Source organism: Liolophura sinensis, chromosome 3 (assembly GCF_032854445.1).
Source record: "Liolophura sinensis isolate JHLJ2023 chromosome 3, CUHK_Ljap_v2, whole genome shotgun sequence".
NCBI lineage: Eukaryota > Metazoa > Mollusca > Polyplacophora > Chitonida > Chitonidae > Liolophura > Liolophura sinensis.
In genome coordinates this window covers 5195207-5267295 of record NC_088297.1, presented here as the reverse complement: position 1 = coordinate 5267295, position 72089 = coordinate 5195207, and the positions used below count along the sequence as shown (strand labels likewise).

The 72089-nt window shown below is 40.5% G+C and overlaps 2 protein-coding genes across 2 annotated transcripts; both read left to right on the top strand.

Moving 5' to 3' along the window:
• The first annotated feature begins 23849 nt into the window (after positions 1 to 23849).
• Positions 23850 to 67738, top strand: LOC135464013 (trafficking protein particle complex subunit 9-like). The gene is made up of 23 exons (XM_064741488.1): positions 23850 to 24959; positions 25509 to 25654; positions 25877 to 26008; positions 27838 to 27950; positions 29979 to 30047; positions 44121 to 44192; positions 45251 to 45449; positions 47534 to 47627; positions 48015 to 48191; positions 49833 to 50002; positions 50948 to 51033; positions 52734 to 52860; positions 53432 to 53642; positions 54274 to 54359; positions 54880 to 55017; positions 55540 to 55634; positions 56536 to 56678; positions 57684 to 57794; positions 59356 to 59533; positions 62494 to 62587; positions 63350 to 63448; positions 65282 to 65409; positions 65956 to 67738. Exons 1-23 carry the CDS (start codon positions 23950 to 23952, stop codon positions 66292 to 66294), a joined length of 4017 nt encoding a protein of 1338 aa, XP_064597558.1. The 5' UTR covers positions 23850 to 23949; the 3' UTR covers positions 66295 to 67738.
• Positions 41149 to 43478, top strand: LOC135463908 (uncharacterized). The gene has a single exon (XM_064741372.1). It carries the CDS (start codon positions 41149 to 41151, stop codon positions 43036 to 43038), a length of 1890 nt encoding a protein of 629 aa, XP_064597442.1. The 3' UTR covers positions 43039 to 43478.
• Positions 67739 to 72089: the final 4351 nt, after the last annotated feature.

Sequence of the window (72089 nt, the reverse complement as noted above, 5' to 3'; positions counted from 1 at the left end):
GTTGGCATCTACGATGATGTAATTACCAAACCTGGGTCGGGTCATACCAAAGATTTGGTAGGGCACTGTACTTGAAAATGGTACTTATTGCCGCCTCGCTTGACGCTCGGATTAGAACAAGGAAGCACGACTGGTTAGCGCGATGTCTGAATAATGTGAGTGGATGGGGTGTCATGGCTGGTGTCTTCGGCATGATACTTCAGCGGCGGCAGCACTGTGGCAGCATGAGCTTGCCCTGTTACAAAAGGACACAGCATACGTACACAGTTCTAATGACATCCCGTCATCATATGACAGGAAAATTGTTATGTACGACGTCAGAACTCAAGCAGTATACATACGATGGTGTGATTTAGTGGAAATCTGGTCGTTCACCAAGTGCTTTAAACGGTGATATTGGAAGAGACCGTGTGGTGGGTATTGGGTAAGGTGCGGATATTGGTAATACATGTAGTAGCCTGATTGGTCGACCGACCTTTGTCGCAAAACTGTTAGTTGCTCTAAAATCACTTAAGCGAAATAATGAATTATGTTGAATAACCGTAACAAATGAACATGGTGCCTGTTCGAAAATTACTGCAAGCAGAAGTTCTCGTTGGAAAATTATTTGTTATTTGCTATTCTTTATTGCCGTCAAGTATAAGGTTACTAGAGACATTGCAGTTCAACCAGCCAACAGGTGGCCTCAGACCCCCATTAATTTTCCATAAGCGACAATGCTAACGTTTAGCGCTGTAGCTCAGTCCCAAACATTCTGTGGCCAGTAAGCTTTGGTGCATACCTGGCCCAGCCTGTGAGAAAGAAGCCATTATAAGCTTGACATAGGTTTACGGTCAAAATCTGGACCTTTCTATGCCGGCAGCTGGGAGGGGTGACAAGCAACGTCAAGGAGACTTCACTCGCAGTCACATTACCACCTGTCTCTGTGTCCTCACGCCCAGAATTTCAAACTTTCACCATTAAAACTCATACCTGCCCAAAGCTTAGACAATTTCCAGCATTTTCATATCAAGCATGCACCTGTACACCAAAATCGGCAGGCTGGCAGCAAAAAAAGACTTTACACCCTAAAATACACAGAATTACACTCGTCCCGAAAAACGGAAGTTGTAATGGGGGTCTGTGTCCAGGTACTTTTGCCGGAAGTTCTAATTCAAAACATGGCGAACGTTGGTTCGACTTCTTTCATTCAAAATTCATACTGATAAGGGATGGTTTACCAATGCTGGCGTAGCCACATCTACACACTGGAGGACGTAGAGAAAACATACCAAATATAAGGACGGGTTTGGGGTGGGGTTTTTTTTTGGTGAAATTGTGCAGGTGGAGGCAGGTCACATCGAGGCTGGTGGAGGCAGGTCACATCGAGGCTGGTGAAGGCAGGTCACATCAAAGCTGGTGGAGGCAGGTGACATCGAGGCTGGCGCTTGATACGTAGTCCCTCCTAGCTGTGGGCTAATACAGCTCTTACCGGTTCAGATACGGCTATACGTTAGGCGGTTTGGTATCTGCCGAGATGCGGTGGTTTATTCTTAGCACTGTCTTCATGGCATGGCTGTAATATTGGCGAAGTGGCGTTATTCAATTTATTTGACTGGTGTGTTAGGTTGTATTCAATAATCTTTCACTTGCGAGGGCGGCCAGCATTATGATGAGAGGAAACCGGACAGAGCCTTTCGGAAACCTACGACCATCTGCAGGTTGCTGGCTGAACTTACCACTTTCTTTTGGAAAGTAAGTCAGCATGAGCTGGACTTGAACTCACGATGACTGCATTGGTGAGAGATTTCTAGATCATGTTTCTGCGGCAGCGCGGGGTTAGCCCTTGGCCACAGAGGCCCTTCATTCATTCTAAGCTCTGTTTGGTCCGACCTATAGCATGACAGCCATCATATACTGGATGAAGTCGTGAGTAGGCGTAAAATACCATTAAAATAAATAGGGAGTAAGTACCGATGGCGCGATGTTTTACGTGTGTAATGCTGCACAAGCGAATAGTTTTCACAGAAAAGATCAGGACACGTTCAAATCTAAATAAATACATATTCATGTGCGTTAAGTAACATATATGTAGACATAAAATTTTAAATTTATTGTTAAAATTAATAAGTAAAATTTCATAAAATTTTTAAGCAATTTCAATTTATAATACGATTTATTCTACAGTTATTTTACTCCACTGTGTTGACGAACGATGTTTTCCAGGAATTGTTTTTTTTTAAGTCGTGATAAAGGTCCATTTAACAAGTTACACGTTAATAGTCTTAAAAAGTAAGTAATGAATTATGAATTGAATTTGTAAAACTTATAAATTTTTTTTCAAATTTAAAATTCACCAGACAGTCGATGTACTGAAACGAAATTGAATGTGAACGCCCAAAAAAATAATTGTTAGTGATGTAAGCGGCACCGGAGGCCCTGGAGGTCGCGGATGATGATATCAACTTCCGGCCTGTTCGTGGGTGTTGGCTTCACGCATTTTCTCGCCACGTCTTCTATCTCCACGAGATTACCACCGTTCTGAGCAATACTGGTCAGCACACGGCCCAGACTGAAGATATCGGAGGCAGGACTGGTTCTGTTTTTGAACCATAGTTCTGGAGCCAGTTGCCCTCTCTTGACAGATCGAAGATCCTTTTCCGTGAATAGATAGCCGGTTAAGTATGTAGCTCTTCCAAAGTCGATGTACTTGACGGGATACCCGTGCATCGTCCAATCCACAAGGATGTTCTCCGGTTTGATGTCGTTATGCAGAATGCCTCTGTGGAAGAACTCTCTCAGGCCCTGGGCCAGCTGATTGGCTATGCTCAACCACGTTTCCTTTGACTGGCCGAACACTTGGGAGGCAGACAGAAGATCCTCTAGGGTGGTTCCCTGGCCGAAGCACTCCTGTACCAGGGACATGTCGGGCAGGAGGTAGCCATAGAGACGAGGGACAAACCCCGTGTCTGCTAGAACCATCGTGATGCTCGCCTCTCTCAGGATGTCGCTTGGGGTGCTCTCCGATCTGTTGAATATCTTGACGGCGACTAAGCGGGTCTCTTGCTGTACGGAGAGATCCGCCAGGTAGACAGTGCTGAAAGCCCCTTGTCCCAGTTCCACCAACTCGTTGTCGTTCTCATCCCACTTGGGGTTGACTGCGCTCACGTCCACAATGGGGACCATCACATGATAAGAAACTACGATATTCCCTTCCCACCAGGCCCTAGCCGTCCCTCTCTTCGGAGAAATGGGAGTCATGGCTTTGAGATTTACCGTTGGACCTCTGCACCGTGGGCTCAAACCAACGTCTTTTGCAGACGTCTCTGGAGAAAAGATGGAACAATCGACTGATTCTACTGCAGTGTTTGACGTTTTCCACGCGGGGCAGAGCGAGTTAGTCGTGGCGTCTGTCGGCTCAGGGCTCCTTGGCAAGCAATTGCGGCAATTCTTTGAGGATCCTGAAGGGCTGGAGTAGCAGCCTGTGCTTTCCCCAATGAGAGTGGTGGTATTCTTCTCCCCCACTGAGACACTGACTCTAGATTTCCTGCTGGGATCCCTGTTCCTTGTGACCTCTGAAGAAAAGCAGTTACTGTTGGTTGTCGAGACGGAGAGAGACACTATGCTCTCCTTCTTAGCTCGTGTTGACTGCGTCGTTCTCTGGCGCCTCTGCGGCCGGAGACCTCTCACATCCTTGCGATCTGCGCATTCGACCCCATTCTTTGGAGAACTACTGCTGGCGAGGTCCAGTGCATTTTCTCCATTGACATGTTGTTCTTCGTGGGACCGGGTTTTCTGTTGTGGGAGCCTTGTGAGAGGGACTGGGATGCGCGAGGGTGCTCTGTGAGGCCCGTCGCCGTGCTCTTTAGGTTTTCTCGCGACTCTGCCCGCCTTTGGGGTTACCCTCCACATCGGACGGGCTCTGGTCGCGGCCTCCTTCAGTTCCCCATACCATCTTTTCATAAACTCGTCCCAGTCGGCGGCCCTCAGTCCTAACATGGCGTCGAAAGCTTCCAGTGGTAGCTGCTTCAGTCTCTCCCAAATCTTTGGAGCTACGGAGGAAATTTTCTCCAAAGTCCTCACGTCAAGAGACTTGATTTTGGTGGCCAGCTCTTGCGACATTTTGTGGATCATCAAAATCTCGTCATCCGCCAAAGTTTTGTCGTCCAAGGCTTCATCTGGAAATAGTAAAGGAACAGATTTGTAAACAACACGTCTCTTTCTTGAAGGCAACTCATCACGGACTGAAATGCTGTTTTGGTCTTTTAAGGATATTACGAGACAAAGAGTTGAATTTAAACAACCGATGTTAGGGGAAAGTTGATTGGACGGAATCAAATATTGGTTTTGCTGGTATTCCGCTCAGAATCTCATGGTAATCAAATCTTTTGCTGTGATATACAACAGATCAAGCTCATCCTCGAGTCTCCCATTGAAATGAATGGTATTAACTTTCCAGTTTAATGGTCTATGCTTTGAAACAGACATTCGTATGCCAGCCGTCAACCATTGAGGATGTCCCAGGTCAAAATCACAAGGCTAATTCCCAAAACGACAAATAACCCACCAAAGAACTAAGAAAGCATATGAAGTACGAAAATGGGACGGAATCATGCAAAGAGAAGCAGTCAACAGTTTAGTTTTCAATGACGTTGGAAAGACGCAAGGTATGTTCTAGGCGACTGAGTGAAATCAGTATTCAAATCGTGTACCATGCTAGAATATCAGTTGTCGATAACAAAATATGTATCTCAGTTGTGCTTTGACTACAACTTTTCATATATCCAACGTGGCGGTTTAATTCAACATGATGACCTAGCTAAGCTCTTACTATGTAATGTATGGTTGTCTGGTCGGGGAACCTTCCAGATGCAGTAACTTTGCGATCGCCTGAGGTACAAGAAGCGGCCAGTCTTTGGTCCAACTCTCTCGTAGATGTTGATCGGGCTGCCCCCTTCTGTGTGACACATAAGCTGGTCAAGGAGCCTGAACTTTTCCTCCCTGAGCTCTCCATTGTGTAACCAGGACGGAGGGATGTTGATGAAGCGCTGTGATAGAGACGTGAGATTTGGTCATAGATCTACTCAATCGTTTTATTTTATTCATTTATTTGATTGCTGTTTTACGTCGTACTCAAGAATATTTCACTTATACAGCCAGCATTATGGTGAGAGGAAACCCACAACCATCCGCAGGTTGATGACAGACCTTCCCATGTACGGCCGGAGAGGATGCCAGCATGAGCTTGAACTTGAACTCACAGCGAGAGGCTCCTGAGTCATTGCGCAGGTCATTGCGCAGGTCATTGCGCAATGCTGGCGTGCTAATCAACTGAGCCACGAAGGACCCTGAATTATTTCAATGTACACATAAGACTTAGATTTGGTGTCAAGGCTATAAAAGAGCTCGCATGTGGCAGACTGGATCGTGAAAGCAGAAACTCAGTACATAAAGACTTAAATATTTACCTTAACATGGCAGTAGACAAAAACACGTGAAGGTCAGGAATCATGTTGTTGTGCTCTACGTGTGCAAAACCTGACCAAATTTTTTATAAGATACCACCCATAATGTTTAGCTTAAAGAAGTAAATTTAAATATCAATCAAATACCATTAAAAAGAGTATTTATTTACTAGCAGGTGCATGGCATAAAAATTCTAACATGTACCTCTCGTTGATAAATTATAAATAAAGTCAACGCCAAAATCCGCTGTGGGCGACTCCGTTTTGCCTAAGAACTAGTCCTGAATTCGTCTGTGTTAGGAGGAGAATTGCCATCGGAAACTGCCGAAGTTTGACGATTCTCAATGGCTTAGAGACAACACCTCCTGCATAAACTACAGGGTGTTAAAGATGGAGGACGATATGGACTCAGCGATTTATGCCACCTTTGCTGTTTTCAGGCTTTACGTGCATGGCAAGAGAAAATCGCAAAATTATGTAACAGATATAAAAAAATGTGCTCTTTTCAGCCTATAGTGTTATGTTTTTAAGTTTTCTTCTCCTTTAATGTTCTTTTCATTGTCAACGATCTTTTGACTGTTAATGGCGTCCGTTTTCAATGGGAGTTGTGAGGACGAGCTGCACAGGTGGTCCAAATGACAGTAGAACACATTGTTTTTTTCTGTGACGTTGCAATATGCGTGTACGTCATATATGTTTTATGAGCGCATGTGCACCGATAATTATGACGTAATAAAGGAAAGAACAAATGAGTTCACAACTTTGGACCCCCTTGATACAGGCGGGACGGAGTAGTACGAGTTCCCCATTGGCGTCATCGCTGACACTCGGGGTATGACTGAGCTAATATGTAGTTCAAAGTAAACTAGGCCAGTGTTCGATCAAACAGCCGATTGTATAACTAATATGGTAATTTATGTTAACGACTTATGCTTATTTTCTTTTTGGAATAGTCATTTTAACTTAACCTACGGTCGTTGTAATGAATATCATGTGTATATAGGAATATGTACTCATATTGCAAGAAGTCCCTTTACCAGAAGTGATAATGCATTGTAATACATTGTGATAAATGCATCTGATAAATTGCAATTAACATCTCCGCCTTATTTTTTTTTTTTACCTAATTCCACTTAAGCCGTGGAACCAGGGAAGGGGGAGTCGTGGTAGTGACGGTGTATAATTTGCCACTATTTTAGCACCTACATGCACAGTCGGCATAAAATGCTGACTGAGGCAAACTGACAAGGGGCCGTATTTTACCGGTTACATGAGACGCTTTGCCACAGCACCTTCGTCGCCGTTATTGTTTTACTCTCTGTGCCTTTCATATTGTATTCTTCGGTCTGGTGACAACCGGACATCGATTGGGTGTGCATGTAAATCGCCATTGTTCTCTCATCGCTGTGACAATAAATATAGCGATAGATACACACTTCCATTTGCGAAGACCTTATGTTGTTCAGGCTGGCCTAATAGAAGGAGGTGAATTATAATTAGTGCAATAAAATGGTGTTGTTCAGGCTAGCTACATGGAAGTCAGTGCAAGCGACGGAGGTAGCCTTATATTGTTTAGTCTGACCTGATGGAAAGAGGCGAATTAGCACAGTAGCCTGATGTTGTTCAGTTTGGCCTGATGGATGGAGGTAAATTAGTACAAAAACCTCTTTTGTTGTTCAGGCTGGCCTAATGGAAGGAGGCAAACTAGAACAGTAACCTTATATTGTTCAGTTTGGCATGATGGAAGGAGGTAAGTTTGTACAAAAACCTCTTTTGTTGTTCAGGCTGGCCTAATGGAAGGAGGCAAACTAGTACAGTAGGCCCTAACCTTATATTGTTCAGTATGGCCTGATGGAAGGAGGTAAATTTGTACAAAAACCTCTTTTGTTGTTCAGGCTGGCCTGATGGAAGGAGGCGAATTAGTACAGTAACCTTATATTGTTCAGTTTGGCATAATGGAAGAAGGCGAATTTGTACAAAAACCTCTTTTGTTGTTCAGGCTGGCCTAATGGAAGGAGGCGAATTAGTACAGTAACTTATGTTGATCAGTTTGGCCTGATGGAAGAAGGCGAATTTGTACAAAAACCTCTTTTGTTGTTCAGGCTGGCCTGATGGAAGGAGGCGAATTAGTACAGTAACTTATGTTGATCAGTTTGGCCTAATGGAAGGAGGCGAATTTGTACAAAAATCTCTTTTGTTGTTCAGGCTGGCCTGATGGAAGGAGGCGAATTAGTACAGTAACCTTATATTGTTCAGTTTGGCCTGATGGAAGGAGGTAAATTTGTACAAAGACCTCTTTTGTTGTTCAGGCTGGCCTAATGGAAGGAGGCGAATTAGTACAGTAACCTTATATTGTTCAGTTTGGCCTGATGGAAGGAGGCGAATTAGTACAATAACTATTTGTTTTTCAGGCTGGCCTGATGGAAGGAGGCGAAATAGTACAGTAACCTTATATTGTTCAGTTTGGCCTGATGGAAAGAGGTAAGTTTGTACAAAAACCTCTTTTGTTGTTCAGGCTGGCCTAATGGAAGGAGGCAAACTAGTACAGTAACCTTATATTGTTCATTTTGGCCTGATGGAAGGAGGTAAATTTGTTCAAAAACTTCTTTTGCTGTTCAGGCTGGCCTGATGGAAGGAGGCGAATTAGTACAGTAACTTATATTGTTCAGTTTGGCATGATGGAAGGAGGTAAATTTGTACAAAACCTCTTTTGTTGTTCAGGCTGGCCTGATGGAAGGAGGCGAATTAGTACAGTAACTTATATTGTTCAGTTTGGCCTGATGGAAGAAGGCGAATTTGTACAAAAATCTCTTTTGTTGTTCAGGCTGGCCTGATGGAAGGAGGCGAATTAGTACAGTAACTTATATTGTTCAGTTTGGCATGATGGAAGGAGGCGAATTTGTACAAAAATCTCTTTTGTTGTTCAGGCTGGCCTAATGGAAGGAGGCAAACTAGTACAGTAACCTTATATTGTTCAGTTTGGCATGATGGGAGGAGGTAAATTTGTTCAAAAACCTCTTTTGCTGTTCAGGCTGGCCTGATGGAAGGAGGCGAATTAGTACAGTAACTTATATTGTTCAGTTTGGCATGATGGAAGGAGGCGAATTTGTACAAAACCTCTTTTGTTGTTCAGGCTGGCCTGATGGAAGGAGGCGAATTAGTACAGTAACTTATATTGTTCAGTTTGACCTGATGGAAGAAGGCGAATTTGTACAAAAATCTCTTTTGTTGTTCAGGCTGGCCTGATGGAAGGAGGCGAATTAGTACAGTAACTTATATTGTTCAGTTTGGCATGATGGAAGGAGGCGAATTTGTACAAAAATCTCTTTTGTTGTTCAGGCTGGCCTGATGGAAGGAGGCGAATTAGTACAGTAACTTATATTGTTCAGTTTGGCATGATGGAAGGAGGCGAATTTGTACAAAAATCTCTTTTGTTGTTCAGGCTGGCCTGATGGAAGGAGGCGAATTAGTACAGTAACTTATATTGTTCAGTTTGGCCTGATGGAAGGAGATGAATTTGCACAAAAACCTCTTTTGTTGTTCAGGCTGGCCTAATGGAAGGAGGCGAACTAGTACGGTAACTTATATTGTTCAGTTTGGCCTGATGGAAAGAGGTGAATTAGTACCATAACCTGATGTTGTTCAGTCTGGCCTGATAGGCAGGGTTATATTTAGGTTTCATGCTAATCATGCCGGCTTATTGGAAAAAGACACAATTTTACTCACTATTGAACTTTCACTGTCGTTAAGTGTCAGTCTTCTCTGCTTAAGTCTCTTGAGTACATCTCTCTTCCACTCCATCGGTAAGACAGTCTCTTCCCCCGGGTTGGGGGATGGATGGGTACGATGGCAAGTCATTCTACTCTTCCTTCATCCAGATTCGTCCTCAATACCGTGTGACGTGACAGTGGTTACAAGAGCGTCATGGAAACCGTCTTTCACGGAGTTTACCGATAATGACGTAACAAAGTCCGCCGAAGCAGGGTTTCCCGATAATGACGCCACTGTCCGCCGCAGCAGGGCACTATGACGTTGGTAATGCTAAAAGCATTTTAAGACGTTATAGAGAGGTGGTGGAGTAGTACAGAAAGTACTTTCACAAAACTTCGTTAATCAGTTCTTCGTAACGTTTCTCGTAATTGACGTCACCTTATAGCGATATAACCCAGGCAACGTCTTTTACAAAAACAAATATCGAGAAATATGTCTTACGAATTTTTCCGAAAGTGGCCCTAGGCTATTCAGGGACTTCCTTCAGAAGATTTGTCTTCAGAATATCAAAAATACCCTGTTTTGTGGTATTTAGGGTGAATAATAGATCGTTTGTGGCTGGTTATATTATTCAGACACACACTTTGGTAATTAACCCGGAAAATACTTCAAATATCGATAACAGTACTATCACAATTTCTCAAAAAGGTCATTGTATGGCTCCACTCCAGCAGATGTTGTGACGTCAACGTCGGGAATCTCCGTGGAAGAGCGTTGTCAAAGAGTTCCAAGAAACTTTGTTGCGTCACATCGTACAGTGTAATGTCACGCCATGTAGGACGATAAGAACAGATAGTAGAATGACTCGCTGTTGTGCCCATCCTGACCCCAGCCCGGTTCTAAGGATCAAAGTTCACTGAGGAGTAAATTTTTGCCGTCTGCCATCAGGCTTGCCTGAAAATCATAAACTTGCTTTTTTTTGAAGTTTTGTCTTGTCATCGCTGCAAGAGATGAATGGTGTTTTGCACGAACACCCACATCGTCGGGTTGTCATTGATATGCGTCAGGCATTGTACTTAAACACATTTGTTAGGAGAAAGGGTAAACATTCGTCTTTTTAAAAAAGAATACTGAAGGCCACGTTTGCAAAAGTTACCAGGATTCTGCTGGTGGACAAAACATCCCTGAGATCTGGTCCCTAGTGTTATTTTTTTTTATGTTATATTTTTTAATGTTATTATGTGTTAAATGTGATAACTACACAGGATTTTGAGTAATTCTAGACCAGTGACTTCTGATAAATTACAGTCAACATCACTGCATTTTACTGACCTAATTATGCTTAGGCAATGGTGCTAGGGGGCATGTGATTTGCTACTATTTTCACAAGAGACTGTATTTCACCAGTTACGTGTGACCTTTGCCAACTATCACACTGTCGTCGCTGCTCTGGTTTTACTCTCTATGTTGTACGTCTACCACACTGTCGTCGCTGCTCTGGTTTTACTCTCTATGCTGTACGCCTGTCACACTGTCGTCGCTACTCTGGTTTTACTCTCTTTGCTGTACGTCTATCACACTGTCGTCGCTGCTCCGGTTTTACTTTCTACGCTGTACGTCTATCACACTGTCGTCACTGCTCTGGTTTTACTCTCTTTGCTGTACGTCTATCACACTGTCGTCGCTGCCCCGGTTTTACTCTCTACGCTGTACGTCTATCACACTGTCGTCGCTGCTCCGGTTTTACTCTCTACGCTGTACGTCTATCACACTGTCGTCACTGCTCTGGTTTTGCTCTACATGCTATGTGTCTTAATTATATATCATATGATTTTTTTTGGTATCCTCAGTCTTAAATGTAATGGTTGATTTATTTATTTAATTGGCGTTTAACGCCGTGCACCTGAGACCCCAAGAACTAACCTCATATCACTGCGGTCAGGTGTTTGGACGTTGCTAGGAAACCGGATTAATTCACCGCCCTTACCCTGATACCTATCAAACATCCTAACTTAAGGCCACTGTCGATCAGGCGATGCCTGGATTTGTCACCCGCACAGTTTTCTAAAGCAGGCAATTTGTGATGTACGACTTTTCTTGAGTGAAATTTGTTTGAAGATATTGTCCAACGTAAATAAAGACGTACAACATAGAGAGTAAGACCAGAGCAGCGACGACAGTGAGATAGCTGGCAAATGGTCACATGCAATCAGCGTAAATACGGCCTCTTGTCAACTTACCTCAGTCAGAGTTTTATTCTAACTGTTCATGTAAATGCATATACAGCAGCAATTTATACGTTTATACCTATGTCTTAAGCACCATGTCTTAAGCAGAATTAGGTAAAAAGAATGCACTGGTTAGACGTCACTGGTCTAGGAATACTGAAAAATACTGTGTTGTCATTACAATGAACAACCAATCAGAATTTCTCTCCTGCACATGGTTCACATCGCCATCCTTCAGTTTTGTTCACTTTGATAGGCAATTTAGTACGAGCAAATCCCACGTCTCTACTTCACTGCTACTTGCCCGCGTTTTGTACATCAGGAGAACACAACATTACTGCATCTGGAAGATGAGCGGGCCTTTTTCTCTGAGATTCTTAACTAAATACAATTTGTTTTTTTTTTATTTATCATTGTTCTGATGTGATATTTCTGCCTTAAGTGATTATCAAGTTGGCTTATGCCCTCAAGTATGATGACTAATGGTAATTATTTGCATAAAACTTACAATTCAAATTCAGAGCCAAGCAGATCACAGACATATTCGATTTCGTCTTGGAGCATTCCTAATACGAGATAACGGAATGAAATATATTTAGCGTCGGGAAACCTGTCCGACCCCCATGTTTTAATGATGCGCAATAAATGTGTCGATAGTCAAAGCACGAAATTCAAATCAGATTTCTCGATCCTCTACCCTCTGTGTGTTGGGTTTATATTTGACCAGTATGGATTTCCGTGCCTTGAATATTATCTTCCCATCATTGAAATTTGTCGGTTGTCTTCAACATGCTTCGGCGTTGTTTATTGTGTAATAAAACAACTATTTTGGCTCTCCCTGGACGACCGATGTACAGTGTCGCCAAGGTACGACTGACTGTTTGTTTGATTGGTTGTTGTTGTGCTCACGGACTTTTCACTGAATACTTCATCGCCGCCATTTTATTTATTAATTTTTGGGGGAGGCCGAGGGGGTGGAGGTTTGGGGGGGGGGGGGGGGGAATTGGAAAGGCTGGAGTTTGCGGTGTAAACAGACCTTTAACGAGTTACTGGCGAATTCTCTCTATCTAAAACATGTAGTGTATACTGATGGAAGGCAAAGTGGCCCATGCGGGACTTCCTACAAGATTACTTGACAAAGCACCCTCGATCGCTAACAGAGGTCGTTAGCGTTACTCCTTCTGTATCTTGCCACTTTTGCTAACATTAATTTACCGATCACTTGTCTCGCCATCTTATGGGTACATTTAGGTTACAGCTTTCCTTAATAAATTGGATATTCTAAATGTTATATACATGTATAAAATTGCTCTTTCTTTCGCCATACATTCTCTAAACCTTGTCCTATTTCGGTCTCCTTCTGCACTCTTATTTATCCTGTACTATCATTTGTATTTTGCATAATCTCTTTTTTTTGTTTTCGTCTTAATTTATATCATCTTATTTACACACTGTATTTAGATTGTTAAATTATATTCATTCAGGGATATGCTCTTGTATGTTGCTTGAAATTGTTCTCAATTATATTGTACAGATAACAATAAGATAAGTTTAATTCAATTTAAGCAATGCAGCATAAGTGGACTTGAACTCACATCCACCGTATTTGTAAGAATCTATATGAAACTGACATTCGTATACCACCCGTCAATCACGAGGGTCGTTCCAGGTCAATAATCGCAAGACCAATTCCAAAATCTTTATACAACTTACATTACATGCATTTATGAATCCCTTACATTTCAGATAGCTTTGATATAACTTACAATTAAAGATGAATAATTACATTTAATGTAATTACATTAAATGAAGTTATGAATACGCTACATTTAATGTGGCTTAATACAGCTTACAGTACATGACGGTATGAATCCGTTAAATTTAATTTATTTATTTATTTTATTGACGTTTTACGCCGTACTCATACGACCAGTATCATGGTGGAAACCGTTACATTTAATATTTATATATATAAGCTTTGGGTTTAACGTCGTAGTTAACAATCTTTCAGTCAAATGACGACGAGGAGTCATTAGGTATATGTACATACTAGCATACGGTGTCTTCTTGTGGCAGGGCGAGTCCATGTCGCCAAAGTGCTGCACTGAAGTATCATGCCGAAGACACCAGACATGACACCCCAACCCAGTCACATTGTACTGACACCGGACCAGCCAATTCTGTTCCGTTGCCGTAGCCTCTCAGTGCTGAGCGCCAAGCGAGTCAGCAACAAGTACCACTTTAAATCATTTGTTTTCTCTCGACCCGGGTGTTACATTTAATATAAATTTCTGCATCTTAAGTAACAGTAAATGACGTTATGAATCCGCTGTGTTTACTATACCTTAATTTATACTGTAAATCGCATACATCTGTATAACAGTATTTTAACCGTCTGTGCACGCACTGGAAAACTCAACGAGATATGCATTGTCATATGTCAGCTATGACATCATGTGAAGATACAACTCTATAATGTCGTTTCTCAGATGCACTGACACATCCAATGCCGACTAGCTATAGCGTAGAATCCGGTGTTGTGTAAAGTAACACTGAAGCGCCTATCTATACAGGTCGACAGTATCTGCTTAGCTAATACGGGGACAAGAAGAGCCCAGCTGGCCAATATGTACATGGTGAGCATATCACATGTATGTAGGCTATATTAAGATTTTGAAATGTTTCGTCAGAATTTTTCTCGTATATATATATCTAAACGTATTTACATTTGTTGAGGTAACAGGTGTCCTACCGTACGGCAATTAAGGGTATTTTATTTTTCAATATCGTTTGAAAAAGGCAGGATGGTCTTAAAGGCACATTTAGTATCCTGTATTAGTTAATGCTTTATAAAGATGCCGTATATTTGTATTTTCCCCCCTCTCCATTCAACCGGGGGCCGGAAACGTGGCTCATAGCTAAAGTAAGCGACCAGAAACTGTGGACACAGTATAGCCGGCTCAATCCTGGATCCCCCTCAATTTTTAGATCCCCCGCTTATTCTTCGCGGGGCTTAATTGTGGACAATAATTAAGGAGTCTACATCATTCGTAGAGCCATTTTCACATCCTTACGCTCGTTGGAGAACACATATTGCGTGTAAATCTGTACATTACAGTGGGCAAGTAGGTTAGTGACTTGCCAAAGGTCGATGGTTTACACCGAGTAAGACGTTCAGTAAATTGTGACTAGTCCTGATTGTCTGATTGGTATTTAACAGCGTGCTCATGCTAGAATATGTCGATGATGCTTTCGACACTCGTCATTTTTGTGGTTTGAGGAAAACGAAGTAAACCCTCGACGTTCAAAACGTAAGAGAGGAACTTTTGATTTTGTGATTTTCAGATTATTACCCATTGAGAGATCTCAGTGTGTGTGCCAAATTTGTGAAATTTATTCATTTGTTTATCGGATTATTGTTTAACGCCATAATCAAGACCTTGACGTTTATACGCTGGCAGTCTGTGTTATGGGTGGAGCTTTGGCCAGTTAGTGGCAAACATTTCTATGTGTGACGTACATATTTCCATCCCATAATGGTAGAAGACAGCGTTGGACTGCGCTAACGACCACATGGTCGTCATCAAAAGCTTATCGTAACCAAAGACAGAGACCGCGATAAAGTCAGATTCCTTGTCCAGGTTCGGGTTTGACCCCGCAATTCGTGTAGCGGAATGAAGCCAGTGGTCTTCAGTGAACATTACCTACCAAACCACACATTTTACTCATTGGATCGATAATAAAATTATTACTGAATATATATGCCCTACAAATAATTGTATTCAGTCATAATTTTACTGTTAATCCAGTGACTGGTGACTGTACTATACATGCATACTCCGCATTCGCCGCTTTCTCCTTGCGCTTTACACCACTGCCACCACAAGCAAATTTTGTACAGAAATCTTGCACAACTCCAAAACCACTGGTGTTAGATAGATACTGAGCGTGTGTACACTGTCGTACTTGACGGCACCTTCCGTCCGTTATTTTGAAGTCACTACAGTGCAGTCCTACATCCTTATATTTACTTTTCTTGGAGTAGTGCCAGAGTTCTGACACCTCAGACACTCATCATGCCTGATACGTGGGGGTGATGATGCTCGAGAGCTAAATGCTTTGGGATGCCCTGAGATCGTTTTACCGGGTGTTTATTCTTCACATATTAGATTTATTTATTTATTTATTTGATTGGTGTTTTACGCCGTACTCAAGAATATTTCACTTATACGACGGCGACCAGCATTATGGTGGGTGGAAACCGGGCACAACCCGGCGGAAAGCCACGACCATCCCCAGGTTGCTGGTAGACCAGATTCATTGAACTTGTATGGGCTTGAGGGTATACAGTTCACTATACAGTATACAGTGTGTGCATGGTCCTTCATATTGTTGGTCACCAGTAAATTGTTTCTATTTTACTTTTGATTATTTAATTGATTTTTTTACTTTTTTTGCGGTTTTTTCCCCTTCTGGTTGAAAAGTGGTACGACCATGGCCGTGCCTGCTGAACTGCTTCCGACGCCACTGCTGTTAAGCAATAAAGGCGAGGCCGTCGATATTTTAGTGTGCATATTTTGTGAGGGTCAGTAATATCACACAAGGCACACGATAAGTGCCTGAGGTATGAAGTGGCAAAACTCTGGCACTACTCATAGAAAAGTAAAATATAAGTCTATATGATTGCACCATAGTGACATCAAGATAACGGAGCCACGGGTGCCGTCAAGAAGGATGTATTTAAAACGGCTTTGGCTTTTAAAACGGGCCAAGTTGAACATAACAAGCCGTTCTAGATGCACGGTATCTAAATAGTAGTATTAGCTATGATATTATACCTATGGAAAAGAAAAAAGAAAAACAGCACATAAATTTGTTTAGCTGTGTTAACTAAGTGGGAGTGGCGGGTGGGGGGGGGGGGCGTCTGGTCTGAGTCGCGTACACAGGCTGTGAATATCGTGTTACTCAGTCTGTTTAACTTATCGTACACAATCGGCTCATGTGGGCCTACATATATATACTGCAGTGGGAAGTGAAATGAATCCGCTCGTTGTCAGCAAACAGCAAAATTGGTGGGTTGTTTTCGGCATGCTCTCAGTTTCAACCAGGATTCAGTTTTACAAAAACTTCGTGATGCATGTAAGCCCTTATTTCGTCTTCGCGTATAACACAGCTAGCGACCATGTCGTTTCCGACGAAATAAATGACGAAAGTATAGATTTACCGCGGTTTTGTATAGGGTCCCACCCGTTTCCTCAGTGCAAATGCACAAATGAAATATTCTTGACACCACTCAGCTGAGTGCAGAAAAAAATGTACGCAACTCTATACATCCCCTAGTAACTCTATAAGTCAACCCTTTGTAGCCGTGTAACTTAATTAGAACAATGGTCTTTGAGGAGGGTTTTGGCAAAGAATTATCCAAACCATTATGGATAGATAATATAAAAGAGGCTGGATTTCACCAGTAACGTGTGACCATTTGCCAATCATGACACTATTGTTGTAGCTGTATACTGAAAACATTTAATAACTATCTTTCAATCGCCAGTGTATAAATTGAAAAAGTGTGCTTTAGCCTTTTTAGCATTTCGTCACGCTTAACTTTGTTGTTGGTTTGGTTGTGCTTTGAACTAAAACTTTCTTATTTCACAGGTGATTAAAGATCCGGGGGTTAAAGATAACCGAAAGTACCAAATGAGGCAAACATGGAAGGTGACCTTATCACTTCGGTCATTATAGTTTGGTGTTATATTACATCCTGTCATGCGCAGATTGAGCCGGAACCGGAAGTGACGTGTAGGCCTTGCACGTGCAAAGAGCAGACGATGATCTGCAGTCAGACTAAGTATCTCCCACCTCCACGAAGCTAACATAACAGACGTACAGATTTCAGAGACTGTCATAACTCTAACAGCTGAGGACGTTCTAGGAAATCTGACGAACATAACCATTAAGTCTCTTACAATAAAAAACGCTGTTTCAAACCTGAAGCAGTTCTCGGGGCAACCTTAGCGACTTGGAGACCCTCGTCATGGATCATATGGTAATGTCAGAAGAAACGGAAGCAGACCTTGGCGAGAGTTTGTATCATTCCTCACTCCAACGCTTAAGCGTCATCAGACCTTTAAATGCGATTGAGTTTGAGTTTTTTACTGGCCTTGTCTGATGAAGCCGACATTCCAGTACTTTTCGGTTGTGGACGTGGCATTGGACTATGTACGACTTCATGGTTTTCGTTAGTAATTCCAGGAAACGTATCCCTCTTGCGGTCTTCGTATTTTGAATTTGTCGCGCAACTATTTCAACATCTGGCCGTAATTCTACGCTAGACGGTTTCCCGATGTTGGAGGAACTCGATCTAGACCACAATCGGATCACCGACATCTCAGAATTTTCTTTCGCCAGCGAGAGCCTGCAGAAACTTAGGTTCAGTAACAACGGATATGATTTCTCTCAAACACAGGTGGAATTTTCAGCCATTCTCCGCAGTTAAGAGAACTGGACATATCCGGGAACAGTTAGTACGTCTGAAAAGTGGAATCTCTGTCAGCTCTGTTCTCTGCTAATCTTACTTTTCTAGAAAAGCTGAACATGAAAAATTCCGGAGTAATTCATCTGCCCAAAGGGATCTTTGCCAATCTTCCGAAGCTGAAAACTTTGGATCTGTCCGAAAACGAGATCGTTCAATGGACAGCGGATGTGTTTTCACGCTTGCCCAGTTTACAGATGTTAAACATTTCTTCAAACGCCATCAACGTAGTCAAAGAGACGTCACTTCCGGTAGCCGCCGTTTCCATGGATCTGTCCTCGAACCCTTTTCCTGCACGTGTGACCTTTTGTGGTTTCGGCGATCGATTCCAGGAATTCAACACAAAAACTGTTGCGTTTCCAGAAGGATATGTTTGCTCAAGCCCGGCATCGTACGCTGGTAAACTTGTCACAACCATGGCAGTGGACACTGGGGCGTGTCAGAATACGACTGACAGCTCCTATACTGTTACTATGGCGACCGCAATCGCCACAGCAATGATCCTTTTTGTCATCATAGTCGCCTTGGTTTACTTCTTTAGAAAACCTATCCTTCACAAAATTCGCACAAGTCGAGGTTTTATGCCATATTACAGAATGCATCCTTCCGAAACAGGCTAAATTATATATATGGGCGAGATTTGATGCAAATTGTTTAGGTTTTTGTATTGTTAAAAATGCCAGGTTTAGCGACTGGATTCCACGAAAAGAAAGCAATGGTTGGAACTATAGCTGCATAAAAACAACGATGTTAACACTAAGAAACATCACTAGCGAGATGAACGCTATCAAATTATGTGACTTGCAAAGTTGAGGGCGCATTCAGCTTGTCTCGTGAATGCTGCAGGTAAATTAAAGGGATCTATCCCAGTTACTCAAAACAGGAAACAGACAACTATCCCGCAGAACATTGGAAACTGAGGCAAATAAATTGATTGGTCAAAAATAGGACATCATATGCACGTGTGAGACATGACCGTCTTTCTTGTACACAGGGGGCTTGTTATTTCAAAAACTGATTGTGACTTTATGTACTAATCATTTGAAAACCATGTTCTTGACAAGCAACAAACATTATAGACCCTCTGTGTTCTTTTTAAATAAGAGACAAAATCACTGAGTTGTATTTAAAAAAATAACACTAATGTGTGTAAATATCGTTTTTTATTCGCCTTCAGATTCTATCATTTATACAATTGGGCAGTGCTAATTCTCTCATTTTTAAGATATGATATTTAGATCTTAAATTCCTGACATATATGTCACGTAATATAACATAAGTCGAGTCATATTTAAAAGGCTTCACCTCATTTAATCTTGACTGTGTTGTAACCTTCAAACAAGCAGAAGCACTCTTTCTTACTGTTTATAAATTTGATTGAACTGGAATTAAATGCATTTTAATTTAATAAGGTAGTTTTAATGATGATATTTATGTTTTGGGGCGTCGATAATGCCACAGAGACCGTGAATTACCGTGTACGTTTGGCTTATGACGTGCACCGTATAATTTGCTTAAAAACACATAACTCGTATATAAATGGTTCAGAGAGAAAGAAAAAAGCTGTGACGAACAAGAATACTGACCCATTCCATAAATCCCTCCTTCGAATGCCAATATTTGAATCTGGTCAAGAAAAAAAACGTAAAAGAAAGAGATATTTTACATGTAGTTTCTGGTGGTGTGTGTAACTGGGGGGTGGGGGGGGGGGAGTTCTTTCACATGAAGTCACAGGACAAACTGGGTTCTTCTCGAGTACATGAATTATCTTCAAAAGAACCACTTCAGTGTTAAAACCTGTGTGTTCAATCTCGACATTACCTGAAATTCTTTCATTCGTTTTTTAAGAAAATTACAGTGTAATTTCACCGCTATTGTACGTTTCGGAGGAAAATGCGGTAATAAACAGCGTTATGTCCATTCCGGTACTTGGTTGGGATCTCTCATGCTACGCTCATAGCAAGCTATGACAATGACTGTCAATTTCAAAATCTTACAGGCATGACCCGATCGGGGAAGGATCGCGCGTCACTTTGAGAGGTCGATCTTTCGGCCAACAAAGTGTGATCAAGAGACGGAAGCAGAAGCGTGTTTAAGAATATATGGTTGGTTGGTGCCTTTTTATGTTTCATGCCATAGTCAATAATATTTCACTTATACACAATAACGGCTAGTTTTATTGGAGGAGTAAAGCACTAAATCTTTAGCCAGTTAGTGAGTTAGTGAGGAACCTATCCACCTGTGATATACGCCTATATGTCATATGGGCGGGAGATAAGTGGTTTTCAACGAACTCCCTGCAAGAACACACGTGAGAATACTAACAAATATATACTGCCACCAAACCCTTGAGCACAATGAAGGCATGGCAATCTAAAAATTGCCTTTTCAGAGACTGGGTTTGAACCAACGTCTCACGTGACTTAGTGACTGAAAAGCAACCGCTTTAACCATTCGTCCACGATCAGTTCGCTTCAGGGACACATGAATCTATGCGTCGAAACACACATTCGTATACCAGCCGTCAACCAATAAGGACGTTCCAGGTCAATAATCATAAGGCCAGTTTCCAAACCGACGTATAACACAAACCACCAAAGAACTAAGAAAGTATATAAGTACAAAAATGGGACGGAATCATGTAAAGAGAATCAGTTAACGGTTTTCAGTAATGTGGGAAAGACGCAAGGTATGCTCTAGGCGACTGATTGAAAACAAATCGTGTACTATGTTAGATTATCAGTTGTCGATAACAAAATATGTATCTCAGTTGCGCTTTGATTGCAACAGTTCATCTATCCAAGGTAACGATTTAATTCAACACATGCATATCCGCCCATAGCCCTGGGTTAAGCGGAACTAGACAGAGATTCTGCATGCTCCGTCCATATTTACTTACAAGAGAATTATACTCATTGTAAAACTTGAAACTTGGAGTGAAGGGGATTGAGTGAGTGAGTGATTGAGGTTTAATGTCGTACTTAAGAATTTTTCAGTCGTATGACGACGGGGGTATCCTTAGAGTGCAATTAATGTGCCTCCTTGTTGCTGGACGGATTTCCACCGCTCTTTTATCTAGCTCTATCAGCTGTGCTATCGGGGCAGGTGAAGGGGTTTGTTGGAATAACCTTGACACACTATTTTTTACAGTAATAACTTTACGTTGGTTGAAATCGTCACACAACACGCAGGATCTAACAAATACTATGAGGCTATTCTTCAGTTCCACATACTAAAAATAAAATGCTTATAACATAAATACGATATGGTCATACACAGTTTTTCTTCCGTATCAGTCTTTGTGGTATTACTTGTCAAACGTTGACGAACGATAATATTCTTACTTGAAACACATACAGCCTACATGTACAAATATTCAAAAAAGTTCTCAAAAATAATCTGAAAGACATCTGGCTGAAAGACAGACAATGGCTGAAAGACATCTGGCTGAAATACAGACAATGGCTGAAAGGCATCTGGCTGAAATACAGACAATGTTTTGGCCATAGACCTTTTTCAGGTCAAGTAGTGATAAGTATTCTAGTAGTCACCTAAATTTATTTTATTTATTTGTTTGATTAGTGTTTTACGCCGTACTCAAGAATACGGCAGCCAGCATTATGGTGGGAGGAAACCTGGAATCACCTAGACTCTTTCCCGTAACATACATAAGTTAGCTATTGCTATAGCCTACATGTATTATGACAAGATATTGGGGGTGGGGGCGTTAGCCTGAATGGTCTAACTTAGTCTTTCGACGGCGCAAGAAAGCTATAGGTGTTGTTGCCTTTTGTATATTGATCTACCGTACTAGAAAGACTTCACGCCATTCTATAGTCTAGCACAGTAATACACCAGAGAAAGATAAGACAACACGTCTTCATCGTTGAAGGCCCCAAGCCGCACTGCTTTATTCAGAGAAGACCGCGTGGCATGTACATCAGTATGCAAAGTGATACGTCACTGATACGTCACAAGACGTGATATATTACATTGCCCAATGTTATATGCGCATACCTTTACTTAGTCTATTTTTTTTTTTTTTTGTCTTTTCATGGTCAAAAGTTTATGATGTTATCTGTTCGTATATACATACATAAGTGACATATAAGCAACTACGTGTATGTAGACATAACTCCCTTCGTGAAATTCTCCGTTAATTGTTTTGATTGTGTTCTAAAATCGTACCCAAGAATTCTTCATCTATATATAAAGCTAACGGTATCTTCCTGAAGATCATCCAAGTTTTCCTGCCAATAACTTTCAATGAACTTCATGTAAGATGACCGGATTACTGCAGGTACTTACTCAGATGGAGTACCATCTTCAAGGTTAGGGAAACTTTTATTCGATGCGTGGGTAAAAATACGTTGAAGTAATGAACCGTTGGACTAGACACCCATGACACCATAAAGGGGCATCGCTGGCTGGTTGAGATTGAGTTAAGGACTTGCACCCACGAGTGAGTGAGTGGGTAGGGCTTACTAGCATCCATGAGGTCGCGTGTTCTGTTCCAACATTGGCTACTTCGGCTGCAGTTTTAATTCCGGATAGGTTTATACCCGTTAAATATTCACTGTGCCGCATGGTGGTCACATTCGCCAAAGTGCTGTTCTCACCCCTTCTCCACAGCAAAAGGAAAAAGAAAAATTCCGCGATTCTAATTAATAAATAATAAAATTAATAAATGTACAGTTAGTTTATATTCATTCCATCAGCTAGCTAAAATTTATTAACTACAGTTACATCTATTTTGCACACTATTTTGCCATGTAGAGTCGCAACCCACACTCGCGTGGTTACATAAGTATGTCAGAAAAAAAAGTTAAGAATGTGTCTTTAATAACTTTGAAAGATTGTTCATGCCCCGTTTGGGGTCAGGGTGAAGAAGCAAGTTACTGAGAGTGATCTCCCCATGGATGGTACACTTCTTACAACTTCCACCAGAGGGCGCTCTCACCAATCCCCCTTCAATATGGCGTTATGCAGACGAAGTGGGCAGGTGATGGTCATCGCTTATTATGTTTGAGCACAACAGGTTGTCGATTGTTGCCTGTCTCTTTGTAAAAGCGGCAGACGATGATATTGGGAGCTTTTATTATTCCTTGGCTGATTAAGCTGTTGTCAGTCCGAAGCATTTGTCAAGAAACGGAGAGTTGTCATTCTGCCAAACCCACCACACAAGTTGACAGTGACAGAAAGCGAAATAATGTTGTATCAGTTAATTTTAAAATAGATCTCCGATATTTTGCGTAGTTTGTGACATGTTCATTGCCAGCTTCAGACTTACAGCCAACAATTTGTATTGTCTGTCTGGAATACGTCCTGACATCTATATTACGCTATTCATTTTCGCAAATTTGTTCCAATGTTCGATTGATTATGAAATCCATTTGCACCACCTCCTGTGGTTGACACCCTGTGTGAGTTTAGGGATGAAAAGGTTTCTGTTTGCACCCCGTTGGTAGATCTGAATTTACATGTTGGTTTGATGGACTCTAAGCTTAGAGGAACTTCCATAACTTGAAATGCCTCTTAATGCAGGCCAACATCACAATTATACACATCCCAAACGTTGAAGCATAAATTCACCATCATTATCATGGCGGACAAATGCAGGAAGATACATACTATGATATTTTTCTAAATCAAAATTCAAAGTGTCATGGAGTAAAGTCAAATGTACAGCCTTGGTTGTGTCTTTGTCTTTAGGTATTTTAAATGCACGTAACACAACGAAGTTGCTATGCATGCAGTACTCTGACATGAGGGATGCCACAATTTATGAATTGAAAGTTTTGAACTAATTAGCTCAAGAAGATCATGAAGATTGAATTTGTAGAGTGCATTCTATTAATAGAGTTACATGATTAGGTTGATGATTCGTATTAAATGTATTCATTTTGATTGTAGGTAACATAGTGTTTGAAGAAGAGAGGCAAAATGCATTCTGTTTTAACGCCCAAAGAAGGTGCAAGCTTACCCCTTGTGATTTCAAGTGAAGATTTCTAATTGTGTACGAGATATTGTCGGGATGAGTTTTGCGGACTATTCGCAGACGGCTGAGGACCACCAGAGCTTCCTTATCCTTGTTCGTCACACAGGTGAAAAGCTCAGTTCAAAGACTTTCAACAGAACCTGGGAGAGAATTAGGAAACTCAGGTGTGTCAAAGTTCCTGGGCATGACCGAAGAATTTATCTCCGTTTCAAGCGGGCTTACCCCATAGAAAATAATGAATGGGGAGACTTTCAGGCCCATCGTAAAGTCCTGGGGTTGTTATCTGTGGGCAGCTGTTTAGACGTCACTGAATTTCAGGAATTGTTCGAAAGGTACAAGAAGGTCAAGGAACAGTATTCTAGTACGATTTTCAACTCGCGGCTGATTGTGTTTGGTATGAACAGGGATGGCACGCCTTTGCAGGATGCTAGTTTAACAAATGGAGATGACGATGGAAGTGAGGTTTCTGAAAGTGACGACACTGATGGAAATGAGCCAACGGCTAAATTCACTATCGGAAGTATCACGCCGGATACCGAAGACGAAAGCAAAGTGCCCAAAGAGAACAAGCATGAGGCACCCAAAACTGCAACTAACAATGATTCTCGACGCGTTCCTTTAGCGAAAGCAGAGTCTTTTGACAGTCCAAGTTCACCTGAAAATCCAGAAGGTAGTTTTATCAATGGACAACATGGCACAAAGAGTATTACCGATGTGAAGGTGAAAATGGGCTCAAATCGAACAGTTGATACTGCTTCAAGCGGGGCTGGCGCAAGAAGTGACATGGCAAATGGGGGCGTGTCTAAATCGGGACGGCCTCATAGTAACAGTTTAACAAAAGACTCCAGAGGAGCAGAAGTTGTGTTTTACCCAAGTACAAAGCGGTGTGCAGATCTTGAGGAGAGATTACAGGAGTTTGCTGCTTCCCTGTTCTTTGTATTAGAAAGCAAACGATTGGATAGGTCATTCGAACGTTCGGACAAAATGCAGTTGCTGTGTACGCCATTCGAGAAGAAAGATTATGTTGGTGTTGACACAGACACAAGGTAGGGACATCATGTACATAACTCAAGTTTCTAATTTTTCATGCCAGTTTGATGTCTTAAATGCAGCAACTTTATTACATGTAGTTCATTTGAAAAATTGAAAAAAAAAAAAAAAGCAAAACAAAAATATAGCGTTAGAAATTTGAGATCCTGATTCACGTATAGAATTGATTGAACTCAAATGTATTGTAGGTATTAAACAGTATGAAGAAATTAATGGTATATGTAACTCTTGCTTGCGTGTGTATATGGTTTAGATTGCAAGAGTGTCAAATGAATGAATGAATTAACTGTGTATTTTCTTTTGAATTTTACAAGTATTCTTGACTGTGGGATCAAGAGGCGATCTTAGACTTAAGTCAAAGTTTCAGTCATTACACTTGGTATTTTCCTTTCCGTTATTTTCCGCTGAAATTTGTTTTACGAAAGCATACCCCCAGAACTTATGCTGTCAAGAAATATTTTGACACTGTTTCATGAGGAATAACAATTTTAAAGTGATTTGAAATTTTGACTTAATAAAGTCCAAGATAAATTTTATTAATACAGGTCATTCAAACGTCGTTGTCAAGGACGACTGAGGAAGCACTTAGCAGATCTCTCTCTACAGGCGGGGTTGCCAGGGGAGGCAATCCTGCATTACCAAACTGCCCTCGACATGCTTAAGTCAGTTAACGACTGGCTCTGGATTGGAGGTATGGATGGAGGCGTCATTTTTATTCTAGACATTTTTGTTATTTATGGATTTGATTGGTACATGGGAAAGCCTACCAGCAACCTGCAGTAGCCTTAATGCTGGCCTCTATCACATAACTTAGAGAGAAATATTCTGTGAAAAATATAACGTGTCTTTGTGAACGACTTCCGGATTGTTTCTTATGGTCAGTAAAACAAATAAATCCACAAATATATTTCAGGTTGTTATGAGGGCCTGTCCTCGGCATCTGTAATACTGGCATTCCCCCAGACGGACGTGTCTCCACTGAAGAGGAACTTTTCATTTTCTGTGAAGAGGGCCGTATCTTTGAATGATTCCAAAATGAAAGGAGGTGGGAAAACATAATTTATAGATTTTTTTATTTATAGATTATTTTAGTTATTTATTATTTTTATATTATTTGTATTTATGTAACAGTAAAATGCCAGGATTTGCATCACTGATAAAAGTGATATTTCACACAGTTTGATATCTTTTTTTTATTATCAAATTTTGATATTTTACACCCAGGCGCTTTGGCATCAAAAAATAAACATTTTTTGTTTGAGGATGTTCTAGTCTAATCAGGATTAGAACATCCTGAAACAAAAAATGTACAGTAAACTTGTACATTTCTATATCGAGCAACAGTGAGACAGGATGTCATATATGAGTTCACATCATGATTATACATGTCTGGCTTAGTTGGTTAACGCTCTAGCGCAGCGTAATGACCCAGGAGCCTCTCACCAATGCGGTCGCTGTGAGTTCAAGTCCAGCTCATACTGGCTTCCTCTCCGGCCGTACATGGGAGGGTCTGTCAGCATCCTGCAGATGGTTGTGGGTTTCCCCCGGGCTCTGCCCGGTTTCCTTCCACCATAATGCTGGCCGCCGCCATATAAGTGAAATATTCTTGAGTACGGGATAAAACACCAGTCAAATAAATAAATAAATATACATGTTGGTGTATTATACCAGCATGTGTCTATAGTTGAAAAAAACATTGCTTAACTTGTTCAGATACACAAGATCATGAAATGATCAAAATATAAAATAATGAATAGAATATCGCACAATGAATGTTGAATACCATAAATATTTTTCTTTGCATCTCATGGATTATCATTTCCATGTTTTGCTCGAAAATTGTTTATGGTATTCAACCTTCACTGCCCATCTTCATTATAGTTTGGTTATGTGTTATAACAACCACCAGGATCTTAAGCAAGGGTTGAATTAGACAAAAAAAAAAAAGAAAAAACATTTAAACTGTTATTTGTTCACTGGGTAAAAGGTGAGTACATTTGCACCCATGGTTTATTAATTTTGAACTTTGGCAGTATTTTGATACAACACACAGCTGGGTACCAGAGTGGCAAGTGAATTAATCAAATTAGACGACATTGTCTGTAGCGGTGGGTCTGTATAAGTCCGGATCTTTCAGAGTTTATACGAGAAGAGGCAGGGAGTTAGTAAATTGATCTTCCCCTGGAGGTTTTTTTTCATTTTGTTTGTGCGATGGCTTTCTTTGGATCTTATGCCTTGGTTTTCTACACTGGCTATAAACCTCACAACAGTCAGATCAAATATTTTGGAGTTTGACATCAAACACGTTTGATGTAAATAAGTGAATGTGAGTTCGAGTTTGAACACCATGTTCGTTTTAGGGGCCTGAAGTTTGGCCTTAGATCTGAAATGTTCTTGTCGAATCAGTTCGCCTTTTCAAGGATTTAGGAGTTTATAATTCCATTATGCATCCTAATTCCTTTTTGCCATTAATTAATTAATTAAACAACAGCATGCCTAACTAATTAATTCATTAATGTTCATCAATTGTTTTCAATAAAATCTTCACAAACTCAGCTGTTTTTGTAACTGTCACCACTGGGCCTTGTGGTTGGCATGCTTGTGCAGAACAAATGGCTTTGGAACCTCTCATCAATGAGGTGGATGTGAGTTCAAGTCCACCTCATGCTGGTTTCCTTACTGATCGTACAAAAGAAGGTCTACCAACAACGTGCGGTTGGTTGTGGGTTTCCCCTGCAGATTTCCTCTCACCATATTAATGCAGGCTGTCGTCATGTGAGTCAGATATTCTTGAATACGGTGTGAAACACGAATTAGATAAAAAACTAACTTCCACCACTGACCCTGCATGGTTTTTTGCTTTTTATAACACAGGTGGTAACAACAGCATGCCTAACGGAATGGACCTTACACGAGAACCCAAGAGTGGCATCAACCCTGATGACATCATAGATAAGTACCGAGAAGCACTTGTCAATTACAGCAAGGTAAGTGTGGACTTGGGGTCAAAGGTTAGGTTTGTAGGGGTGAGGTTGGAAGGGGGACAAAAGGATCAGCAGGACGGGATAGGGATAGCAATACTCTCTCCACGACAAACCATTCAAATCTGTTGACCCAAAGCTCTGTTGACAGACACTTGGTTTTCTGATATGAGGTAAAAGTGAGGTAATCCATGTCAGCCAATGTACAAGAAAATTACCTTTGCAAATGAGGAAAAACTTTCATTGGTCAAAGTGGAGGTGTGTCTTCATTAATATTCATGTAACTCTCACAATGGCAGGGTGTCGACTGCTGAGTCTGGAGACTTGGATCAAAGCCCCGTCGGGTCATACCAAAGACTGTAAGAGTGGCGCTTATTGCTGCATCGCTTTGCGTTTAGCACCGAGAGGTTAGAGCAAGGAAATAGGACTGGTTGGCCTAGTGTCAGTATAATGTGACTGGGTGTTGTGTTATCTGGTGTCTTCAACATGATATTTCAGTGGCACATGAGCCTCTCACCATTGCAGCCTATGGGAGTTCAAGTCCAGCTCATGCAGATTTCCTCTCCAGCCACACGTTCGAAGATTTGCCAGCAATCTGTGGATGGTGGTGGGTTTCCTAGCCCCGTTTTCTCTTCCCATAATACTGGCCGCTGTCATATAAGTGAAATATTCTTAAGTACAGCATAAAACACCAATCAAATAAATAAATAAATAAATCAAAGGCATGGCAGCAGGACCTTGACGTCATTTAAGTTCCTTTCCGAGCTCATCATGATGACATCACCTAGATGACAGTATGATGTCACAGTAGAGACGACCGGCCCGGATAGCACAGTTGGTAGAGCGTCCGCTTCGGGACCGGTAGATCCAGGATCAATCCTTGATTGAGTCACACCTAAGACTTTAAAAGAGGAAGTTGTAACTTCCTTGCTTGGCGTTCAGCATGAAGGGGATAGTGCAACGACTGGTTGACCCGTATCAGTATAATGGCTCGGGCGGGGCAGCTTACTTGCCTTCGGTAAGTCGTCCCAGTGAAGCGGCACTAAATAAAAGAGCGGTGGAAATCCGTCCTGCAACAAGGAGGCACATTACACGTACATGCACCCTAAAGATTCCTTCGTCGTCCTATGACTGAAAAATTGTTGAGTATGACGTTAAAACCCAAGCACTCACTCACAGTGGAGACTGATACAGGGTGGCGTTTCAGATGTTGTGCCCGTTGTAAATGTTAGGAGTGGTATCTCAAATTGTACTGCATGCCTTGAGCACAGGTTTTTGCATACATGTAAAGCAGGAGTGATGTTGTATTGTTGATGCCCTACATGTGTGTTAATTACAGTAAATTATAAAATTCATGACCTTTATGTTTATTTTTTTTTTGTCATCATATGACTGAAAAATTGTTAAGTACGACATTAAACCCCAAGCACTCACTCCTATCTATCTTTATTTTTGTCATAACCCATGTTAAGGTAAATATTTAAGTCCTTTTATGTGCTGAGCTGAAGTTTTGTGTTCATGTGTCCTCCTACAGGTGAGCCGTTTATTTGCCGCTCTACCAGAGTTAAGGTTTACATTCTGCCCTCTTCCCCTGGGCTCTGCCCAGCTTCCACCCACAATAATGAGTAAAATATCCTAGAGCAGTTCATGCTGTGAGTTCAAGTCCAGCTCATGCTGGCTTCCTCTGCGGATGTAAGTGGGAAAGTCTGTCAGCAGCCTGTGGATGGTTGTGGGTTTCCCCTGGGCTCTGCGTGGTTTCCACCCACCATGATGCTGGCCACCATCGTATAAGTGAAATATTCTTGAGTACGGTTTAAAACACCAATCAAATAAATAAATGTATTCTAGATTCTGTCTCCGCTTGTTTGGGGAGTCAGGCGGGTTGGGGAGGGGGGGCGATATGGTTAGTGGCCTTGTGTCTAAGATGCGTTATCTTTAAATGATGTGGACACTTGAGTTGATGGCTCAAACCCACCCTTGTCTACAGTGCTATCAGATTTCTATGTCTGAGGTTTGTTGTTTGTTTTATTTCAGTTTAAACAAGCTGGAGTCATTGAAATGGAGGCTAGTCTGAAAGCTTGTAGAATTCTTATTTCACAAAGGGTGAGTTTGCCAAAACCAACAGATCCACAGATAAGTTTCTTAAAATAAACCATTAGTGTAACTCCGAACAACGACAGCTTCAGTTTGACTCGTTTATTTCGCCATCATTGTGAGTATCATACTAATGGGCTGTGACATGTACATGACATTGTACATTTATATAGGGTGAGGAAACATTGGATTAACCTGTACAAATACATATCTGTTTAACAATAAAATCAATTGCACATTGCCTGTGTAGTACAGTATACATAAGATCAGCTGAGAAATCATAAATGATCATATTCTAGACAGGGTGTCAAACAGCCTCAGTTCTACAGGGCTAATAGATTATATACAATGTATGCTTTGTAGCTGTCCGTTTAATGTTAGTCCAGATGATGAATAATAATGCTGAGATTTTGGAAAGCATAGAGTGAATTCATGTGTTCAGTTATTTTCAGTGGAAGGTATGCTTACAATTATTATGAAAATGATGCTAAAAATGGTTTGTTTGTATTGTTATATATACAACCTTCATAAAACTAGGGTAATTATTTCTCTGCACCCCATTGTTTCCTCAGAATATTTAAAAATATTGGTGGCAGTGGCAGTGGAAAAGGCTGAAAAATTAGGTTGCTTGTGTGTGTAGCATTGGCCCAGAAGTCGAAATTTGAAAGTGGTCCTTGTTATCTTGAGATTCTGAAATCTTGTTACAACTTATATGGTGGCCCTCGTTTGATTTTTCTTCAAAAATTCATATTAAAATACAACTCATGCCAGTAAAAAACAAATGTAATTTTGTACTTGTAGCTGCACAAAAGATATTACCAGAGCATATATATATATATATATATATATATACAAGAACATATTTAATATATATATATATATATATTCAATGTATATACAGGCGTCATTAATAGCTACACAAAATGTTTGGAAAAACTGTGTGTAGTTGTTTTGACAACCCAGACACATCATTCGCTACATGGATGAACTGCTTGCGCTATTATCTGCCTGTTGTTGTTGTAAATCAGTCATGTGATACTGTTTTGTTTAGAGTTTTATGTCATGCCAATCTAATGATGGGTTTATGTGTAGTGAGTGTTCACCCCAACATGTAATTTTATTCATTGGTTCTTCATTGAATGAATGATTGAGGTTTCTTAAGCTCATGTTCTACCATATAAAAGCACACACTGTACCATACATAAAAGCACACACTGTACCATACACATGTTTCTTAAGCTCATGTTCTACCATATAAAAGCACACACTGTACCATACATAAAAGCACATGCTGTACCATACATAAAAGCACACGCTGTACCATACATAAAAGCACATGCTGTACCATACATAAAAGCATGTGCTGTACCATGCATAAAAGCATGTGCTGTACCATACATAAAACCACACACTGTACCATACATAAAAGCATGCGCTGTACCATACATAAAAGCACATGCTGTACCATACATAAAAGCATATGCTGTACCATACATAAAGGCACACACTGTACCATACATAAAAGCATGCACTGTACCATACATAAAAGCACATGCTGTACCATACATAAAAGCACACACTGTACCATACGTAAAAGCATACGCTGTACCATACATAAAGGCACACACTGTACCATACATAAATGCACACACTGTACCATACATAAAAGCACACACTGTACCATACGTAAAAGCATACGCTGTACCATACATAAAGGCACACACTGTACCATACATAAAAGCATACGCTGTACCATACATAAAGGCACACGCTGTACCATACATAAAAGCACATGCTGTACCATACATAAAAGCACACACTGTACCATACATAAAAGCACACACTGTACCATACATAAAAGCACACACTGTACCATACATAAAAGCACACGCTGTACCATGCATAAAAGCACGTGCTGTACCATGCATAAAAGCACATGCTGTACCATGCATAAAAGCACATGCTGTACCATGCATATAAGCACATGCTGTACCATACATAAAAGCACATGCTGTACCATACATAAAAGCACATGCTGTACCATACATAAAAGCACACACTGTACCATACATAAAAGCACACACTGTACCATACATAAAAGCACATGCTGTACCATACATAAAAGCACACACTGTACCATACATAAAAGCACATGCTGTACCATACATAAAAGCACACACTGTACCATACATAAAATCACATGCTGTACCATACATAAAAGCACACACTGTACCATACATAAAAACATACGCTGTACCATACATAAAGGCATACACTGTACCATACATAAAAGCGTGCGCTGTACCATACATAAAGGCACACACTGTACCATACATAAGAGCATACGCTGAACCACACATAAAGGCACACACTGTACCATACATAAAGGCACACACTGTACCATACATAAAAGCACACGCTACACACTGTACCATACATAAAAGCATACACTGTGCCATACATAAAAGCACACACTGTACCATACATAAAGGCACAAACTGTACCATACATAAAAGCACATGCTGTACCATACATAAAGGCACACACTGTACCATACATAAAAGCACACACTGTACCATACATAAAAGCACACGCTCTACCATACATATAAGCACATGCTCTAAAATACATAAAAACATACGCTGTACCATACGTAAAGGCACACACTGTACCATACATAAAAGCATATGCTGTACCATACATAAAAGCATACACTGTACCATACATATAAGCACATGCTGTACCATGCATAAAAGGACGTGCTGTACCATACATAAAAGCATGTGCTGTACCATACATAAAAGCACATGCTGTACCATGCATAAAAGCACATCCTGTACCATACATAAAAGCACATGCTGTACCGTACATAAAAGCACATGCTGTACTATACATAAAACCACACACTGTACCATACATAAAATCACATGCTGTACCATACATAAAAGCACATGCTGTACCGTACATAAAAGCACACACTGTACCATACATAAAAGCACATGCTGTACCATACATAAAAGCACATGCTGTACCGTACATAAAAGCACACACTGTACCATACATAAAACCACACACTGTACCATACATAAAAGCACATGCTGTACCATACATAAAAGCACATGCTGTACCGTACATAAAAGCACACACTGTACCATACATAAAAGCACATGCTGTACCATACATAAAAGCACATGCTGTACCGTACATAAAAGCACATGCTGTACCATACATAAAAGCATGTGCTGTACCATGCATTGGTTGCGTTTTCTAAGTTGATATACTCTACATCTGTACATAACTATAATATGCAGTCATTTTCTAGTTGATCCACTGCAGAGCTTAGCATATATAATATGCATTCATTTTCTAGTTGATCCACTGCAGAGCGAAGCATATATAATATGCAGTCATTTTCTAGTTGACCCACTGCAGAGCGAAGCATATATAATATGCAGTCATTTTCTAGTTGACCCACTGCAGAGCGAAGCATATATAATATGCAGTCATTGTCTAGTTGACCCACTGCAGAGCGAAGCATATATAATATGCAGCCATTTTCTAGTTAACCCACTGCAGAGTGAAGCATATATAATATGCAGTCATTTTCTAGTTGATCCACTGCAGAGCTTAGCATATATAATATGCAGTCATTTTCCAGTTGACCCACTCCAGCGCTTAGCATATATAATATGCAGTCATTTTCTAGTTGACCCACTGCAGAGCTTAGCATATATAATATGCAGTCATTTTCTAGTTGACCCACTGCAGAGCTTAGCATATATAATATGCAGTCATTTTCTAGTTGACCCACTGCAGAGCTTAGCATATATAATATGCAGTCATTTTCTAGTTGACCCACTGCAGAGCTCAGCATATGTAATATGCAGTCATTTTCCAGTTGACCCACTGCAGAGCTCAGCATATGTAATATGCAGTCATTTTCCAGTTGACCCACTGCAGAGCTTAACATATATAATATGCAGTCATTTTCCAGTTGATCCACTGCAGAGCTTAGCATATATAATATGCAGTCATTTTCCAGTTGATCCACTGCAGAGCTTAGCATATATAATATGCAGTCATTTTCCAGTTGACCCACTGCAGAGCTTAGCATATATAATATGCAGTCATTTTCCAGTTGACCCACTGCAGAGCTTAGCCTATATAATATGCAGTCATTTTCCAGTTGACCCACTGCAGAGCTTAGCATATATAATATGCAGTCATTTTCCAGTTGACCCACTGCAGAGCTTAACATATATAATATGCAGCCATTTTCTAGTTGATCCACTGCAGAGCTTAGCCTATATAATATGCAGTCATTTTCCAGTTGATCCACTGCAGAGCTTAGCCTATATAATATGCAGTCATTTTCCAGTTGACCCACTGCAGAGCTTAGCCTATATAATATGCAGTCATTTTCTAGTTGACCCACTGCAGAGCTTAGCATATATAATATGCAGTCATTTTCCAGTTGACCCACTGCAGAGCTTAGCATATATAATATGCAGTCATTTTCCAGTTGACCCACTGCAGAGCTTAGCATATGTAATATGCAGTCATTTTCCAGTTGACCCACTGCAGAGCTTAGCCTATATAATATGCAGTCATTTTCCAGTTGATCCACTGCAGAGCTTAGCCTATATAATATGCAGTCATTTTCCAGTTGATCCACTGCAGAGCTTAGCATATATAATATGCAGTCATTTTCTAGTTGACCCACTCCAGAGCTTAGCATATGTAATATGCAGTCATTTTCCAGTTGACCCACTGCAGAGCTTAACATATATAATATGCAGTCATTTTCCAGTTGATCCACTGCAGAGCTTAGCATATATAATATGCAGTCATTTTCCAGTTGATCCACTGCAGAGCTTAGCCTATATAATATGCAGTCATTTTCCAGTTGACCCACTGCAGAGCTTAGCATATATAATATGCAGTCATTTTCCAGTTGACCCACTGCAGAGCTTAGCATATATAATATGCAGTCATTTTCCAGTTGACCCACTGCAGAGCTTAGCCTATATAATATGCAGTCATTTTCCAGTTGATCCACTCCAGAGCTTAGCCTATATAATATGCAGTCATTTTCCAGTTGACCCACTGCAGAGCTTAGCCTATATAATATGCAGTCATTTTCCAGTTGACCCACTGCAGAGCTTAGCCTATATAATATGCAGTCATTTTCCAGTTGACCCACTGCAGAGCTTAGCCTATATAATATGCAGCCATTTTCTAGTTGATCCACTGCAGAGCTTAGCCTATATAATATGCAGTCATTTTCCAGTTGACCCACTGCAGAGCTTAGCCTATATAATATGCAGTCATTTTCCAGTTGACCCACTGCAGAGCTTAGCATATATAATATGCAGTCATTTTCCAGTTGACCCACTGCAGAGCTTAGCATATATAATATTCAGTCATTTTCCAGTTGACCCACTGCAGAGCTTAGCCTATATAATATGCAGTCATTTTCTAGTTGACCCACTCCAGAGCTTAGCATATATAATATGCAGTCATTTTCCAGTTGACCCACTGCAGAGCTTAGCATATATAATATGCAGTCATTTTCCAGTTGACCCACTGCAGAGCTTAGCATATATAATATGCAGTCATTTTCCAGTTGACCCACTGCAGAGCTTAGCATATATAATATGCAGTCATTTTCCAGTTGACCCACTGCAGAGCTTAACATATATAATATGCAGTCATTTTCCAGTTGACCCACTGCAGAGCTTAGCATATATAATATGCAGTCATTTTCCAGCTGACCCACTGCAGAGCTTAACATATATAATATGCAGCCATTTTCTAGTTGATCCACTGCAGAGCTTAGCCTATATAATATGCAGTCATTTTCTAGTTGACCCACTGCAGAGCTTAGCATATATAATATGCAGTCATTTTCCAGTTGACCCACTGCAGAGCTTAGCATATATAATATGCAGTCATTTTCCAGTTGATCCACTGCAGAGCTTAGCCTATATAATATGCAGTCATTTTCTAGTTGATCCACTGCTGAGCTTAGCATATATAATATGCAGTCATTTTCCAGTTGACCCACTGCAGAGCTTAGCCTATATAATATGCAGTCATTTTCCAGTTGATCCACTGCAGAGCTTAGCATATATAATATGCAGTCATTTTCTTGTTGACCCACTGCAGAGCTTAGCATATATAATATGCAGTCATTTTCCAGTTGATCCACTGCAGAGCTTAGCATATATAATATTCAGTCATTTTCCAGTTGACCCACTGCAGAGCTTAGCCTATATAATATGCAGTCATTTTCCAGTTGATCCACTGCAGAGCTTAGCATATATAATATGCAGTCATTTTCTAGTTGATCCACTGCAGAGCTTAGCATATATAATATGCAGTCATTTTCCAGTTGACCCACTGCAGAGCTTAGCATATATAATATGCAGTCATTTTGCAGTTGACCCACTGCAGAGCTTAACATATATAATATGCAGTCATTTTCCAGTTGACCCACTGCAGAGCTTAGCAGATATAATATGCAGTCATTTTCTAGTTGACTCGCTGCAGAGCGAAGCATAATAAATTATTTATTATGCAGTCAGTTATTGTGTGTAAATATTTAGCTGAATTTTATTCGAAGCCATATTTTTTGTACAAGTTCATGAAAAGCATATAAAAAGAGTGATCATTCTGTTATCGAATTTAGTGTTTAGTTTTGATTTGTAAATGCCAAAATGTTTGAAACTTTGAAATTGTTTTAAACGAATGAAATGAATAAATTAATAATCCATTAGGAACAGTTAAGTGGAAACTAATAAAATCTTGAGTGGAGTTGGAGATGACACTTAGCTCAAAATAGTGCACTTGGTAATTGCAACATGTAGGCCTTTTACTCATACCTTCGAGGGGTAAAACTTCAGAAACTTGTCCAAACCTATTTCTGACCCTCTCCCCTGTCCAACATGACCCCCCAGGTCTTACGCATTGAAAACCTCCCCAAGATCCTTTTCATATATCTTATATTTTCTAAAAAAATTCCTAAAATTTGGCCGATCGGAAGTTTCAGGTAAATTGGCTTGCTTAATAAATGTATTCAAGATGTAAACAAGATCATGAAAAGTAAAGGAATCAATTTCTTTAAGATAATATGTAATTTTCTGTGTAAGTTACATTTTTGTGTTTAATGAAAATTATCTTGTACATATTCTCTGAATAATCCATTGTTAACATTCTTTATTCTTTAATGTCACTATTCTCCTTAGTGTATTCCAACAAATTTATTTTGTAACCATATATCGCTATAACTATGTCAGTGCATTTTTTTTTTTTTTTACAAAAGTACAAAATGCCTCTTTGGTATTTTTGATTGTTTTAAAAAAGAAAACAAACCATTTTCTTTTGTATATTTTACTGGGTAAATATTGTGTTTTGACAGATATACATGCGTTCTTATGTACGATAGTGTGTGTATGTATATATTTGTGTCCAGCATTTTTCTGTAGGCATAATATTTTTTTATTTCTATACAGTTCTTTTACACGCATTATTCATTTTGATAAAATCTTGTGGTGGAACCAAAGCCCTGAACAGTGCAGCAGTTTCTGTAATAGGATTAAAGTCCAGTTTTATCTGTATGAAGAAGCCTACCCCCTGCCCCCTCCTTCACATTACATCCCCCCACCCACCTCCCCACCCCTGCCCCCCCCAAGGGGTAGGGGCATTACTGTGGTAGTCTATCGTCATCTAATGCTTTACTCTACCTCCAGCTGAGTCATGCTATAACTGTCATCTGTTTGTATTGTTTGCAAATCATTGCTCAAAGAAAAAAGATTAGTGTAGGGACTATTTGGGGGTTAAAGCTTAAGAATATTCTTGGAGATTCAAAAAACAAAACGATAGTTGAAATTCTTGAAAAAAAAGTAGCATTCTTGTGTAAGTGTAAGGATCATAAATTCCCATTGACACAACACTGTTTGACTTTGAAGAAGTTTCATTAAAATTCAAATACTAGTTAAACAGAGGCCTCCTGCTGTCTTTGTTGAGGTAAAACTTAAAGTGATTATTCCTGGAGAGTGCTTAGCTACTGGTCAAGTTTTTGTGATGTTTTTGTTAAGCACTTACACATACGTGTAGTTCATTTGCCGTGCGTGGAAATATGGTTAATTGATATATAATGTGTGCCCATTAGAATATGGTTAATATACTTAAGAACCCAGGGAAGATCAAAAGGCCCAAGCTTCCCAAACCACTCTAAAATTCCAAGCCATGCAACCAAATTACCCTTAAGCTCTCTTTTGAAGCTTGTCTTTCTTATATTTTAAATTTTGTTTGAAAATTATTTTAGGATCTGTGTATTGGCCTAGCATATTCTTGACTTTCAGTCGATAGTGTTCTTGCTTGACTGTGTTTGAAGAGGGAAGAGAAAGCTTTATTGCAAGCTCAGTGTAAATCTGTTATGGAATTTATTCAGTCAAAAAGTATTTACAAAGTTGTATTAAGGAACAGAAAATAATAATTGCTACTGTGCCTGCATTGAAAAAAAAAAGTCATGCTGAAAAACCCACACAAATACATGTATGTATCACAGGGGAGATTTATAAGTAAAACAAAATGCTTTTTTTTTTGTTAAGGTTTGATGACAGCCATGACTCCAAATGTAAAGTTTATGCTGAAAAAACTTAAAACTGAAAAATATTATGAATAATGCTTCTGGAGAAACCATGATGTTCTTGTCAAGGCTTTGAAAGTTTTCTTTGAACCAGTGGATGTGTGTTTGACCTCATAATTCAGGATTTTCTTACTGATAATGAAGTCTACCGAATCTTTCAAGACTGAGCTCAGGTAGACTATTTCATACCGTATCCAGGAATTTGAGGCTGAGTACTTATTTAACAAAAAGGGGAAGCCAGTAGGTCAATTGAATCACTTGTTTCCCCATTTTTTTTATCTGATTTTGGCTAACAAGTGGTAAATGTTTGGAAGACATAGATTCATTTTATTTTATGCATGTGTCATTTTTATGGGCAATGTGAAGCCTTAGATCTAACAACAGTTTGTGGATAAGAATTGCGGATGTGGAGTTGAAATTCTCAAGGGTTTCAAAAGAACTATGAAGTTTGTGGTACAGGAGGCCCATTATTTAGCTTTTTTACCTTTGGTGTGAGGTGGGAGGGGCTGAGGGAGTGGTCTGTAGCCAAGGGATTAATCTGACTCTTATAACCTCATTGTTAATCTCTGTCACCTTTAATCCTCCAGACCGTTGGGGTTAATCCTCAGCCTTACCTGGCTGTTCCATTGTTTGTACCAGATATAGGAAAACTAAAAGTGTATATGTGTGATTTGCAGGATACATAAATATTCAGGACTTCAATGTTATCAAATATTTAATTATAAGTAAACGCTGGAAAATGGAAAAAAACAAATGTGTGAATCGTATGGTTAACTGTAACTGAGCATGGTGGGGAATTCACCTCTTGTTTAAAAATTTCATGTCAAAGTTGAAAAGATAAAATTCAATTTTAGCGTGCCAAAATGAGACTTAGCATTTTGGTAGATTACTTTCATTGTCTGAGTTAGACACGTTGGGTATTAAGGCATCTTATGGTGGAATTTATGATTTCTTACCAATTCTCAGATGCAAACGCGTTCTGATAAATGCAATTTTGTAAAACACAGTAAAATTTACCTGATCTCTTTCACTTGTTTAATTTGAGCAATAAGATCAGGGGTGTGGATTAAGTGCTCTATGATCTGATAGCCGTGCATGTGTGTGTTTGGGGGTGGGGTGTGTGTGTGTGTGTGTGGGGGGGGGGGGGGGGGTATTTGTCTTGGGAGTCTTACGGCTTTAATTGCTGTTTGTTTGATAATCTGTGGAGTTGATAAGCCAAGCACAAGTAAAATAAAATGCGAATACAGTTGTTCACTTTATAGAACTGAACACTAGATCAAATTAATCAGGTAGGGTAAGCCCTAGAAAAAGTTACCTCTAAAAAACTACCAGGCTCAAATAAAAACAGAAAAATAGATAGAGAAATAAAATGATACCCCCTCCCCCCCTTCTGTATGGAGAGTGATTGGCTTTAAAGTTAACTGTAATTATAATTTAAAAAATTGTGCCTTTATACTCTGTGCCTAAAAATTTAACAAGGTTATTGAAAGGAAAAAATATGGTTTAAAGATAAACATGTTAAACTAAAGAAAAACAGAAATTGGCCTGTCGTTTCACTAAAATTAGTTATCTAAAAGAAGTTGGCTCAGAATTTATGTAGAGTGAAAAAGACTTCTTCACGAATTATTGAACCGAATGTTAAAGGTCTGATTATTTTTAGTAAACTTGGAGTTTTGACGTGATCAGTTATTTTAAATATAAAGCAAGAAAATATCATTGTAGAAATGTAGATGACATATAATATTATTGTCTGAAAAAATTGATGTTATAAATTATTTTAATGATCACCAGTCCAGGAAAGATATTTTTTTGGCAGAAAACTTACATTCTACTTGCAGCAGGCTGAGGATTCCCTGTCACATTTCTCAAGCCATAACTGTACACAAAGGCCTGTTAGGAGGGCTTCATGGTAGCCTGTAACACCTACAGAAGGGAGTCTCCCAAGAGGGCTTGTGTTGTTGTTGCCCTCTGCCCCCAAGGGGTTTGCTCCAATGACCCTAAGGCCCCCTGGGTTGACAGTTGATGCTCTGGACCATTTTGTTTTAGTGAAGTCTTTAGCTATGAAAACACAAGGAGGTTGTCTATCTTTGCTCTATTTCTCAAAAATTTCACTTTAGCAATTGTGTATTGTATGGTTTGATTGAGCAAGAGTGGATGAAGTCAAGGGTATATAAGCAGAGGGTGTAGTGATCCTCTTCAGTTTAACTTCAACCACTTCTGCAAACACTTCAAGAAGAGAGACGAGGGAAATCTAAGAATACACAAGGAAAGTAATCGTTACAGTTTGGTGAAGCACACAGAAGTTTAGTGCTATAAAGTCTCTTGGAAATCTGTGGTCCAATTTTCAGTCTTTCTAGAGGACTGATCGTAAGATTCTTCAGGGACGAAGTGTTTAAAACCTCGTGTCTGGGATTCAGTCTGTTTGTTTGCTGAAACAGTTTGGATTTCCAAAGCAGAATGGAGGCCACTCACTACCACCCTGGACATTTTATTAATAGCCCTCCAGCTCCTGCCCCAATCAGTTTTGGAGTGACGTCACCTCCGTCTTTGTTCACTCCCATGCGGAGCCCCAGCATGTTCCCGAGCCTCTCCGATGCCAGTCGCTTCAGGGATATGCTGTATCCAAACTTGAGCATCCCACAGTCGCCTCTTTTAAGTGGTATTCCGCCACCAATGCCAACGACCATGACCTCCAATGCCAATGCCAGTAGGCTTCATCCGCCCAAATCTGAGCCAGCTCATGGTGCGAACTTTGACCGTCTCAGGAGCAACCCCATGTTCCACGATCTCCAAATGCTTCTGGCACATGAATGCTCTCAGCTGAAGGTTCCTGCGAGTTTGATCACAACCAGTTGGAACATGTCCACCTTGGGTGCCCTTGGTCGTGCCCTGCCTCCTTCCCTCGCTCCAGCGGGGTCACCCATGGGTTATGGCTGCTCGCTCCCGCCCCAGCGTTCCTCCACGCAGGAAGTCTATGTCAACCACATGCAGCTTCAGGATGACTTCATTCGTCTACGCCTTGCCAGACCCGAACAAGGTCATGTTTTACTACAGGTGGAGAATTACTACAGCACGGAGGTAGGGCATCTGGAGATGTCACGTTACAAGGCCCTTGCCTCAAGTCTACACCACGAACAGACCAAACTCGCTCTCCATGCTTACTATGACAAGGAGCGGATAACTCTTGTGAAAAAGATCCGCACCATGCTGACGGCACGCCTGGGGGAATCTACAGTCACGTCACCTTCTAGGAGCGTTGAGGGTTCTTCCCAGCAGAGTTTGTCCAGAGTGGATTCCACCAGCTCTGTGTCACCCAGTTCACAGAAAATCTCACCAGGGTTTGTCTTCAGCGATCGTGACGGACCGACCAGTGAACAAAAGCCGTGCATTTCCTCCAGCGACAGTGACCACGAGGACAACATCAGCGTGAACTCTTCAGACTTTGAGGATGAGATCTTCAGGAAATCCGATGACAGTGAGGACAACTCGGACAATGCCAGAAATCCTGCTTCTGATGTGTCTCCAACGGATTTCAGCACCAAGTTTGGCGTGAAATGTTTCGGCACTCTCAACGATGGTGATATGATGGCCTTACCTTCTCAGTCTGACTGCACTCCAGGAAGTGTGAATCAAGATACACAGAGAGGGAGGAAGCGACTTTTTCCTGAGGAGGATGTTAGCAGTAGCATTCCGATCGAAGAAAAGCCAAAGAAACGCCAGCGCCAGCTCAGTGCAGAGGCAACCAAGATTCTGACTAACTGGTATGAGAAGAATATCCACTATCCTTACCCTTCAGACACGGCTGTTGAAGAGCTCGCTCAGGCAGGGGGGTTAACTGTGACTCAGGTGAAGAAGTGGATGGCTAACAAGCGAGTGCGATCATATAACACTCTCTCCTTCAGCGGTAATGCCCATCCAATCAAATTCAAGTTCCAGAACAAGAAGAGATCACCCACATCCATCGACCAATCAGACAAAGAGAACGTCAATCTTGAGAAATCTTCAGAAAACGGCAGCGGAAATGGAATCTGCAAACCACTTCAGCACAAGGCAAGGAAAGTCCTGACCGACTGGTACAACCACCATCTGCATAATCCCTACCCAACGGACGAAGAAAAACTCCAGCTCGCTATGCAAGGGGGGATAACCGTGTCACAAGTCAAGTCCTGGTTCGCCAACAAGAGGAGCCGCACCAACAACACCAGACGACAGGTCCCCAACTACTTCATCAAGAAATACCCCAGTTACCTCCCTTACATCGAGATGATCTCCCAGCGACGCCAGTCTGCGAAGAGGAAGCAGGAGCAGCAAGCTTCACCAGTTTTCCCTGGCCATATGATGTACTAAGAACTTTGGCTATTCCATCAGTCTCTCTCTCTTCTCCCAGCACTAGTGCTCTACTTATTACACTGGTGATGCTAGCTAAGTGTAATGAGTGTACATAGCTTATTTATTAGTAACTCTATTTGTTATTGGCGAAAATCTGTTTCTGAAATACTGAACGTTTCGTTATTCATGAGATAATAGTTCCAGCTGCAGAACTTAGAAGAATTTCTATACATTTAATTACAAAGACTGTTATGTATAGCTAATAGCGATTTTTCGGGGGAATCCCCCTGGATACTTAACCCGTGCTTGTAAACCAACTACGTAATAGCTGTTGGATCTTTCTTCAGTAGTCATGGATTAAACTGTAGCTTTGTCCTGTATATATTGCTAACACTTGTACATACTGTAAATAATAAAACCATACCATATGCCCTGAATTTGCTCTTATCTGGCTCTCTGTTTTTTTAAACCACCGTTTGAATTGTGTGACCCTTTGGTCAAAGTTGACCACTGTGTTTACCCATTTGGTCAGTTTTGAAGAATATTGTTGTTTTTGTATCACTCCATCTGTTCGCAAAGAATCTTGAAAATTTTGAAATCATCCCATGTCTCAAAATACATCTTTGCGGGCAATTTCTGTTTTGAGTTTACAGAAACAAAAAGGTGCACTAAATCTGTCTGTTTAAATTTAGGCCACCAAAGTTAGTGGATCACGAAGAGCCATCATGGATGGAGCCATCTTAGTTAAATTTTCCTTTTTTCTTTCGCTAGTGTAAAGGTCCGAACCAGATCTGAGACAGCCTCGATCTTCCAATTTTTCCTAGTGTAACCACAACTTATTTCATCCGAATCTGTGCATTGCTTTTTCTGTTCAATTGCAGACAGGCAGATAGACAGGCTGCAGCTGAAGCCTAACTTCCTGTCATGCCTGATAGGAAGATAAAAGTACAATTCACATTAGCGGATCAACTTTATTCAAATTATGTATACTATCCTGTACAGATATTTTGTCGGCTTGTCAGATTGTAACATGAAACAAGTACGGACATATCGTGTCATGTTGATGTTTGTTTATTTCTTTCCTTTGCTTTTCTTTTCAGAAATATCTGGAGGCTTCAGATTTTCTCCAAAATGTTGTTTATGTTAATGTTCAGTCCATGGAAGAAGATAAGGTAAGTACCAGCTGGCTTTGTGGGCAATATCCTGGTGGGGAGAATCTTTATTGAAATTTGTAATAAATACACATATTACTCAAGGTTGATATCAACAAGTGGAATACTCTATTACTCAAGGTTGATATCGACAAGTGGAATACTCTATTACTCAAGGTTGATATCGACAAGTGGAATACTCTATTACTGAAGGTTGATATCGACAAGTTCTATTTCACCTGAACTTTAACACTTTGCCAGTGACACATTTTGCTGGATTCTGATTGTTATATGTTTATTTAAGAATTTTTTTTTTGTGGAGTTTGATTAATTTCTGCTCAGAAAAGTTTGTGTTACCATCAAAAGTATCATTTTAAGATCATTTGTATGCTTCTGAAAGACTTTTGTGTGTGTTTGCATACCCCCGTACTAAAACTTATGTCAGATACTGTACTACAGCTGTAAACTGATAAATGTACATGTTGGGCTGAGCTAAGATAAAAATAGAACTGGTGTTGTAGTGAAGGATGTCATGCACTTTTTTTACGGGAAGAATTTTGCTGGACTCAAGAATTTTTTTACTACGATGCTGGTTACCTTTATGGGTGGAGGAAACTGGAGTGCCTGGTGTAAAACCAGTGACCCTTGGCATGTTACTGGTGAACTTTCCAATGTTTTGTCATCTAGATGTCCTGACAAGATACATGTATGCGCCCAGACCTCGTGTGTCACAGAGAATGAAAGACAAGAATCTTAACTGCATCTCGCGCCCCCTTATGCTCTAATAGCGAAGTGTGTGTTAGCATGGGGGGGATATATTATTAGCTTTTTTTCTGCTATGTACTAAATCTTCGTACTCTCCGGCTGTGCATAGGAAGGTCTGCAAACAACCTTCGGATGGTTATGGTTTTCTCGCAGGCTCTGCCCAGTTTTCTCCCACCACAATGCTGGCTGCTGTGGTACATGTGAAATATTCTTGAGTACGGCGTAAAACACCAGTCAGAGTAAATAAATGAATTAAGTCGTCCATACTTTAAATGTTAGTCTCATGCTTGGATTTTTTTTTTTTTGCTCTGCAGGTTCAGAAATACTCTTCCCTGTCCACGCTGTACACACAAATAGGTTTCCACCGGAAGGCGGCGTTCTTCAAACGCATTGCGGCGATGCAGTGTGTAGCGCCGCAGATTGCCACACCTTCATGGTATCAGTGCTACACACTTTTGCTACAGGCAATCAATGGCTTCAGCATCTCCCTGGATCCTAAGGAATTTCTCGCAGGTAATTCTCGTGGACTGTATACCTACTTACTTTTTTTCTTTCAGGAGAGGTTTTTAACTAGCCAGTCAGCTTAAAAAACAAAACAAAAGAAGAAAGAGATATAAAATAAATAAATTAGATATCTTTGCTCTGTATTCATCCTACTGGAAAACTTCAACTTTCAACAGTAAAAGAAATATTTAATGACTTGTAGTTGTCTCTGGAAGTGCACTTTTTTCATGCAAATGTTTAAGGCAAATACAATAGTTACATGTATCAGTATTGGTGGACTTTTTGTATATGCACCTAACCTGCTTGTCAGTCATACTTAACCTGCTTGTCAGTCGTACTTAACCTGCTTGTCAGTCGTACTTAAACTGCTTGTCAGTCGTACTTTACCTGCTTGTTGGTCATACTTAACCTGCTTGTCAGTGTAACTTAACCTGCTTGTCAGTCGTACTTAACCTGCTTGTCAGTCGTACTTAACCTGCTTGTCAGTCGTATTTTACCTGCTTGTTGGTCATACTTAACCTGCTTGTCAGATGCACTTAACCTGCTTGTCAGTCATACTTTCCACGCTTGTCCTGCTTGTCAGTCGTATTTTACCTGCTTGTTGGTCATACTTAACCTGCTTGTCAGATGCACTTAACCTGCTTGTCAGTCATACTTTCCCTGCTTGTCTTGCTTGTCAGTCATACTTTACCTGCTTGTCAGTCATACTTAACCTGCTTGTCAGTGTAACTTAACCTTCTTGTCAGTCATACTTAACCCGCTTGTCAGTCGTACTTAACCTGCTTGTGAGTCATATTTAACCTGCTTGTCAGTTGTACTAAACCTGCTTGTGAGTCATATTTAACCTGCTTGTCAGTTGTACTTAACCTGCTATTCAGTCATACTTTACCTGCTTGTCAGTCATACTTAACCTGCTATTCAGTTGTACTTAACCTGCTATTCAGTCATACTTAACCTGCTTGTCAGTCGGGTGTACAAGAGGTATCTTATGAATTGGCAGCCAAGTTTCAGTGCAGCCGTATTTTGCTTAAATTTTAGCATTTTTCAAGTGATATATTTTGCTTGGTTCTAATTGATTCTCCCATCTTATATTTATTTATTTGATTGATGTTTTACCCCGTACTCAAGAATATTTCACTTATATGACGGCGGCCAGCATCATGGCCGGAGGAAACCAGGCAGAGCCCGGGGGAAACCCATGACCATTCGCAGGTTCCATCTTATAGGGCGATCTTATAACTTAAGAGTTTTATTTCAAGTTCAGTGTATTTGGGATTTTTTGACTGGTTTGCCATCATATTGCTTGCTGAATACTAGGTCGGCATGAGACAGATAAGGGTCTATATTTTTCTAACCAGTTACTGCATTTTCTTTTTCCTGGAAATTGGGGGCCTCCGTGACTCATTTGGTTAGCACACTAGCGCAGGGTAATGACCCAGAAGCCTTTCACCAATGCGGCTGTGAGTTCAAGTCCAGCTCATTTGGCTTCCTCTCCGGCCGTATGTGGGAAGGTCTGACAGCAACCTTTGGATGGTCGTGGGTCTCCCCCAGGGCTCTGCCTGGTTTCCTCCCACCATAATGCTGGCTGCCATTGTATAAGTGAAATATTCTTGAGTACGGCGTAAAAAACTAATCAAATAAATAAATAAATAAATTTTTCTGGAAATGAGAACATGTGAATAGATGAACACTAGTTGTCTCCCATGTGGACCGGCCCGGATAGCACAGTTGGTAGAGCGTCCGCTTCGGGACCGGTAGATCCAGGATCAATCCTTGATCGAGTCACACCTAAGACTTTAAAAGAGGAAGTTGTAACTTCCTCGCTTGGCGTTCAGCATGAAGGGGATAGTGCAACGACTGGTTGACCCGTATCAGTATAATGGCTCGGGTGGGGCGGCTTACTTGCCTTCGGTAATTCATCTCAGTGAAGCAGCACTAAATAAAAGAGCGGTGGAAATCCATCCTGCAACAAGGAGGCACATTAAACGTACATGCACCCTAATGATTCCTTCGTCGTCATATGACTGAAAAATTGTTGAGTACGACGTTAAACCCCAAGCACTCACTCACTCACTCTCCCTTGTGTTTTCCAGGTGGCCCCACTGGCTGGCCAGTCCTACAGCTGAGAGTTCTCAATGAGTTGGTGTTTTCTGCTCGTAAGATGGGAGATCCTCAGTTAATTATAAGGTAAGAGACAGAGTGATGACTGTGTGCAAACAAGGCAGATAGCAGAAATAGAAATTAATCAAACCTCACAAAAAATGATCAGAATCTTGTGAAATGTGTAACGTGAAAATTGCTAAACTTTAGGTGAAACACAAAGTAAACAAACAATGTTATGCAATGATGATTCAGTATTATTTTCTGTCTAAAGCAGACAGACGTGTCAATACATGTCGTTGTTTTATTTGATTCTCATATATTAAGAAATGTGAACTGGCCGCCAACTGTAGTTTCTAGAGTTCATTCCCTTTTTTGTGATTTGCAATGTTGTTTGGCCTCTCAACCATAAAAATGACTTAATCAAGAAATGAATGACAAAATTGAAAATGGATCTCTTCCTTGACTCTCCAGGCATATGGCATTTCTCTTACACACGATGCATGACCACTTAAGTGCTCAAGATATGAGGGAAGCAGTCAGTACCTTAGAGAGTTTCACAGCTAACTGTGAAGGCACACCTCACCCCCTGGCTGTAGAGAATGGACTCATCCTGCCGCCTGTACCAATGACACATCTGCCCACGGTCAAGTAAGATTCTCGTCTTGAGCTGCTGACACAAGATCTTCTGTTTTATTTTTTTCTGTCTTCACTGAACCAGAAAAAGATTCAAATATACTTTATTCTTTCACTTGATTCAAGCTGCTTTCTGAATGAGTGATTAATTAAAACCATTATGGAAAGAGGGTAGCTCTGTCAAATGGAACAATTTGCTTTTCGCAGAGGCCCTCTATAACAATGCATTAATATTACACAAACAGTCTATAATACATCATTACATATGTCAGCTGGAATAATTAATAAATAGATGTGCATTCCAAAAATACTGATTGAAATAATAAGTCAGATAGCTTGACTTAAAAGCAAGAAGTGATGGTGAACATGTTAGATACAAAATAGATTTAGGACACTGACCACAGGTTTGTGCTGGATGATATGAAGGTTTGTGCCGGATGATATGAAGGTTTGTGCCGGATGATATGAAGGTTTGTGCCGGATGATATGAAGGTTTGTGCTGGATGATATGAAGGTTTGTGCTGGATGATATGAAGAATTATGTCATATCTTGAAGGGAAAAAAGATTTTGTTTAGCTGGCATTAAAGGATTATTTCAAACAGGAAAAAATGTGAAAATTTGTATACGCAGGGCTTATAAAGAGAAAGTCACTTTCAGGGTACAGGACAATCAATACTTCATGTTTAAATCTAAATAATGTGAAAGGAATTTACCATATTCAGTCTGACTTTTGTTCACTTTTTATTTCGGAAAAATCAAAAAGATATGAGAAATTTGATAAAAAAGAGGGCATACGAAGAAGTTTTGATGGTGATCTAATCAGCCAAATTCATGGACTGACTGACTGACAAATTTAAAGAAGAAAACTGAAAAACATGACACTGTAGGCTGAAAAGAGCACATTTTTTTTCTATCTGGTGGTGACTGCTGCATCATTTTGCGATTTTCCTTGCTATAAATCTAAAGCCTGAAAACTGCAAAGTTGGCATAAATCACTGAATCCATCGCGTCCTCCATCTTCAACACCCTGTAATTTATGCTGGGGGTGTCTTGCCCCTCAGCCAATGGAAGAGGTTAAAACTGCCGGCTTGTTCATGTAAACTTGGAACCTACGTCCAACATTCCGGTTCCTGATCGTCAAGCGATACCTTCTGGGAAGAAGAGTTCTACCGGAAATGTACAAACTGCAGTATGGCAGTTTCCGATGGCAATTCTCCTAACACAGAAGACTTCAGGACTAGTTCTTAGGCAACATGGAGTCGCCCTCAGCAGTTTTGGCGCTGACTTTATCTATAATTTATCAACTTTAAGTACATATTAGATTTTGTTTTATGGCATGCACCTGCGAGAAAATGCATACTTTTTTCAATGGTATTTGATTGATATTTAAATTTTCCTCTCCTTTAAATGCAAATTTCAAAATGCACTAACCAGATTTTCATGGGTGTCATTAAAAAAACTGACGTGGTTTAGGTGTATTTTGAAGATTTGTTATAACATGTGATGAAGAGCCTTACTGTGTTCTTCATTCATTCATTCATTCATTCATTCAGTCTGTTTTAGAATCACATTCTGAAGAAATATCAACACAGCTTTTTTTTAATAGCATGTAATAAATGCCATTAAATTTGACTTTTTGAAAAAAACTTTTGCAGAAGTTTCAAGCCCCTCCCACTTCACCCCCATCTGGAGCCTCAGAAGATGTCGCAGAAAACCCCTGTGTTTGAGATCAAGTCTGACAACCCATTCATCTACTCACCATTCACATCAAACACCAACACCAACAACAACAACGCCACGCCAGGACGAGCTAAGGCAATGATGGGTAAGCTGTTCATCAGCTGCTTAAGCTGTATAGGAGATTATTTAATAACCACCGTCATGGAAGTGAGATATTCTTGACTATTCTGCATAAAAGACATTCAGTAATCTCTTCAGATTTCTATTTTTTGTTTGTTTTTTTTTCATTTACTTTATGCATGTTTAGCCCATAAAGGAGGAGATTTGCCAGAAATATGAAAGAATGTGTCCACACAGCATTTTTGAGGCGAGTTTTGAGGCTATTTTATTGGAGCAGGATGTCAAGATTTAATTTTTTCCTATTTCTTGCACGTTCAAATAGGTCGAAATAATACATATTTTCTTCTGGGTTGTGACATACCAAAGACTTAACAAATGTTGCTGCCTTGCTTAGATGAAGGAAGCATGACAGGGGCTAGCACAAGAAGACTTCCCCTTGTCATATGACTGAAAAATTGTCAAGTACGATTTAAGACCCCAAACATACGTACGTACACTTTCTATTTAACTCGGCCCCTTTGGGTGAGTGGCCTGACTTTCAGCCAACTAACCTCATGTTCTGAGCTAATGGGATTCACCCCTCTGTCATTGTAAAATGGAGAAAGTTCAACCAACATTGTGTTGATGGCAGTTTATACTGATCTGCTGGCCCTGGAGGACTGTGTTGAGTATTTTATGATTGGACTGGTGCTCGCTTCGATTCACCCCTGTAGAATACTTCGTCATGTTTTCAGCATGCGTAGTTTATTTTCTAACCTCGGCCTGTTCAGTTATTCCTTTACAATACTCAGGGTCCTAGACCATACGACTGTTAAAATCCTAAGCTATCGATCATCCCAAAGGCTAATATGCACCACTGTGACAGGAAACACTGATGAAATAAATCATTGCAAAAAGGAGAGCGAAGACAGTGTGTAATTTAAAATCCCAGTTCAGTTCAACTCAAGTCATATTTATTTGAATTTTTCAGACTTCATGTGGGTAGCTGGGGACTCGTGTGAAGTTGCTCTTCATTTGTCCAATCCAATGGCTGACGATCTCAAAATAACTCACATGGTGAGTTTATGTTTTATACCTGTGCCTCGTTTACATGACAGTCAAACATGGTGAGTTTATGTTTTATACCTGTGCCTCCTTTACATGACGATCAAACACGGTGAGTTTATGTTTTATACCTGTGCCTCCTTTACATGACAGTCAAACATGGTGAGTTTATGTTTCATACCTGTGCCTCCTTTACATGACAATCAAACATGGTGAGTTTATGTTTTATACCTGTGCCTCCTTTACATGACGATCAAACACGGTGAGTTTATGTTTTATACCTGTGCCTCCTTTACATGACAGTCAAACATGGTGAGTTTATGTTTTATACCTGTGCCTCCTTTACATGACGATCAAACACAGTGAGTTTATGTTTTATACCTGTGCCTCCTTTACATGACAATAAAACATGGTGAGTTTATGTTTTATACCTGTGCCTCGTTTACATGACAATCAAACATGGTGAGTTTATGTTTTGTACCTGTGCCTCCTTTACATGACAATCAAACATGGTGAGTTTATGTTTTATACCTGTGCCTCGTTTACGTGACAATCAAACACGGTGAGTTTATGTTTTATACCTGTGCCTCCTTTACATGACAATCAAACACGGTGAGTTTATGTTTTATACCTGTGCCTCGTTTACATGACAATCAAACATGGTGAGTTTATGGTTTATACCTGTGCCTCCTTTACATGACAATCAAACATGGTGAGTTTATGTTTTATACCTGTGCCTCCTTTACATGACAATCAAACACGGTGAGTTTATGATTTATACCTGTGCCTCCTTTACATGACAATCAAACATGGTGAGTTTATGTTTTATACCTGTGCCTCCTTTACATGACAATCAAACATGGTGAGTTGTATATCTATGTATGTATGTATGTGTGTTTAGTATGTTTTTTCTTCCTTTGAAAGTAGAGTATTTTTAAGCTTGTTTCAAGTTCTCTCATGATTAGATGATGCTGAGACCCCATGTTGAGAAAGGTAAGCCAAGGTCACAAATTACAAGGTCATGTCAGGGTCACTAATTATAAGGTCATGTCAAAGTCAATTATATGGTCATATCAAGGTCACTAATTATAAGGTCATGTCAAGGTCACTGATTATAAGGTCATGTCAAGGTCACTAATTATAAGGTCATGTCAAGGTCCCATGGCATATACATGTATAGGGTCAAACTTCCGATCGGTTCATTTCAAGGTATCACATATAGAGTATGACATGGTGACATCCATCTTTAAATTTGGGGCCTGCGTGGCTCATTTGGTTAGCGCGCTAGCTAACCCAGGAGCCTCTCACCAATGCGGCTGCTGTGAGTTCAAGTCCAGCTCATGCTGGCTTCCTCTCCGGCCGTAAGTGGGAAGGGCTGTCAGCAACCTGCGGATGGTCGTGAGTTTCCCCCGGGCTGTGCTCGGTTTCCACCCAACATAATGCTGGCCGCCGTCGTATAAGTGAAATATTCTTGAGTACGGCGTAAAAAACCAATCAAATGAATAAATGAATAAATCTTTAAATTCATTTTACAATATATGACATAATTTAGCCCATGACTAACTTGCACATTTTGCCTGATTCTAAGAGTTCTGTTGATCTTGGAGCGGTGTTTCAAGGTGTGTTTGGAAGTTGCAGCACCATGGTCATGTACCACATTAGCTAATATTTGCACTGATGTTTTCACGGCTTTGTGTGTCTTCTCCTGGCAGGGTTTGATAACGGAAGGGGTTGAGTTTGACACGTTCCCATCGACACCCTCCCTCCCCGCCGAGTCGGGCCCCTGTCTGGTGAAGCTAGTGGGCATGCCTAAGGCTGCAGGGGAGCTCAGTATTACAGGTAAGAATGGAACAGGTGAAATCAAACCATAGTCCAGATGTAAAAGTTAAGTCTTAATTTTTAGCTTTATCTTAATAATTGACTTTGCTGGGAACTTTTTAGGCTAAATTTGAGTGTGGAAAGGCAGGGCAGTGAGTGAGTAGGACAGTATTGGGAGATTGGATTGTATTTAGATTTGGCGCTAGAAATATTCTAGCCTTTTCAAGGTTTTAATCCAATGACTGTAGCTTGGATTTCTCCTTACTTTAGTTAACATCACACAGCAACGAGTTTTTGTTGTGTGAAGAGCCTTCTAATTGTTAAGAAGAGATTTGTTGTGATCACATACGAATCTGGTTTCTCTTTACTTTAGTTAATATCACACATTAAGGAGTTTTTTTGTTATGTGAAGAACATTCTAATTATTAAGATTTGTTGTGATCACCTACAAATCTGGATTCTCCTTAATACTTGAGTATCAGCAGTGTGTGTAAGAGTAATAAGTACATGTATTTATAGTGCCAAAACATCTTCTGTTGATCAACAACAATTTTGGTTGTACTCAACAAACCCTAAATTCTCCTTACTGCAGGTTACAGTACACATGTGTTTGGGGTGAGGAGTTTCTGTAAGCTGAAGGACATTCCACGTATAGAGAATTCAGCATTCCAGGTGGAAGTAGTCCCTAGCCTCCCTCACATTCAGTTAACCACCTCTCTTCCGAAAGCCGCAAGTTTCTTCTCAGCACCAGAGGGAGCTAATATAGTTACCAGCGGAACTACGGCATTACATGCGGGTCAAAGGTAAGGGACCATTTCTCATCTGTTGACTGCATTTGAATAATGTTGATGTTTACTTATTTTTTTTATTTGATTTGGTGTTTTACTCCATACTCAAAAATATTTCACTTGTAAGACAGCAGCCAGCAGTACGGCAAGAAGAAAAAGGGCAAAGCCATCCACGACCATCGGTTGGTTTTTGCCAGACCTTTCCGTATGTGACCAAAGAGGAAACCAGCATGAGCTGGACTTGAACTCACATCTGCCGTATTGGTGGGTAATTCTGCAGCTGTAGCATGCTAACCACAGATACATGTATTGAAAGGAAATAACAGAAGTGTTTTTGTATTTGGACTTGAATAATTTTTTGGATTTCAGATAGTCCCCAGAAAAGCAAATCTCACAACCAAATCATATCACATTTTATCGGTGTTATGACTTCTCAGTCATTGTTACATTGCCAGTAAGAAGTGTTGATTTTGTATTTTGCCTTCCCAAGTTAAAAGAATAAATTGCACCCTAACGTTGGTGATGTAATGTGAGATTAAAATGGAGTATATATTTTTATTGCCCAGGAAAACAATAAAACCTGATCTTGGATTTATTGTCAGACCAACTTATGACTTTCTGTTGTTTTTTTTTTTAATATCGACAGTCAAGAGTGTACAGTAACACTGCAGAATGTGGGTAATCTACCTGTGGATCTGATAGACGTCACACTGGAGGATAAATACAACACAGGTAAGTGAAGAAATTCAGTTTCTACAGTTTGTGCCCCATGCTTACCAGCTGTCTATGTAGAGAGGGTCTAGTCCATTCCCACATTGTAACATTTCGTTATTTATAAAATAAAGAAGAAAAAAACATGAACAACAGAGAAATGAATTCTCCTTCTGACCAGTTTGTTAAATGGTGGTGTGAAACATACAGAAAAAAAATTGAGTTTCCAAAAACACAAAAAGCAAATGAAAAAAAAGCATATTGTAATTCTTCAACCTTTTCACATGTTTGCAAGGTGTTTATTCAAGCATGTTCTAAGGTCATTATTCCATTTAGTCTGATAAAATTATACATTTAGTGAATCTCTGAAAGTTGCCGACCCAACGAGTGAAGTTTTGTCACTAAAATCCCATTAAAAATGTGCATAAATTACACTGAAAATTGCTTTTTCCTGTGCGAAAATGTTGAGGAAATAGGTAGCAATACTTAGTGTGAAGAAAATCAAGAAATAGTCACCACTTGTTCATTTTGTCCTTTTCAGGAATCTTGGAGACGGTGTTCAGCTGGAACAAAGAGAACATCATATCCCAGCTTCCTCTCCAGCCAGGTTCTGTTGGCTGCTTTGCTGTCTGTATCCATGGCACGAGTGATTTTATATCCAATCAGGGCACAGATGACGGTAAATAGTTACACAAGACAGCAGATCAAGGGAGATAATCAGCTATGTGTCAGCCATTTAATGTGGAAGGCAATGTATATCTGTCACTCTGAGGGAGGACAGAGTTTAAATGTGCTTTTCCCGAGTATTAGCTTGTGACTGCTCACTGGTCTCTCTCTTTTTTTTTTTTTTAATATAATTATAAAAGTTTGTTTTACAGATGTCAGAAATGTATTTTTTTAAGTATCTAAAGTACTGTATTTCACCTAAAGTTTGATACGTGAAAATGCATCTTCAGAAGTGCCTGAAGGCCATCTAATGACACTTTTGAAACCAATACTAAAGTTTTGTTGATAAGTGATTAATTGATTTAACAAAAAGGTAGGGAGAAAATCAGAATCAAGCAAAATGTGCCACTTGAAAAATGCAAAATTTAGTTGAAATGCAGTATTTATTAAAACATGACAAGACATCTCCCAGAGTTTGATAGTCATTTATACTTGTCCGTCATTTATAATGCTGCCTGACTTTTCTTATTTTCAGATGTTGTGGTATCTCCTGCTCGGACATTTTGGGGATCTAGAAATGTTCGCTCTGGCACAGTTACCTCCCTTGATGGAAGCACCTCTGACACAGTGGTAAGACAACATTTCAGCTGTCACTAAGTCACAATAACTTTGACATCCCGGAAAATGCGGATCGCGTAGAGTTTCGTGTCAGCTTGCACCAAGGCCCTTTGTTGTGAGAATGTGCCTAGAGACTGTGATACGTGTACAGTACAGTGGTGATGAGGGTCTAGAGGCTGGTTACTGTGGTCACAGCTCTGTGGGACTGAGTGTAGACATCCAGCCCTCTCTCTCACACCTTCTCTATTCTGTCGTGTATTCACTCACTTGTCTGTGATTTCAGTGCCTAGAGACTGTGATACGTGTACAGTACAGTGGTGATGAGGGTCTAGAGGCTGGTTACTGTGGTCACAGCTCTGTGGGACTGAGTGTAGACATCCAACCCTCTCTGTCACCTTCTCTATTCTGTCGTGTATTCACTCACTTGTCTGTGATTTCAGTGCCCAGAGACCGTGATACGTGTACAGTACAGCGGTGGTGAGGGTCTAGAGGCTGGTTACTGTGGTCACAGCTCTGTGGGGCTGAGTGTAGACATCCAGCCCTCTCTGTCACCTTCTCTATTCTGTCGTGTATTCACTCACTTGTCTGTGATTTCAGTGCCTAGAGACTGTGGTACGTGTACAGTACAGTGGTGATGAGGGTCTAGAGACTGGTTACTGTGGTCACAGCTCTGTGGGGCTGAGTGTAGACATCCAGCCCTCTCTCACACCTTCTCTATTCTGTCGTGTATTCACTCACTTGTCTGTGATTTCAGTGCCTAGAGACTGTGATACGTGTACAGTACAGTGGTGATGAGGGTCTAGAGGCTGGTTACTGTGGTCACAGCTCTGTGGGAATGAGTGTAGACATCCAGCCCTGTCTCTCACACCTTCTCTATTCTGTCGTGTATTCACTCACTTGTCTGTGATTTCAGTGCCTAGAGACTGTGATACGTGTACAGTACAGTGGTGGTGAGGGTCTGGAGGCTGGTTACTGTCGTCACAGCTCTGTGGGACTGAGTGTAGACATCCAACCCTCTCTGGCTTTCTCCAGGTGGGATGTTCAACCTGCTGACAGGTAAGCACAAATATGACCGAGTCAAACTGGACAAGCTACTATAATTCTTCAACCTTTTCTTAACATTATGGCTGATTGCACAGTCTAACATTGGCATAGAAGACCGCTTGTCTTCCACCACTGTGTTGTGCGTATGTGTTCAGCACATGGGAAAAAGTTTGTCAGTAACTTGCCCGTGAGAATTAGTTTATGCAGAGCACTCTGGTTTCCATTACCAAGAAAACTGGCTATGATTGGAAACGTGTAAAATTCTTGGGTATGATTGTGATCAGAAGGAGAATCCTGTGACTCACAGGTTACATTAAGAAAAATTAATTACAGACGAGATAAAGATAGCTCTCGCACTAATCCAGTGCCTGGACCCTTGTTATCTGGTTACCCCCATTGTTCAGTCGCTGTTTTGTTGATTGATATATTCTCAGCGCAGTGGCACTGAATTCAAAGGTAAAAACTGCTAGGGAGAGCGCAATAGCTTGAGAATTCATTTATGTTGCATTTACATGACGGGGGCCTCCGTGGCTCAGTTTGGCTGGCTTGCTAGCACAGCGTAATGACCCAGGAGTCTGTCACCAATGTGGTAGCTGTGAGTTCAAGTCCAGCTTATGCTGGCTTCCTCTGCGGCCGTACGTGGAAAGGTCTACCAGCAACCTGCGAATGGTCGTGGGTTTCCCCTGGGCTCTGCCCTTTTTCCACCCACCATAATGCTGGCCGCCATCGTATAAGTGAGATATTCTTGAGTACGGCGTAAAACACCAATCAAGTAAATAAATAAATTAAGTATATTAAGTATGTTAGACACTTATGGGTTCATTCTACAGATCTGTTAGTCCCTCAAACATTTAGAATTGTGTATATTAACCTCTGAATATACAAGTAGTTCAGTAGGCATGCATGAGTTTTGTGGGAATCTGGGAGGAGGAGGGGAGAAAAGCTTGAGGGGGGCGGGGGGAGGGTTCTGTGATGCTGACAATCTTTGATTGTATCTCCTTGTTTTTTCTGTTTCAGCCCTGAAATGTGTTTCTTGGTGTTGGATGGCAGAAACGAGAGTCGTCATGACATGGAGGTTAGGTATGGAGTGGACAACAGCATTGTGATAGAACCAAACCAAGTGCGCAGGTGAGTAGAGTGTCGAGTAACGATAACTCTGTTATGACATCTATGGTGTGCTAACAGGGAAGGTAGATGGGACAGTTGCTCAGGCCACAGAATCGCAAAGCCTTAGACTTAACTTGTGGTAAAATTCCTCAGTGTGTTATTGAACTTAAAAGAGACCAAAATTTGAATATCAAACAAATACAATTGAAAAGAGTATGTATTTCCTTGCAGGTGCATGCCATAAAAAATTATAATATACACCTCAAGTTGATAAATTATGAATAAAGTCAGCACCAAAATCCAATGTGGGCGACTCCATTTTGCCTAAGAACTAGCCCTGAAGTCTTCTGTGTTAGGAGGAGAATTGCCGCCGGAAACCGCTGAAGTTCAGTTCATACATTTCCGCTAGAACAGTACAGTTCGTTTTCTGCTTGACGATTGGCAAGCCGGAATGTTGGACGTAGGTTCCAAGTTTACAGGAACAAGCCGGCAGTTTTAACGACTCTCATTAGCTGAGAAGCAACACACCCCCAGCATAAATTACAGGGTGTTAAAGATGGAGGACGCGATCAACTCCAGGATTTGTACCAGCTTTGCCATTTTCAGGCTGTACATGTATGGCGAGGAAAAATCGCAAAATTATGCAACAGGCAACACCAGATTGAAAAAAATGTGCTCTTTTCAACCTATAGTGTCATGTTTTTATGTTTTCTTCTCGTGTAAGCAATTTTGTGATGGAAGCCTAAGACAACTCTAAGTATTAAAATAAAAATTCCTGACATTAGTAACTAATTAGCGGCGGTAAACTGTTAAGAAATGAACACTAAGGCTGAGTTATTAAAGTCTTAGATGACCTTGTGATCCTAGAGCCAGAGTGTTAGTCTCCTGTTGGTACGAGACAGAACGATGGGTTAACATCTTGTCTGTCAGTTTGTCGGTCTGTCACATATCAGTTTTTTTAAAGATTTTTTGACCAAAAGTATCTTTCGGATCAAGTGCTAGTTTTGACAGAATTATAGCCAATGTTTGTTTTGTTTTACACTTAAGAGTTTTCCAGATTTCTTTGCAATCTTGGTGGTTAAATTTGAAGTGTTACATGATTTCAAGGAGACCACTATTGACTTGGTCCATTGGGTCCATTTTCAACAAAATGGGCCTACTTTGAGCTGACTAAAGACTAAAAAACACTGTACTGTGGACTTTGACTTGCTACCATCAAGATGGCTCAAACCAGTCGGAGAAGGCCTCCATGGCTCAGTTGGTTAGCGTGCTAATGACCCAGGAGTCTCTTACCAATGCGGTCGCTGTGAGTTCAAGTCCAACTCATGCTGGCTTCCTCTCTGGCCGTACCTGAGAAGATCTTGCAGCAACCTGCGGGTGGTCGTGGGTTTCCCCCGGGCTCTGCCCGGTTTCCACCAACCATAATGCCGGCCGTCGTCATATAAGTGAAATATTCTTGAGTACGGCGTAAAACACCAATCAAATAAATAAATAAATAAATCAAACCAGTAGGAGATATATACTGTATTGCAAACACTACCAGCATGCTTGTTGATTTAGTTTTATTCTTACTTTTTGCAAGGTTTGCTGTAAAGATGCGCCGTATTAACTTCCCGGATCTCCAGGGTAAAGACCTGTATACCACAAATCTGGTTGGTCCAGTCCATGCAGAAGGGGCGGGATCAAGCCTGTTGAGTGACAGCGAGGCCCTGAAACACAGCAGTCTCATAGCAAGCTACGTGGACATACAATGGACAGTTGTATCCTTTAAAATTTAGGGAATGAAATATTTAGAAATTTTCAAACTGGGTCTGTTTAATTTTCTTTCATGAAAATCACCTGGGACGTTTGACTTTAAATATGGACTTCACTAAAAGCTGTTGGCATTCTAAAGGTGTAGGTTACATGGTGTTCTGTTAGTGTCAAGGTTTAATAACAGGTAGAATAACTGGTTTCTGTTTGATGTAGGCACCATTGCCATGGTCTCACAAAACACACTCAGCTTATGTGCACATAGGATTGCATCACCACGATAGTTACCTCAGTTGGTTAGCGTGCCAGCGCAGCGTAATGACCCAGGAATCTCTCACCAATGCGGTCGCTGTGAGTTCAAGTCCAGCTCATGCTGGCTTCCTCTCCAGTCGTTCGTGGGAAGGTCTGCCAGCAACCTGCAGATGGTCGTGGGTTTCCCCAGGGCTCTGCCCGGTTTCCTCCCACCATAATGCTGGCTGCCGTCGTATGAGTGAAATATTCTCGAGTACGGCGTAAAACACCAATCAAATCAATCAATCAAACCATGATAGTTACTGGTGCGTAATGCTGTGTGAACCCCAGAAAGGGCCCAAGAGCCACAAAAGTTTACAGCCGAGAATCAAAATGAAATTTATTCTAAACACTTGTAGTGAAAATGCCTTATGTCTAGTTCCTGTCAGTAAAGATCCACTTACTGTAGTTCATTCACCTTTTCGACCAGCTGAGCGGCACTCGTGGTCGGAATGCTTGAGGGAAAGTTGACAAACCAGGGTCAGGGGCTGTAGGGGAATCTGAGCAGATAAGTTGACTAGCGCTCAGAGGGTGGTTGATGGTTCTCACCCATATAACTATAGACAATTTAGAAAGTCGGCACGTGTCAACTGGCCAGCGATGTGTGTGGATACACTCTCGCCACTGAAGGGATGGCGTAGGCTTTGAGTGATCAGTCTGAGGCAAAAATGTAGTCCCCTTCACTCAGATGATTTCCCGTGTCACGTTGTCTTTTGTGTACTATCATTTGTTCACTGTGGGCAATGCCGGATGCCAAACTGTTTAATAACGTATTACACAACTTAATTTATTATTTAAGCTCATCTGTAAGAGTTTTGAACAAGCGAAGATGTTAGTGAGACTCTAAATTTCTACTCGACCTTAGTTGTTCTCAGTAACAAGTGAGCCGATGCAGCATGAGGTGAAATCAATTGTCTGTTGCCTGTAATCAGAGTCAACCCACCATAATCGGTCCAACACAAGCGTTCTTTTTTCAGTAGGATGAACACAACATTGTTAAATATGAGCCACTGTGATGCTCCAGATTTAAATACAGAAATTAAACTCAGCATTACATGTTTCTTCTCATAAGAAAATCTGTTTTCACCCGCTTTGTTTACATCTTCTCACCTCACCAGTGGAGGCTTTCATGATCTGACAATATCATTCGTTGTGTAGAAGTTTTGGGGAGGAAGGATCAGTCCAAAACTGACAGTGTGTTCAAATATAAACAGCCGAGTTATATTGATATGCAAATCTCAACTTCACCCAGCTCTGGGTATAGCCTTCAAAGTTCCAACATTGTTTGTAAGACCGGCCAATCACAGCAGTCCCCGATCCGACCACGCTGTTTTGGTAATGGTTTTGAAGTCCACCCGTGGTAAAAAGATGACATGTAGAAAAGTCTTGTGAATATCTTTGTAATCCACCTGTATCAGCAGATGACTTTATGATGGCTTTGCTGAAATGGTTAAGTAATAAAATCAGCCCAAATTAAAATACACAGGCTCTTCACTAGGCACGTGACGGCATGTGAAATGTTGAGCCTCCATCAGCTAGTCTAGATTGGCGGGGAGATTTCACAATTGTGTTGACTTTTTTGCCCCAAGGGGCGGGTCATTGAAAATAATTGATCGTTGTTGAATTCTGTAAGCTGTCAGTTATCGGTAAGACTTACCCAGTCACTGAGTTCCCCAATAATGTGAGTAAGAATAGATTTATCCTTGTCTTAACAGAATGTTTACAATTGTTGTAATATGAAGCTGGTAATGGACATCCATTTCCACACATGCCAACACAATGTTCAATCCGTCCATGTTGAGTTTGTGATCGCCATTTTATGAAATTGGGAATGTCTGGAGATTGTCCTCGTCTACCTATATGGGCTCAGTGCAAATTTACTGATGTACAGACATGGCAATGGGCTGTCATAATAATGTGAGAACGCGGTTTGAGCATGTGTCAGTTTAGGAAACCTTGTCCAAGTATGTTTACATGTATAACTGATGGTTTCTGAAATGAAATGGCGGGAATACAGGGACACTTATAAAATGGGATGACAAAACACCACATGCATGAGGCTTCCCCCTGTATTTTACGGAGCTTAACGACGGATACTTTGTCAGTCAGGTCTTTATCGCTGAAACACATTGCACCCAGATATCTTACATTTTTTTATGGGACTGTGAACAGACAACACTGTTCCCCGTGTGTAATGTATTCAGTGATGGAGCGGCAGTTGTTAGCTTGTCAGTTTGGCAAGAACCTGCTTTGAGACAGTTTCGAAACTTACGGCTTTGTGAACAACTGTGGCTCGACACTGTCTTTGTCTTTATTCGTGGATAAAAATATAGGTGTTGTCTGGAATTGTTCAAGCCTGTATCCGCTGGACTACTTTCATCTTGCCAGACATGTGCTTCGGACTCCTGTGGTGATAGCCATCGGTCGAAGCGAGAAAACACCCAGCCCATCATTGGGACACAGTTTTAAGTTTTGATCATTCAAAGTAAAAGTGGCAAATTTCACCTCCTGGTCGAAAAGGTCAATGAATTACGATAGTGTGCATTGTGCATGGCAAAGTTGAAATTGTTGATGATCCTGTAAGAAACCAGAACAGTTTATCTGCACTCTTTAACATAGTAACTGGTGCAGTTGTATAATTGGTTGTAAGTATGACATTACCTTAACATGTGACCAGCCAATACTCAGTGTGAGTGGCCATGCCTCACTGGATTACCTCCCTTGGTCATCAGCCCAACTTGCTATTCTCCAGGCCTCTCCTCTACACTGGGGTGAGTTTGCTATAGAGGCAGCCGTACAGATAGCCCTGTCATATCTGGCTACATTAAACTTGCAACACTCGGAGTTTTAGTTGTGAGAAAAAGTAACATGAAATAATGAAAAAAAGGGTAATCCAAATACTTTTTTGCCTATGGAACGTTTAAAATGTCCACATATTCGTCCCTTTTAACTCCTATATGCCCTACACAGCTAGACTACATATGACTGAGATCTATGGGTTTTACTTCACTGGAAAAGTTAGAAAAATAAGCATGGTCTTAAATTTCAAATAAAAAAATGGGTCCACAGAGCCACTTTTTTTGTCTAAGTGCAAAATGTTTTTATACATGTATGGGTGTAATGGTACATATTGTGACCTTTTAGAGATGATGAATGTTCCCAGTACAGCACCAGCAGCGTCACAGTGTGCAGAACACACATCTTCAGAACAGAATGTCACAAATGTAATCAGGCAAATTACAAATCGTAAAAAAATCAGTGCAGAAGCTATAGATGTAAATTATGGTGAGCTACCCTAGGTCGTGAGATTTTTTCAGGTGCTTGTCAGTGGTCGGTAGTTCTCCCAGCACTCAATTCTCAGTTGTCTCAATACCTTAAATCATGAGATTTTTTTCAGGTGCTTGTCAGTGGTCGGTAGTTCTCCCAGCACTCAATTCTCAGTTGTCTGCTTTTCAGGTTATACCCAAAGAACATAGTTTTAATGGTGCCCTCAGACACAGAATCAGTCGTATCATTCACCTGTTTACTTTCAGATGTGACGCTCAACTCGAAAACGTATGAGCCATCTTGTGGTGTTGAGGTCAGTCAGGGAGAACTGGTCAGCCTAGACGTCCAGTTAACAACAGACTCAGGTAACACTTGAAACAGGATCATTGTTTACCTGTATGTACCATATTCATCCTGTAACGTGCACCTGCATGTATATGTCTGAGGTGCTCCCAGAACTAAGTTGTTCCTCCAAAGACTAAGTTGTTCCTTCCAGGACTAAGTTGTTCCTCCCAGGACTAAGTTGTTCCTTCCAGGACTAAGTTGTTCCTCCAAGGACTAAGTTGTTCCTTCCAGGACTAAGTTGTTCCTTCCAGGACTAAGTTGTTCCTTCCAGGACTAAGTTGTTCCTCCAAGGACTAAGTTGTTCCTTCCAGGACTAAGTGTTCTTCCCAGGACTAAGTTGTTCCTCCAAGGACTAAGTTATTCCTTCCAGGACTAAGTGTTCTTCCCAGGACTAAGTTGTTCCTTCCAGGACTAGGTTGTTCCTTCCCAGGGCTAAGTTGTTCCTCCCAGGACTTTGTTCCTGTCGAATAAAATCTTTGTACCAGTATATGTTGTTGTGGTGTTATTGGTTGGATTTAGCTCTCCCCCGCCCAGCTGGTCCTTCACCTGGACCTACAGTGGGAATACACGCTTCAGTGGCCTAGAAGTTAGAAACAGCTTAGCGCCCCCTGATTCTTGGACTCTTCCCCCCCCCTCCCCCTCTCCTCCCCCCTCCCCCAACAAAGTTGATTTGACAGCTATCACTGTTGAGGTCACCACAGCAGGCTACGTGATTTTCGGACTGACTGCTAGGGCCTTTGAAAAATTGTAGTTTAATGCTCTTTTTATGCCCTAAGAAGAAAGCTGAAAAGTTTTTTTATACTTTCATATGTTAGTGAGTGAGTGCTTGGGGTTTAACGTCTTGCTTAATGATTTTTCAGTCATCTTGTTGCAGGAAGGATTTCCATCGCTCTTTTATCTAGTGCTGCTTCACTGAGACGCATTACTGAAGGCAAGTAAGCCGCCCCACCCAAGCCATTATACTGATACAGGTCAACCAGTTGTTGCACTATCCCCTTCATGCTGGACGCCAAGCGAGGAAGTTACAACTTCCTCTTTTTAAGGTCTTAGGTGTGACTCGATCAAGAATTGACCCTGGAACTACCGCTCCCGAAGTGGACTACTTTTATATGTTAGGCCACATCCCAAACTCTATATAAAGAAATAAGAGCGCAGTATTTCATGTACCCTTGAAACATGTGATGTACAATGCAATGCGTACATTGTCCAACACAGGCTCTTTTCACATCAGCTGTTGCCAAATCATGATGTTCTTTTTGTGGAATATACATGGTTTCTATGTATACGTATATCATTAAATGTAAATAAATTTCCTGTAAATCCTCAATCTTTTCGATCTCAAAGGCACATTATGGCAGAATTTATGTTCACAGTTATCATGAAAATGATGCTGAAATGATTTATTCATGACATTGAAGATGCAGGCTTCACAAAACTGTGCAAATTATATTCTCTGCACCCCATAGATAGTTCAGAATGTTTCAGATGATTGGGTGGAGTGGCGGTTGAAAAGGTTCGAAGAATTAGGCTATGTCTGTGTTGTTGTTGTCAATCCTATTTCTTGCTCTCACTTGTAATAGAGGGCTATGCATGTGTGGTTAGTCCAAAGGGCCATAACCCTGAGTGTGGGAAGCTAGCCAGTAGAGGGCTCAGGAGAACAGAGGAGCATGGGAGAGGGAGAGGATGACCAGCAGTTTTTATGTGTGTATGGTGGTGGCCACATGTGTTTTGTAGTGTCTTGTAAAGGAAGTCTTTTGTGGTGAATACAAGGATTACATGTACCCATACTGGATGTGTTGTTGACTCTTTTCAGTTGTTGTATTACCCCTGTAACCCCTGATTTCTCCTTTCAGATATCCCCACTATGGAAGGTGCCTTGCTGCATATTGTCTGTTACCAAGACAACGGGAATGGATACAGGGAATATAACACTGAAGAGAAAGTTGTTACCATGGGAACAAACATTATTCCATTGTCAGAGGTGTGATTTGTGAAGTTGGACATTTTTATTTAAATGATAGAGGATACGGTTCAATGTCATACCTCATCAATGGATACATGCATGACCTCTAATGTTCGGACAACAGACATCATTTCAAGGCTTTCTAGCCGTTCAGATGATTTGTGGCAAATGCCTTTGCTAGATTTGTCAGTTACATAGATAGGAGTAATAAAGATCAGAAAAAAAAAAGATGTCCCAACATACAGGTTTGTGGGGTTAAGCTACCTAGAGTGAAGTAATCAATTTACATTTGACATATATGTATAAGAGTATCACTGTCGGATGCACCGTTGCATCACCAGGAGTCTCCACCTGACTGCCACTGTGTAAGCGAAATATTTCTGAGTATAATATGAAATACCAATTAAAAAAAACATCTTACTTTTTCACCTTTGGATAAATGAGAGATAAGATTACTGCATAGTGACCTACATTTAGTTTGTCATGACATGAAAAAATTCATTAGAACAAATCATGAAATAGTACTCTTTCATTTGAATCTATATTCGTTTTGTCTCGTTTCAGATTGCCTCTGAGGATGGTTTTAAGCACAGCTGTGATTTTGTCTTCTTGACGGGAGGAGAATACTTGCTGGAAGTCAGGTGCATTATGGGTAACTGTGATCCAGGAAGTGAGTTGGCGGGAAAACCGGACAGATGGACTCTCCTTCCTGCACCAAAAATAATTGTTTGTGAAACCAGTGGTAACCATAGCAACGAAAGGCCAAGGTCATCAGATCCTTCAGGGTCAAAGGTCAAGGGCAGTGTGCAATGTTTGGAAGAGAGAAGCATTTGCTTTCCTAAGGAAAATGAATTGCATTCCGAAGAACATTCTCAAAATTCACAGCAAGAGCTGAACACTTGAGACTGTGTATGTGCTTTCAAGGTTACAGGCATTTACAACAACAACCAAAATGAAAAGCTGTGGTGATCAATCCGATTTTTTGTCAGCGATACCATTCATGAAAATTCATGTGTTTTAGGTTTACGTGAGGCGACATTTTGCCAGTGCAGAATTACACACTTTAGATTCGTATTTCTGATTAAATCCCTTCATGTAGGAAAAAGTCATGCTCCATTATGGAATGATTTTACAACCGAGGCGTGGCCTCCACGGCTAGTTAGAATGTGCAGTGACCCAGGAGCCTCTCATGAATGCAGTCACTGAGAGTTCAAAGCCCAGTTCATGCTGGCTTCCTCCCAGGCCGGAGTGTGCCCGGTTGCCTCCCACAATAATGCTGGCTGTTGTCGTAGAAGCTAAATATTTTTGAGCACAGCGTAAAACACCAATCAAATAAATAAATAAGTAAACACAACTGAAGCTGCAGTACTAATTGTTGGCCTTAGTGAAAGGTGTAGTTTATTTTTTCCAACGACGTCGGGAGACATTCAGCAGTGTGCACCCTCTGCCCTCAGAGACACCTTCTTTTTAGCTGGGTAGGAAATCACAAGCTGCGGCCAACATGCAGTTGGAATTACATGCAAATTAGCAAATTCTTTTTAAGCTAAATCAACAGAATTACATTTCAAAATCCAAATTGCCTTTTTTCGGAATGGTCAGTGGAATGTAAGTCTGAACGTAAAAGTCATTGATATTTAGCTCCATTACCTTCAGGACTTTAGTTTGTTGAGCCTCAAAATGTTGTGTGTTCAGAAGCCAACATACAGAAAAGGACAACCAAGGGCATCCCAGTCCATGGCAGCAAAAATAGCAACGATGGATCTGTAGTAAACTCGTTGCACAAGTACCTTGCGATTTCCCACCCAGTTCAAGCAGAATGTGTACACGGAATAATGAATAGAATAATACTCAGAAAAAAAAATGACAGTACCCTAATTGCTCAACCTTTTTGTATATGAAAGAACCATTTTCAGCGCAATTTATGCATATTTCCAATTTGATTTTGGAGACAAAACTACATTGATTGGATTGGCCAGTTTCAGGGCTTCACAAGGAGTATAATTCAGTCATCACAGAATAAAGGCTTCAGAATATGCTTTAATATACACCTTGCAAACATGCGAAAAGGTTGAAGAATTACAGGAAGTGTGATTATGTATGTGTGAAGACAGATTAACGAACTGCTCTCGTTTGTCAGCCTGTGTAAAGTTAAAACGTTCAAACTTTTTAGGCTGCTATCTATAACTATAATCTTATGGTAGCCTTGATTTCCTGCTAATATAGCCTTGATTTCCTGCTAATGTAGCCTTGGTTTCCTGCTAATGTAGCTTTGGTTTCCTGCTAATGTAGCCTTGGTTTCCTGCTAATGTAGCCATGATTTCCTGCTAATGTAGCCTTGATTTCCCATTAATGTAGCCTTGATTTCCTGCTAATGTAGCCTTGGTTTCCTGCTAATGTAGCCTTGGTTTCCTGTTAATGTAGCCTTGGTTTCCTGCTTATGTAGCCTTGATTTCCTGCTAATGTAGCCTTGGTTTCCTGCGTATGTAGCCTTGATATCCTGCTAATATTGCCTTGATTTCCTGCTTGATTTCCCGCTAATGTAGCCTTGATTTCCTGCTAATCTATCCTTGATTTCCTGCTAATGTAGCCTTGGTTTCCTGCTAATGTAGCCTTGGTTTCCTGTTAATGTAGCCTTGATTTCCTGCTAATGTAGCCTTGGTTTCCTGTTAAAGTAGCCTTGATTTCCTGCTAACATAGCCTTGATTTCCTGCTAACGTAGCCTTGGTTTCCTGCTTATGTAGCCTTGATTTCCTGCTAATGTAGCAGATATGTGATATGAATCTTGATGGGGCACCAAGATCAGGGTAGTACAAAGGGAGAAATTCAGTGTTTTGTGAGAGACCCATCAGCAATGATGTCTTACTGCTAATGTTGTTTTGGTCTCCTGTTGACGAAATCATTGTAACTTAAAAAACCTAGTCCGCTGTACATAACCCAGGGGTGTGGAATAAACTCTCATTATACTGATGTGGATATATTATGATATTACTTTGTGAATAAAGTATGAACTATTCTTTGTGTATGTTAATCAAATGTACAGATTTCATCAATATTTGTCACTTGAAAATAGGCTCCCAGCTCTGCGTTCAGAAACATTCAAGCGTCCAACTATGGTAATATAGCTGTGAAATTTTTCTGTTTTTGAAAATTGTTTTTTTTTTTTCATTTTTTATGAAGAAACACCCCTGAAGCGTTACATTTTTGTCTGATGTGAACTACTTATGCTGTCAGAATTTACGTGGACAGGTAGATGGGTGGCACCAAAGAGTGTCTGTACGCATTTTGGTTGATGGCACGGAAGCTAGAGACTGCGTGATCTCCTTAGACTGAACGCCAAAGCATTGTCCCCTCTAATGTTATAGGGTACAGTGTTAAACTGCTTCGGAGAAAACCAGTAGTGACTGGTATTGGTCATTGGTTCTTTAGCTTTAGGGGACAGATTATTGGTTTTTACTGTTGCCATTATTGCGTTCATACTTCTCCCAGTGCTATTTTAATCACTTGTTAAACATAACGCACTGAAATTCTCTGTAGCCTGTGGGTCAATCCGTTTTCAGTCTGTCAATTCTGTTAGCGTGCAGCCAGATAGGAATGAGTTGTGTGAAATTGTCCTCTGAATGTAATCAGTTTTCAGCCAGTCAGATTTCTACCTGTGTCAGTTTGAAATGACTACGAAGCAAGTTGGCATTGAGTGACAAGATTATGTCATTTGCATAAGCCACACCCCTGTCTTGTGTGTGCAGTGTGGAGCTTAACCACTGACCGTAATTCCACATAACATTATATTCTATGTTAAGATCAAGCCATAATTCTGTCTTATGGTCAAGCCATAATTCTATGTTAAGGTCAAGCCCTAATTCTGTGTTAAGGTCAAGCCGTAATTCTATGTTAAGGTCAAGCCGTAATTTTGCCATACGGTCAAGCTGTAATTCTGTGTTAAGGTCAAGCCGTAATTCTGTGTTAAGGTCAAACCGTAATTCTATGTTAAGGTCAAGCCGTAATTTTGCCATACGGTCAAGCTGTAATTCTGTGTTAAGGTCAAACCATAATTCTATGTTAAGGTCAAGCCGTAATTCTATGTTAAAGTCATGCCGTAATTCTGTGTTAAGGATTTAGCCGTAATTCTGTTTAAAGAATTCCATTGAAGAAATGGACTAACACTTGTGCTAGATATTCTTGAAAAAGTCACACCTAAGAAAGGGCACCCTAACTGACCGTAAATTTCGCCCATTTTTCATGATTATCAAAGTTCTATAGATTTTATAAGGTTGTTTTGAGGGTTACTTGGAACACAAGGTGATATTCCACTGGAAAATTGTTTCATTACTGAAAATAATATCTCATAACATTTATTTGCCTCCAAAAAAAGCTCTTTTGTGGTTAAAGTTTAGGTCATTTAGGGTAAGTTAAAGAAAATGCATCTTGTGCCAGCGTGTTGAGCTTTATGACCACTGGATTGGACATGTAAATATGTAAATTTATGCTTTCCTCAAGTTTTTATATGGATGTTGTCATGGTAACCATCAGAAAGATTGGTCAGATTTTGCAACTTCAGCAAGAGATAATTGTAGTGGTGTGGTGTGCACACATAACATGTTACGAACAGACTGTGATAATTTTTTCTTGTACATGTACATTGAGAAATCAATTCAGCCGGTATGAATATAAAGAATTTTGGAAGAGAAATGAGTTTAACAGTGCTGCAAATTTCCTGCATTTCTGTCAAAAAACAATTGTGCCATGAATGTGCAGATGTGGTGTTTGTGTCTCATTTTTGTGGGCCATGTTTTTTGGGGGTTGGTGGGGGGCAGTTGTCAGAGGTGTAATTTGTGCCCCTTGACTGACCCCCCCCCCCTTTCAAATGAAAAAAATTAGCAGAGAAATTTTGTGGGCTGTGAAAACCTTTTTGCTATTTGTTTGTGTCCGTCTACGCTTTTGACATACAATTTTTTTTCACGTCCTGTCCTAACATGGCCCATTGACTCTGTGGTAAGCGACCAGAGTTCAAGACCTTTGACCCCTTGCACACGAGCACATCTTTTTCAAGTTTGTGCTTGTTTGAAAAGGTTTTCCCCAAAACGATCAAGTTCACATTGTTTTTTTTGCATCATTGTTGTATATCGTTACAATCATGTTTAGTTTTTCTGCAGCATACTTGTAGTTATGTATAATCATGCTGTATTCTAAGCGTTACGTTTTTGATTAATCATGACAGCAACCAACTGTGTACATAGAACTGTATAGTGCTGTGTCATACACCTGAAAAACATGGTTATGTGATGTCTGGCCAGTCCAACTAGAATGTCTAAGAGCGTTGTACAAAATGATCGCAATATCAGTAGTTGAAATAAAACTGTTACGAGTTGAAAGCTAAAATTCAGTTCTGCTTTGTTCAGTTTTTATCGTTATCTAAAATCCTCTGTTGACTTCGTCTCCTCTCACCATGATGATGACTGCCTTCGTATGAGTGAAATATAGGATGTTACTCCAATCAAATAAATCAATAAATAAATTTATTGACTTCAGTTGGGGGGTGGGGGTCCGTCCGATCATCCATATTCATGCTCGGACTATAACTCCAACAGTTTTCAACATAGAGTTTAAATTTTTGGTGGATTTGCCCAGTTGTCATGGTTACCAGATAATGTGTTGCGACTCACATTTGTTCACTTTCACGGTTGTCATAGTTACCAGATTGCAAGTGTCCCTGTATATACCATATAGATATGATTTTGTGTCCGGGCTGTAAGTCCAGCTGTTTTCCGTGGAGAGTTCTCATTTTCAGTGGATGCATACGTAAACAGATGATGATGTGTTGTGACTCACATTTGTCCATTTGCTTGGTTGTCATGGTTACCAGATTGCCATTTTCCCTGTACGTACTATATGCAAAATAGATATGATTTTGTGTCGGGGCTATAACTGCAAGAGTTTTCCACATAGAGTTTTAATTTTTGGTGGACACATACATGTAGATACAGAGATGACGATCTATCACGACTCACAGTTATCCATTCTCGTGGTCGTCATGGTAACCAGGTAGCCATTTACCTGATATATACTATATAAATAGATGCAACTTCGTGTCTGGGCTACAACTCCAACTGTTTTCCACATTTGAATTTTTGGTGGATACATAGATACACAGAGGACGATGTGTCATGGTTGTCATGGTAACCGGGTAGATATTTTCTTTATATATACTATATAAACAGAAATGATTTTGTCGGGACTATAATTCCAGCTGTTCCACTTAAAGTTTTCATTTGTGATGGACACATTTGTCCACTTGAGCAGTTGTCATGGTAACCACATAACTATCATTAACACCCATGAAGATTCCCCCCCACCAGGGGTTATACTCACCACAGTGCTGCTGGTATTCGTTTATACATTTCAAACAAATGCATTTGGTGGGACATTTCTTGTCCACATACACAACAGCAGCCAGTATACAGGAGATTGAAGAAACCAACTAAGACTACACAAAAGAGCACGGGACTGAACCCACATCTTGTGTGAATTATGTATTTATTAATATTTATTTAGTTATTTATTTGATTGGTGTTTTACGCCGTACTCAAGAATATTTCACTTATACAACAGCGGTCAGCATTATGGTGGGAGGAAACCGGGCAGAGCCCAGGGGGACACCCACGACCATCCGCAGGTTGCTGGCAGACCTTCCCACATACTAT

Bases quoted from the DNA above. Each gene is read 5' to 3' on its own strand.
- LOC135463908 (XM_064741372.1), top strand. From the start codon at position 41,149: ATGGAGGCCACTCACTACCACCCTGGACATTTTATTAATAGCCCTCCA.
- LOC135464013 (XM_064741488.1), top strand. From the start codon at position 23,950: ATGAGTTTTGCGGACTATTCGCAGACGGCTGAGGACCACCAGAGCTTC. The intron at 25,655-25,876 runs GTATGGATGGAG...AATATATTTCAG, and splicing joins CGACTGGCTCTGGATTGGAG to GTTGTTATGAGGGCCTGTCC. The intron at 52,861-53,431 runs GTAAGAATGGAA...TCCTTACTGCAG, and splicing joins AGGGGAGCTCAGTATTACAG to GTTACAGTACACATGTGTTT.